Genomic DNA, 72,089 nt, shown 5'->3' on the forward strand with positions numbered 1-72,089 from the left:
TTTTTAACACCGTTTTTCGCCCGGCTTTTTCACACGTCGTTTTTAAGCCCGGCTTTTTCACGCGTCGTTTTTTCAACGCGCCGTTTTTACGTTAGCGTTATTTACGCGCCGGTTATTTACGTTAGCATTATTTACGTTAGCGTTTTACGTAAACGTTTTAAGTTTACGGTATAACTTTTTTTTTTACAAAAACGTTTTAAGTTTTACGTAAAACGTAAAACGTAAATCGTTTTTTCAACGCGCCGTTTTTTGCGTTTTGCACCCCGGTTTTTTACGTTAACGTTATTTACGTTTTACGCGCCGGTTTTTTGCGTTTTACGTCCCGGTTTTTTACGTTAACGTTATTTACGTTTTACGCGCCGGTTTTTTGCGTTTTACGTCCCGGTTTTTACGTCAACGTTTTTTTTGCGTTTTACGCACCGATTTTTTACGTTAACGTTTTTTTACGTTTTACACGCCGGTTTTTTTTTACGTTTTTCGCACCGTTTTTTTACGTTTTACGCACCGGTTTTTTTACGTTTTACGCACCGGTTTTTTTACGTTTTACACGCCGGTTTTTTACGTTAACGTTATTTACGTTTTACACGCCAGTTTTTTGCATTTTACGCACCGGGGTTTTTTACGTCAATGTTTTTTTACGTTTTACGCGCCGGTTTTTTTACGTTTTACACACCGGTTTTTTTACGTTTTACACGCCGGTTTTTTTACGTTTTACGCACCGGTTTTTTTACGTTTTACGCACCGGTTTTTTACGTCCACTTTTTGTTACTTTTTATGTTTTTAAATTTTACGTTTTATGTAAAACTTTTTACGTTTTAAGTTTTACGGTAAACTTTTTACGTTTTACGTAAAAGTTTACGGTTGAACTTTTTTTCAACAAAAGCTTTTTTACACGAAAACTTGTTTACGGAAAGACGAACGCACCCATAAATTCTGGGCCATGGCCCAAGAAGCAACCCAAGAAAAGATAACTGAACAGGGTTTGAACCTGATTAAATCTGACCAGAACTGGTTCAAACCTGGTTTCAATAAGGTCAAACTAGAACCTTTCTCCCTCAAAAACCAGTTTCAACCCGACTTAATTCGGCCATAAAGCGGTTTTGACTTTTGTTTACCTAACGTGACCTGGTTTCAACCCAAATGGGTTTGGCCCAGAACCCGATATGTGCATTTCTACCTATATCAATAAAAAACGAACGCACCCTGAAATCGCAAAACTCGGGAGATGTCTCAGATATATCGTTATCATCATCGACTATCTCGAAAAAAAAACGATTTAAACAGTTTGATAATCACACTGAATCAAATCGAAACAGTCCTTAATTGATCTGATTCAGTCCGAAATGATCAAAAATAACACCGTCAATCAAGTTTCTAATTTTCGATTCCTTCAACAACTAGCATAAGCCGCTGCACCCTAAGTCGATCAAACACAACTAACACTACAGCAGCCTTATATCAACAACAATTCAGATTTTACTTTCTCGAAACACAAACAAGAACTTTAATATCAATTGTAAATGCGATTCAGCAAACAAATCAGATTTCTGATTCTTTGAAACTCTTGATAACAATACTGATTCATTAAAAGCAGTCCGAAAGATTGAATTTGTATCCGAAATCAGTTCAAAGACTCAAATGACACACCAAAGTTGATCGAAATCAACCGAAGCAACTCAACTAAACTAATACATCAGATCTGAAACATATCGAATCAACAATTCTCGACAAAACATCAATTCAGATCTGGACTTAGATTTAGCCGATTTTATCTATGAAAACTGTTCAAAATATTTAGATTTGTATCGAAAATTTCCAATTCAGCACCGAAACTCAAACATAATTTATCAAATCAGTTAGAACGAACAAAATTCAATTCGAAACATATCAAATCAGCTCAATTCTTGTTCAAAACACATCACCGCAATGATATACAAACAACTGAACTGTTTACACTCGATCAACAACACATTGAAAATCAACTGAACCAATCTGAGATCATTGTAAACTTGTTTAAACAGTTTGATAATCACACTGAATCAAATCGAAACAGTCCTAAAAGGAAACGACACTTACCGGAGAAAGTTAAGAAGATCGGGGCTATCAGAGTACACAGCGACCGAAGGGGTCGCCGGAGACGTCGGCTCCTTCTTCTGTCTCTGCTTCGTCGCTGACGTCCAGCACCTGTCGGAGCCCCACGGTGTTGCTGCTGCTGTTCTCTCTGCTCGCCCGCCACATCACCTGTCGGAGCCCCACGTCCAGCACCTGTCGGGGCCACCATACGGGACCGTCGTCGTTGCCGGAGAAGCGAACGACGTCGGATTGGAATTGGTTGAAGTGTGAAGTGGAAGTTGTGAGTGATTGGTCCAACAGTCTGGTGGTGAAGAAGGTGATGGCGATGAGAGCTAGGGCTCCGATCTATTGTGTGCGAGTGAAGGAGTGGAAGAGAGGATTTTTGAGGTAGGTGAAAAATGGTGGGTTTAGTGTGCAGAGGTTTTTTGAGGAAGATGAAAAATGGTGATAAATGAGAGAGGAGAGAGGAGAGAGTATATAAAGAGTCAGTTGCTTTAATTGTGGAGAGAGGGAAGATTTGACATTTTGGGAAAATGACCAACATACCCTTTATGTTGGCATAACCTGATTGGTTGAGAGTGGTTCTCACGGTTCTTACAACTGGAGGTGGTTTTCATTTTAGCGCTCCCCTATATATATATATATATATATATATATATATATATATAGGGGAGGGTTATCTTGAGAACGCTAAATATTGCGAGAACCGTGAGAACGAATGAAAAAACCAATCAAAACCAATTTTTTTATACAAACCTCATTGTAATTAAGATACAACATCAAAACAAGAATTTATAACATCAAATAATTCATTTCTCATTTCAAAATCATTCTTTTTAGATTTTTTACACATGTGTAAATATAGCAGATTTACACATGTGTAAATGACAAACTTACACATGTGTAAATTTTCTTTATTTATGAATTCATGTAAATTTAAATGTGTAAATTGAATTTCTAACATTGTATTCGAATAATAACGATAAGTGTAGAAAAAAATTTTGAATTTGAATTGTTTTTGACCAAGTTCTTATATAGGGGAGGGTTTAAATGAGAACGCTAATATTGTGAGAACCGTGAGAACAAATGAAAAAACCATGAGAACTTAGTCAAAAACAATCCAAATTCAAAATTTTTTTCTACACTTATCATTATTATTCGAATACAATGTTAGAAATTTAATTTACACGTTTAAATTTACGTGAATTCGTAAATAAAAAAAATTTACACATGTGTAAGTTTGCCATTTACACATGTGTAAATCTGTTATATTTACACATGTGTAAAAAATCTAAAAAAAAGTGATTTTGAAAGGAGAAATGAATTATTTGTTGTTGTAAATTCTTTTTTTAATGTTGTATCTTAATTACAATGAGGTTTGTATTAAAAAAAATTTTGTTTTGATTGGTTTTTTCATTCGTTCTCACGGTTCTCACAATATTTAGCGTTCTCAAGATAACCCTCCCCATATATATTATACTTAACTCTAAGACAAATAATAACTAACTAGCGGATTCAACTCGTGCATTTCTGCGAGAGTATGACGGAAATTCAATCAGTATCAGTTTGGTTTGTTATAATCTTTTGAGTAGATTCATCTACGCTTTTCTTTAGCCATTTGGCAATTCTAAAACTGTAAAACATAAATCCCATTCACTAGTTGTGTTAGATTCGATAACTAAAAAAAGAAAAGTACAAACATAAGTATATTTTATATATTGTAAACTATCGTATGTTATTTTCAAGCTATGAACCATTAATCAAACTAGTTATTTAATCTCTTAAAAACATTAACGAACGCAAGTTATAATAGAAAAACTAAATTTGTAAAAATGTAAATAGATTAAAAGTGTACTTTACATATAGTACGTGAAAATAATAATAAAAAAAAAAGTAAATGAAGTTGGCATTCCTTTCTATATATATTTATATATTGAGAGGGAGAAAAAAATCACCCCGAGTTGTGAGGACTTAGAAAACTCCTACTTTATGTGCGAGTTTGTCATATTTTTTGCTCAAACATAGATGAACATGTTACAGGGCCGGATTTATAGTACAAGTAATCTAGGCTTCGGCTTAGGGCCTCCAAAAATTAGGGCCTCTCCTTAAAGGAAAATTAGTATGTTAACTATAGAAATAGCGTAAACTTTTATTTTAGATTTGTTTGATTCCTTATACAAGCAAACCATTTTGTGTTATGGTTGTGTTAGATTTTTGTTTGGCTCCAAACACGAATAAAGGAGTATCGTTTATACTAATCAAAGAAGGAAAAGGGCTCCAAAGTTTTATTTCGCCTTGGGCCTCTAAAAAAGTTGTAACAGCCTTGACATATTACAAACACACCTCTATAAAAAAATTTCCGATCGGTTTTTAAGTCATTTTACACTACTATAAAAAGCTCTAGGCATCAACATTTACCCCCACTATAAGGGTTCTTCATGCTGGTGTAAATTAACAAAAAAAAAATATTTATTTTGTTTTTTTGAAAAAAGTTGATTTATTTAGGATTTTTAGTAAAAAAGAATTTGAAATCGCCTTCTTTTTGGTCTAGTTATATATATATACTAGGTTATGGTCCCGTGTGTTACACGGGTTGATTAATGAAAACGATATAATTTATTACTTGTAAATACTTATTATTTTTAATCTAATCTTGATAGTTTTGATTGAACATACATGATAACTTCATAAGTTGTCATTAATAACATTAAATTTCATGGGACAAACCTCTAATAACATTGAATTTCATGGGATAAACCTCCTAAAATTATAAATTAAAAAAAAGTCATCAAAATTCACACCAACAAAACTTGGGAAAAGTTGAATTAAAAAAAAGGAATATTGGATTTTAATAATCCAACTATTCACCGTTAGCCGCTGACAGTTTCAATTTATAAAATAACCACTAGTTGTCCCAACTATTAACATATTGGCTTCCAATGGACCCTGACTAACAGAGCCCTAATGATGTTAGTCTCCGATCGTCGGAAAAACGTTTTTAGCCGTAAAAAGGTTCCTAAAGGTCCGATCTAAGGTTACAAAAAGGTTTGGGGCGATAATGTTGAGTTTTTCGGCCAAAAACTTGAGTTTTCCGGACAAAAAAAAGTTTCCCGGCGATGAAAGAATTTACGGCGACCTCAATATTTTGGGCTTTTAGCAGAAAAAGTTTCCTAAAATAAGTAATAAGGTTGCAAAGAGGTTTGGGACAAAAAAATGAGTTTTCCGGCCTAAAATGAGTTTTTCGGCCAAAAACGTTTTTCCTGCGATCGGAGACTAACGGCGTTACGGTTCTGTTATGCAGGGTCCATTGGAGGCCAATATGTTAATAGTTGGGACTGCCAGTGGTTATTTTTTAAGTTAGGACTGTTGGCGGCCACCGACGAATAGTTGTTATTATTGAAATCCAATATTCCTCAAAGAAACATGCAACTATTTTGATTCTTTTTTACTCACTTTTACTACTTTGTGTGCGTTACTTATTTAAAAGAACAGTATTGGTATCAATGCATGCATCTCAACCCAATGGAAAATGTCACCATTTTATTTCTTTTATTATATAATCTCGTGTATTGTACGGGTTGAATAAATGTAATATTATGTATACTAAATAATAAAAAAAAGTTATATCTTTAGAAACCATATATATTACCAAATAATAAAAAAGTTATATCTTAAAAAACTCTAAGTATTATACAGGTTGAATAAATGTAATTTTATATATTAAATAATAAAAAAGTTAATAAATATTATCTATATTTATTTATTTAGGCGGGAAAAAATTGTTGAGATCACCTTATAGAGCGCCATGTGTCCCACATCTGATTTACTTTATTATATGTATAGATATATATATATATATATATATATATATAGAGAGGATAAGGATCATTACAGAACACTAATTATTGCGAGAACAAAAAGAACAACTCTAAATCGCTAAATTTTGGGATTTAAGGTTCATATTTCTTAAATTTTATGTTTCGTACATTCATATGTGTATTATATATACATAAAAAATCATATATATTTCCCTACACATATTCTACATACATGTAGGTAATTTAGCCTACACATAACCTACATGTGTGTAGGTTATTTAAAAACTGAAGATTTTTCATATTTTGTTAAAAAATTCTAGTGTGAGAAACAATAAATCTTACATTTATAACATTTTCATTTACTTTCTAGGTTTTTAGGATTGAAAAAATGAATGATTCATTTTGTTATGCGTGTTCTCGCAATATTTAGTATTCTACATAGAACCTTCCCCTGTATATATATATATATATATATATATATATATATATATATATATATATAGGTTTAGGTTCTTTTGTGAACCCTTTATAAATAGTGAACAAAACGAACAAATCTTGGCCCTAGATCTTCTAAATCTAATATAAGGATAGGATCGTCTTTTAACATCTTTAATTTTATATATAATTTTCTTTTTTTTAAATTATTCATGGCAGTTATAGATAAAACCACCCACGATTCAACTTGATGGCCAATTTCAAAATTGTATCGATCATAATCTGCGCCAATTTCAAAATTGTATCGATCATATTCCTGTTCGTTCTTCATCACCATCATTCAATTCGTATTCGTTCTTCAAAATATCAACAGGCAATTCAGCAATCATGACACATTCTACCGATCAGAATATTATTTCTGCGAATTTGCTAATTCATGAGACCGCTCAACGACCGGGAGAACAACATCATGGTATGTTATTAAGAAATACGTGTATTCAAGTTTCATTCAAGTGTCGGATAATAGATTACATAGCTGTGTATTTGTTTGGTTTAGTGTCTATAAACCCTAAGATTTATAGTTTTCCACAGATAAGAACGATCATATTGATGCCCAAGCCAATTTGTTAGTTCCTCGGAGTAATGATCAAGCAGCAGATCGTCATGAAGGTATAATATTGAAACAACTGTTTATATAATTCTGTAGCAAATGTCGTAATGTTAATACATGACTGTATAGTATATTGATTCGTTTAACTAACATTTAAGTTTTATTATTTTCGATAGAGGGTACCCGTATGTCAGAGACGATCGATCAGCCCAACGTTGCTGACAAGTTGTTAATACCTCAGAGCGCTGAACCAGAACCAGATAATCATCAAGGTATAAGTTTTAAACATTTGTTTATACAAGTTAGTATATGTGTGTCGCTGAATTGAAGATGCGTATTTGTAGTATTCATATTTTTTTGTTGTGTATTTTTTTTAACAATACTTATGAATTTAAACTTTTGACTGAGGGTACTGTTACTACAGATGCAAACGAGCAGCCCGACGGACCAGCTGATTTGGTAACTCATCTGAGCAACCAACGAGCAGTACCAGATCATGTGTTGGTAGCATCCATTGAGCAACAAGGTATTATTCTAGGACAGAACAATTCATAAGAAATCTGTGGTGTATGCTACTTGTTTTTGCTGACGTTTATTCGTTGTTTGAAATTTTAGAGTCTATTGCTAGCAATGTATATCAAAGTCCTAATGGCACAAAGTATTGGACACCAAATGTTCCTCCTGATTTAAAACCGTATGAAGGAGCCAGATTCCGAACTATCGATGAAGCAGTTGGTATGTATGAGCGTTATGCAGAGAGGGCTGGTTTTTCGACCCGTTTGGGTACGTCAAAGAGAGATAAAGCTAAAGGAGTATTCAAACTCCGGTACATTTTGTGTTCTAGAGCTAATAAGCCCAAGGACCAGGAAGCGGGTAATACTAGTTCTCTGAAACGATGCCGTAGTATAAAAGCTACAGATTGTAAGGCATGTGTTAAAATTAGGCGAGTAAAAAGATCTACGGATTATGTGGTTTACAAATTCATTGAACAACACAACCATGGTCTAACAGCTCCTGAGAACTTAGATTTATCACGCAAGAAAAGGAAGCTAGACTTTGCGGCTAAACAGTTTATCGCTGATTGTCGCAATGCTAACATTGGTCCGACGAAAGCACACAATATATACGTTGTTTTAAAGGGAGGTCACCAAAATGTTCGTGGAACGACTACCGAGTTTAAGAACTTTGGAAGAGATATCCGGGAATTCATTGGCGACAGAGATGCACAAATGGTCGTTGACAAATTCAATGAACGTGTGGAAAACAAGCAAAATTACACGTTTAAAACACATATTGTTGAAAAGGAACTTCAGTTGCTGTTTTGGTGTGATGGAGTTTCAAAAACAAATTATCACGCTTTTGGCGATGTAGTGGCATTTGATGCAACGTATCACACAAACATGTAATGATTTTAAAATATTTTTTTTGCATTTAGTATCTGGCTTTTTTCTACGTCTTTAATGTAAACACTATATTTATGAATCTTTTTTTTAGGTACGATATGATATTTGTCCCCTTTACCGGGGTTGATCATCATAAGAAGTGTACAATATTCGGGGCCGGATTGATTCACAACGAAACCATCGAGTCATACTCATGGCTTTTACAAAAGTTTTTAGAAGCGCACGATGGAAAACAACCTCTTATCATATTAACCGATCAAGATTGCGCCATGAAGCAAGCCGTGAACAATGTTTTTGATAAGTCTGTACACAGACTATGTATGTGGCACATCACCCAGAAAATTCCAGCTAAGGTATGGAAAATGGATTTTAAATACGTGTATGGGTATAGGTTATGTATGTGTCATGTATATGTTTAAAAAATAGCTGACTTTTCTGATATACCCACATGTACAGTTATGTATGTTGTTTGACGGGTGTATTTATTACGATCCTAATGCAATGAATTATCATATATCCTATGTGTAGATAAAGGGCAGTGATGAAACGAATGCTGAGTTAAAGCAACGGATCCACAAACTAGTGTGGAATGTTTACATAGAACCCCACAGGTTTGAAAAGAGATGGAATTTACTCATGACCGAGTATGGTTTGGAAGATCATGCTTGGATGAATGAAATGTACGCTATAAGGGAACAGTGGATTCCATGTTATTTTCGTGATATACCTATGTGTTGCCTTATGAAGACCACTTCTCGATGCGAAAGTGCTAATCATATGTTTAAAGCAAATTCTAGTCCCCATAATACGTTGGTGCAGTTCATGCTTTGCTATGATACATCGGTGGACAAGATACGTAACAAACAACGTAAACTGTCTTATGAGACAGATACAACCAATCCCGAGCGATACAAAACATCGTTTTCGATAGAACGTCATGCCAATGAAGTATATACACGAACGTTATTTTGGGAAGTTCAAAAGGAGATTGACAAGTCTAACAGTTTGTGTTATGTTGCCGAAAGAGGAATGGTTGATGGAGTTAATACGTATCTTGTTGCTCATCAAGATCACACCAAAGAAATTGTGAATGAGTTTAAGGTTAGTTACACTTTTAGTGTCTACAGTTCTTACAATCTTCACAACTTTGATTTTATTGAACAAATTTTAATTGTCTTTTGTTAATACTGTAGGTAACTTTCAACAAAAGTGATCTTACAGTTTCATGTGTATGCATGGGTTTTACCCGGGTTGGGTATCTTTGTCGACACGTGTTTTGCGTATTCAGGCATCACAACATTTTTCAGATTCCAGCCAAATACATACATCCCAGATGGTGTAGAGATGCTATCCCAGCTAGTGTACACTTACTGGAGAATAGGTTATGTGACGACCAAAGTAGGAGTGGTGTGTTGTGGCGTGGGATTTGTGATAACGTGAACATGTGTAGAGACAGGGTGCGTGGCAATATTGAGAAATTACAAGAGTTAAGTGACCAGATTCAAGCTATTAAGGATAAGCTTTTTAGCGAGATACCGTACGATCATTCAATCAATAAAAAGGATGTTGTGATAGAGGATGTAATTGCGCATAAACAACCAGCTGAACTTTCTTGCACGGCCCCGCGGAAAATACGCAACAAAGGATGTGGAAAGCATAAACGAACAGTTGGTCCCGGTGAGAAAGCAATCAAGAGCAGTAAAAAAAAGAGAAGGAAATGCAATTTCTGCGGAAAACTCGTAAGGGGCCATGATAAGAGGAACTGCCCGCTAAAAAAGGAGGGGAAGCTGGTTGAGGATGACTCGTCAACCGACAAAGAAGATGAGATATACGAAGATGAAGAAACCGAAGAATCTGGCTATGAGGATTCTGGTAGTGACGAATAGTTTCATTAAACCGTATCAACATTCGCCTTTTTTTTTCTAAACATTTCGGCTGCTTATTGTATTAGATTATATGTTTAAGCAGTTTGTCTGCTGATGTACCAAGTCTGGGTGTTTTTTTTTTTTTACTTTTTTATGCAGTTACTATTGTGTTTTTTATGCAATTTCTGTGAAAAACGCGTAAAGGGCAATAATCTTTTTGCAAAATAATTGAAGATCAATAATCCATACGATCTATGGTATGACCCCGTTCAGTTACCGGCTTGTTTGCATAACTAGATTTGGTTGACGTTCGACTATCCGACCCACCGAAAAAGGATGACATCCCCGCAGCTTGTGTTTCCAACCTCACCAGTTGGCTGGTCCCTAGCTTGTTTATGCTGATCTGTGGCGACTACATTGCCTTGTCGGCCTATAAATGAGCGTGACTTGATACTTCTTTCAGAGTCTTTGGGCTTTGTCGGTCTGAGATACTCGGAGGAGCAGGAATACACTACATTTTCCAGTCAGTATTCGTAAAGCATTTTGGAGGAGGTTGATCCATGTGAGGACTTGACTGATGATGACCTTCGAACCGCTATACATAATGCAACTGGTCCTACATCCGCGTTATTTGTGCCAGACGTTCCTTTTGAGGTTCTGATTAGAAGCAAAATTGCTCGTTTGTTTATTGGTTATCACGAGGTAATCAAGATGAGTCATCGATGTATGGTACATGAGCTAAAACGGTTTTGCCGTTTCTTAGAAAGTCAATCGTTGATATGGAGATGGACTATACAAACAGCTCGTATCCGAATTTTATTGGTGGAAGTAAGGCTCTCGAAATTGCAATGAAGCAAGTGAAAGTCTTCTAAGGTTGCAACAGTTCAAAAGCATATTTCCCTGTAATACATGTATCTTGTCCACCGATGTATCATAGCACGGTATAAGTAACACTAGGATAATAATACAGTCCACTAATATAGAAAGGTGGCTGTTACAATTACGTTAAACATTATCCCATAGATGAAATTTTGACATAACTTGATTACCACCCGCAAAATTAAACATATTGTTTCAACATGAGCAAATTTAAACTACAAAAAACAAATTCCAGTAGCAGACTTTTTATCTATTTATCCCTGTTAATGCCGGCATATTGGTAGGCTTCTTTTAGAATACGTTCGCGATGTATGTTCGCCTCCGAAGTTATTAGCTTCACTGCATACTTCTTCCTAAGTTGTGCGATCTTCTTCTTTGCTTTCGCCATTTCGGTTGGGAACCCAACGTGCCAGCGATCCTCAGTGATCCCCATCCAGGTTTCCATGTGTCGCATTGCGTATATTCCGCAGTCTTCATAGTTTCCTGTCGTCGCCCAACTTATCTCCAAACGAACAGGCTGACGAGCTGCAATATCATGACAACGTGGATGACGAACACGTTTCAGGTATTTGACGACCACATCTTTCTGCACACAACACAACTTGGTTAAGTCAAACTGCAGTACACTTGTGTATTAACTACCGACAGTCACTTACCACTTTCATCGGAGTTGACTTTAAGAAGAAATCGTTACCGTCAAATGTTTTCACTGGACTTTCAGAAGGATCCATATTGTATATAACTGTAATTGCCAGATTTTTCAGGTCAAAGCAAACTAAATAATAATGTCCACGGTCAAGAATTGGGAAAATAAGGTTCCCGTATTCTTTCAGGTCCATTAACTCCTCCTTTTCCTCCAACACAACCCTCAAGGCACTAGTAAACATATCTAAGCGTTTGTTGTCATCATAACTTGATTTGGTCAGCATTTCCTCAGTCTAGTGTTAGAACCAAACAGGAAAAAATAATATTAAACTAATGTATCCGATATTCTAATTATGTAGAGAACGCTATTCTATGCTATGAGTAGTGTTATAAAATATTCTTACAAAAAGGGTGGTATGACAAAGCAGCCTTGGCATTGTAAACTCTCGTCTTTTGACTTCGTCATGATTAAGCATAGATGCCCAACAGTTAATGATGCCAGTGCTCAGCCAAACATGCGGTAGTAGATCCAATATATGAAAGTGCATCAGATGTGTTCCATAGGCAGTGCAGAATATATCATTCCTGTACACATCCGTGTTCCAAACAAAAAATTAGAATACACATATTCGTATACGTTAAGTGCACCAACCTTTGTACATTTGAGTTAAGCACTTACGCATGTGTTCTTCGGACCTCATTTTCTTCCTGTCTATCCCGGTCAGATTTAGCTTTACTTCTTTTTTCCTTTATCAATTCAGCCAAAGGTCTGCGTGACCCATAAAGAAAGGAAACAACGTGAACATAATTATGTAGTATCCAACGGGTTAATATCTAATTCTCTAAGTCAAAACTGATGCCTTATAATAGATGACGTATTAAATACATACCTTTCATCCTCTTTATCTTCGTCCTTTTTCCTATCTTCCCTTGGCTTTGCCACCCTTCGTGTTGGATATAAAAACTAGTTAACCAAAAGATATTCACATATGTATTGTAAAATAATATTAGAAACTCACTGTGTATCAATTGCACCCTCAAGGACGTATTCCCAAACTATGTTTTCTTCCCTTGTGATAGCCTTGGAGATATTGACTGCTCTCTCCAGCCAAGGCGATCTCCCGAATGGAGCTGTTTTAGGTATTCTCTTTCGTTTCCCTTTGCTGACTTCATTTGTTTGTGGTCGAGTTTTCTTTATATCCCGCATTTCTGGGGACGGGAAATCTTGTGCAGTCCCGCGGTTCGGTGAAGGTCTTTTGTTATCAGTCCGGATATCATTCACCGGCACGCCTTCATCATCTAGCTTTCCAGTTGCAATATCTTCAATAATTTCAGTTAGCTGAACCGCAGTTTGGGTCCACGCTGATGCAACATGCGGGGTTGAGAAGATGCCTGAGTTGTCATCTCCAGGTGTGTTGCACTTTGGGTTTATTTTTAGGCTTACATCTACAAACATACATTTTAAAAAAACAGTGATGTCTACACAGCACTAACCCCAAACAATTTATACGTAATCAGTTAGTGTTATTGGATTACGACATTACATAAATCATACCTGTATCGTTATTTCCCTTTTTGTCAGTACAAACAGCAGATTTCTCCACAGTTGATTTGGCCTCCGCAGCAAAACTCTTGTTGAATAATGCTTTGTATCGTTCCGCAGCTTCTAAAACCTCCGTAGTATCCGGATAACAGCGTGCAAACTTTGATATTGCTCGGTCTAACTTGCCTTTCACAGCTTCTGCTTCATCACACATTGCATTGATACTAGATACGTATGCCTGACATTCGAAAGAATCAATGACATATACTAATTAATCAGGACCATTCTATGTTGATGGGAAAACAACATAGAATCACCAATATGTAACACTTACCTTCATCTCATATCTAACATCATTCTCAGTTGTCATCCCTTCATCATTACGCGTTATATCCACTACCTCTTCCTCACTTTCCGTATCATATTCATTATCACCGTCAAACAGCTCCTTCACAGAAACAGTCCCTAATCCTCCATTCTTTATCTCCATTTGTTGTCTCTGACTTATCCTTTCAGTGTTCCAGTAAGATATTGGTGGCTCCGTTATTTCATCATCAAAACCAACGGACCGGGTTCGGTACAGGTATAGCAACTACAAAAACAACAACAAAGTAGTTCATCTTAGCTATGCTAGTAACTAGTGGGTTCGCAATAACAATAAAGAAGAAAGTGTGTACAATGATAATAACTGTTGCTCGGGACACGTATATGGGTATACCGTATACACATATGTATTACCGAAAAAATACACATATGTATTGTTGAAGCGCATGCCTTGTTTGCATTGCACCTTCACCCTTAAGCATCGTTATTGATTAAATGTCCTCTTTACATCAAATTCAGAAAGAAAAGGTCTTAGTAACACATACCACTAAAAATGTAAGGGGTCCTCGGAACCATGAGTTTTTATCACACCTCCTCCAATGGTTTTTACACACTTTCACTGCGTCGATTATAAACTGGCACCAATCATGCTCTTTAAAGCTATGATCCATGTCAAACATGTACAACAATGTGTACATTGCTATGCCATTCATCGTGCAGCCCACCATCGTTGATATGAACAACATCACAAAATCCATCTGGAACATCTCTTCGTCCTCGTCTTCGTAATCCGAAATTTTGCCTACCAGGTCTGTGCAGCTAATGATACTCCTACTAAACCTTCCTCTCCACCGGGATATCAACGGATGCTTAGAAGCTTCCTTGTTGTCAATGTTTACCCTAATTCCCCCACATGGTAACCCCAACAGTTTCTGTACCGAATCCTTGTCAACCTTGATCGTTTGTTCGCCTAACCTGATAACCATCTTTTTGGTATCTAGACGATCGACTACAAAATGCCCTAAAGCAGATTTAATTAAATCCACCTTCAGCTTCAGAATCTTACCAAACCCCATCCGTCGAACAATATTCCGTTGCGTCGTTGTCATCTTCTTAATAGCTTCGCACAACTTCTTTGGTGACGTTCGCGTCCTAATCCCGGGCAGCGGATGATATTTTTTCCCCCTTCGACGCTTTACAGATTTCAATTTTTTGCGCTTATCTTCTTTCTTGGAATACCGGGTTTTATACTTAAACAAATCATCCAACACCCGGTTTCCTTTATCACCCTTGTCATCTGTTCAATGTACATGAATCAAATTTTATGTTAACAGATTACACAAAACAACAGATTATTAAATGTAATTTTTTTGACAACACTGAATTACCTCCTTTTCTGTCATCCTTGTTACTCCTCTTTCGTTTTCCTAACCGACCAGATTTTTTGTGCAGAGCTGAACGCGATTCAGCTTCCACTGTTATTAAAAAAATAACAAAACGTAAGGGTTTGCTAAACTAGTACACATACCTTACATATTCAATTATCTCAACGAAAACGTGTACATACCTCTCTTTTCCCCTGCATCAGAAGCTTCTGACCTTTTATTCGTTGTATCACCATCACCAGCACATTTCCCTAAGATAAACCAAAAAATACCCATTGGATTCAAACTACAGATTATATTACACCGTTCCTTTTCTGATAGTCACAACTAAAAACTTAAAACTCATTATACACACGTGTTTTTACCTTTGTTTTGAGTCTCTTCGTTATTGTCACCTAAGTAAAAATTCATGAAATTAAAATCAATTTGTAGTTTACTAATCAACTATCTTTTGAATGCCTACCTTCTGATTTCTCCATGAACGGTACCCGAATTGCCTCAACCTTATTTTTTTTCACTCTTTTTGCTCGACTTCCTGTCCGTATCAACGGTTGATTGTCCTCTTCATTTGGTAACTTCGTGTTCTGTACAGGTCTATCTTCCGGTTGTTCTCTAGGCTTACCAACTGTTCATGTAATTCACCAAACATTGTAAGTACACATTCCAAACAACAGGTTTTAAAAACTCTAGCTATCTAAAACATGTATCATTTATACACAACCCTATTCTAACTGACTTACCTTCGTTGCTCGTCTCACATTTCTGATTCTTTGTTGTTGAATTACCATCGTCATAACTCTTGTTGAACTCTACATCAACTGATGCGTTGGCACGTTCCCACTCTTTATTCTTATGGCCTGCTACATGTGACCAAAAAAAACATAATTAAGTGTAACTCTTACATCTTACACACTCAAAGCATGTTAGCTACTCTTACACTCTTCTTTACGCCATTTTTCTTTTAGTCGCCGAAAGTACTCAGCTCTCTCTAATATAAACTGCTTTTTTTCTTCTATCCTCTCCGCTGTCAAACAAAAATAACAGTTATTCAACAATATATATCAGTAAACCAGAAATTAAAAACCAAAACAACTTTTAGTGTTGTGTCTCTTTTTACTACTTGTTTCAAAAGGATCATCCGACAACGCATGTGTTGCCTTTTCGTGGTCAATCTTCTGGATGTCACCTTTCTTCATCTTGTCAGCTGATCAAGACAAAAGCCAGTTAGTTGCTGAAGATTGTGTCGTACAAACGTTCACCTTTTTACTACTACCTAACCAAACAAAAAACATATTAAAAGTACAATAACTTTACTTTCTTCATCATCAGAACATATTATTGGGTCTTCTGCTTTGTTTACAAATCTTGATTTCCATTTACCAGCTATACGTTCGCTTTTCCGCCCTACATGTTTATATCAACATCTTTTAAAGCAAGACTTTCTCGTTTAAATATTTTTATTTCATTGGTTACTGATATATGCACTTACTAGTCCTCATATTGATCTTTTTAAATCACCTATAAGAAACCATGGAAAACAATCAAATGACCAAGAATTAGAACCAAAGACGATTAAACAGAGACTATTATCAGAATAAGTATTTAATTATATGCTAAGGGGTAAAAAACAGGATTCAGATTCTATCCCATTTCCTACGTATATGTATCTATCAGACAGGTTAATACCAAAACACATGGGTATTTACACCCCGTACACATGTGTATTGGTATATCTGATTCAGTATCCAATGCCAACCACATATTCTATGTAATCCTTGAGTTGCAACAACTTGTATACACATGTGTATTTTCCACCCCTTACACATGTGTATTGTTATATCAGATTCAGTATCCAATCCCCAGCCACATTTCCTATGTAATCCTTGAGTTTCAACAACTTGTATACACATGTGTACTACTATCCCATACACATGTGTATAACTAGAATACATAAGTAGACCGTTAACACCAATTAAAACCAACTTCGTTTCAATTGATTTTCTCACAAAACTATGAACCAGAAGTAGAAGACTCTACTGTTCTAACCCAAATACATACCAATTTCTACTGTATACTATGTAAAGTGACAAAATACACAACTACTTGTTTGTGAAAACGACAACAAACCATCCCAATGTGGTAAAAACTAAACAGATTTCGTAATCCCCAATTAGCAAGAAGAACAATAACGTATATACACTTGCTATTCAACATATCTGGATGGTATAGGCTAAAGTTTTAATACCTGCACACCTAATCGGTTACATTTACTCACCAATCTAAGCAAACTAAGCCCTAGCTTATAAATTAAAGGTATTTCGGATCACTAGGGAGGATAACTCATAATCACTCGACACAAATATGTAATCGGCTTAAACATATAACCAAATAACACTTGTACATTAAAAAATCGCTAGAGAAACAGTTCGAGCCGACTGATTACGCAGATCGAACTGAACCCTAGGTTTTGAGTTGTGAAGATTAGTGTGTATAAAGACGGAACATTCAAAATCTTTGAACGATTACTACAATATATGTAATCATACCTTGCTTTGATGATGCTTCTTGAGTTTTCCCAGTTGAATAAATCGCCAATAAAGGAGAGAGGTTGAAGACGGTTGTTCGTTCTTTAATGAAAGAGTTTATGAGTTGAAAGGTGGTTTTGATAGGATGAAGCTATACACGATCTATAACTGTGTAGGCTATTATTACGGGATTCAAATTTCTACATTTAATCATTACAAAGTTTCGCGGGAATCAATGTGATTTCAGAGAAGGCATTTTACATTTATGCCCTATACGGTTATGAAGTGGTATATTATATGTTTTTTATTAATTAAAAAACCATTTAAATACTATAATCAAGATCTCATCATCCAACGGTCAGGATCTGTTCATTTTTGTTCATAATTTAAACATGGTTCACTCTTGATCCCTACCCTATATATATATATATATATATAGGACAAAGATCCGTTAGGAACCACCCTTTATTGGGAGAACCGCGAGAACCAGTGTGAACACAAACAGTAATACCTAAAAAAATATAAAAAACACCCAAAAAAATTTTTTTTTTATTTTTTACTATTTTTTATATAAAAATCGCTACTTAAAAAAATTTTTTTTTTTGGCTACTAAAAGTAGCGATTTGAACATAAAAAATAGTAAAAAAATAAAAAAAAAATTTAGATTTTTTTTTGATTTTTTAGGTTTTTTGGGGGTTTAGTTTTTAGCATTTAGCTTGGGGGAGGGGGGTTTAGGTTTTTGGGGGGTGGGGGAGGGGGTTAGGTTTTTTGAGGGTTTTAGTTTTTAGCATTTACCTTTGGGGGGGGGGGGGTTAGGTTTTTTTTTTTTGGGGGGGGGGGTTAGGTTTTTTTTTTGTGGGGGGGGGGGGGTGGGGGATGGGGGGGTTTAGGTTTTTGGGGGGTGAGGGGTGGGGGTTAGGTTTTTTTTAGGTTTTTTTAGCTATTTTAGGTTGTGTTCACATTGGTTCTCGCGGTTCTTGAAATAAGGTGGTTCTCGCATGAACCTTACCCTATATATATATATATATATATATATATAGGGGGCCGCTAAAATAAGAACCACCTCCAGTTGTAAGAACCGCGAGAACCACTCTCAACCAATCAGAATATGACAACTCAAAGGGTATTATGGTCATTTACTCCAAATGTCACCCTCTCTCCTCATTTATTAAATGTCAGTTCCTCTCTCCTCTTTATAAAATGTCAGTCTTTTTATCTCATACTTCATCCCCTCCGATTCTCTCTCTTAAAAGAAACCCCCCTGCAAGATCCCCTCCGATTCTCTCTCATAAAGAAACACCCCCTTCATCCCAGTTCCTATCCGCCGTCGCCGGTGGCGGAGAACGGCGTCAGTGGTTCGAGTTCCATTGTTTTTCAAGATCCGAGTCGGTGTTCCATCGAACCACCGCCTTTACCTCCGCCGCATCCCCGATCCTCAACCAGAACACCACCATAACCCGGATCCAGGTTTGAGTTGTTTATAACATTTTGGGGGTTGGTGGCGGCGTCTCTCCGGCGGCATCTTCTGCCTCTTTTTCCTCTCTGCCGCCCCCTTTGAGACTAGTGTTTGGTGGTGTTGGATTTGTGGTTGGTGGCGGTGGATGAAGGCGGTGGCGGTGGATGAAGGCAGCGCCGCCGTGAGCGGCGGAGGTCCCCCGGATCCAGGTTTGAGTTTGGGGTTTCTTGATTTTTGATAGGGTTTCTTTATTTTGTTTGATGGGGGTTTCATTCTTGTTTGAGGGGGTTTCTAGTTTTTTGTCTGATGAACTCTATGGGTTTGTTCTTGTTGTTTTTTGATCAATGATTTTTTGATTTTCTGGTGATTTTTGTTTTGATCAGTGAACTATGTTTCATCAGTGGATATGTGGGCTTTGATATGTTGGTATTGATCTGTTTGGTTTAGATATGTTTTGGTATTGATCTGTTGGTTTTAGATCTGTTTGGTATTGATCTGTTTGTGATTTGGTGTTCTTTGAATCTGTGAGTTTTGATACGATCGATTTTTGGGTGGCGATGATGCAAAAAAAAAAAAAAAAAAAACGTAGTTTTTGATGACGATGGCGCGGCAAGGACGGCGGAGGGTAGGGTTTTTGATCCTGCAACCCCACTTTTTGCAGCCTCTTTGATTATCGGATAATCTGAGCCAAACCCCGTTTATTTTTTCCGAGATACCCTTTGTTTTTTATGTTTGTTGGGTTTCTATATTTTTTTTTGAGGCGTCGATGATGATAACAATATATCTGAGACACCCCCCGAGTTTGCGATTTCTGGGTGAGTTCGTTTTTGCGTAAAAAAAATCTGTAAAAAAAATAACCCGTAAACTTTTTTACGTAAAACGTAAAAACGTGAAGCGTAAAAAGTTTTACGTAAAACGTTTTACGTAAATCGTAAAAAGTCTTACGTAAAACGCAAAACGTAAAACGCAAAACGTAAAACGTTTTACGTTTTACGTAAAACGTAAAGCGTTAACGTTTTACGTTTTACATAAAACGTAAAAGTAAAATTTTTTTCGTAAGACGTAAAAAGTTTTACGTAAACTGTAAACCGTAAAAAGTTTTACGTAAAACGTAAAACGTAAAAAGTTTTCGTAAAACGTAATTTTTTTTCATAAAACGTAAAACATAAAGTTTTTTTTTAGTAAAACGTAGAAAGGCTTACGTAAAACGTAAAAAAGTTTTACGTAAACGTAAAACGTAAAAAGTTTTACGTTTTACGTAAAACGTAAAAAGTTTTACGTAAAACGTAATTTTTTTTCGTAAAACGTAAAAAGTTTTTCGTAAAACGTAAAAAGTTTTAGATAAAACGTAAAACATAAAGTTTTTTTAGTAAAACGTAAAAAGTTTTAAGTAAATATCATTTAAAAACCGGCGCGTAAAACGTAAAAACGTAAAAAATGTTAACGTAGAAAACCGGCGTGTAAAACGTAAAAAAACGTTAACGTAAAAAACCGGCGCGTAAAACATAAAAAAACGTTAACGTAAAAAACCGGCACGTAAAACGTAAATAACGTTAACGTAAAAAAACGGCGCGTTGAAAAAAACGACGCGTTGAAAAAACGAAGCCAAAAACCGGCGCGCAAAAATATTCGGGACGCCAAAAACCGGCGCGTTGGGAAAACCTGCGCGTAAAAAACGTCACGGTAATACGGGACGCCAAAAACCGGCGCGCAAAAAAATTCGGTTTGTTAAAAAAATGTTAATTTAAAAAGAGATTGTAATAAAAATATTCTTTTAATAAAAAATTATCACAAAATCTGAATTAAAAAAATGATTTTAATAAATTTTTGTTAGATAAATCTGAATTTTGAAATTTTTGTTTAACATAAAATTCTGATTTTTTAATATAAAATAATTAATGAATAAAACAAAAAGACAATTAAATATAATATATATATAAAGACAAAATAGTGTAATTTTACTATACTACCCTTTTTGATTAAAATATAAAAGACATAATAAGACAAATTTTATTTAATATTAGTTTTTGTTACTTTTAATCTCATCCATCCATCAAGTTGATCTAAAGGCTAGAAAGTGGTTCCTATGGTTCTTACAACTGGAAGTGGTTCTCATTTTAGCGGTCCCCTATATATATATATATATATATATATATATATATATATATATATATATATATATATATATATATATATAGGGGAAAGATAAATCGAAAACCCATGTGAGTTGAGAAAACCCAAATAAACCATATGTAACATTTTTATTTTTTTCTAAAAAAAATAGGAAAGGTAATATAAATGTACACGGACCTATTTATGAAAAAAAATGAAAAAACGGCTTACTATTTTTTTTTTTAAAAATGTTGAAAATTTATATGTTACATTTTTTTTGGACATACATATTATGTAACCTGAAATTTTGTAACATTTTTTTAAAAAAAACTACTTGGTGTTTTTTTTGTGTTTCTTTTTTTAAAATGTTCAAATATATGTATATTACATTTCCTATTTTTTTTAGAAATGTATCTTGAGTTTACATGGTTTTTTTACAAAGGTTTTCTGAGTTTTCTCAACTCAAGTGGGTTTTCGATTTATCCTTCCCCTATATATATACATATATATATATATAGATATATATATATATATATATATATATATGAGTTAAATGTCATTTTAGTCTCTGTGGTTTGGGTCATTTTGCAAGTTTAGTCCAAAGGTTTCATATATTCGCCAGTGGGTCAAAAAAAGTTTCACCGTTGTCATTTTAATCCACTGGTTTAACTTCATCCATTACTTCATATTTTAGTCTCATAAAGAACCAATTCCAACCCCTCCATGCTCATTTGGCGCCACTATGCTTTGCCATGCTACCCAACTAATCTTTGGTTGATCCGCAGAGCCCCTTAAATGACTTCGCTAATTATTAATAGAAACCTATACCATACATTAAGAATTTCATATATTTTTAAATTTGAGCAATTGTCGATGTTATTGGATATTGTCTCACTTCACTGTCGATCATCCCTGCCATCATTGAGTTTTGTCCCCAGACAACAAGTCTTACCACCACCATTTCCGGCCTAAAACCTCAACCTACCAGAGCTACTCTAGCACCACAACTGCCAAGCTAATTACCTGCCTATACACAATCTCTCTCATTTCTCTTCTCTCGATTGCTCATGTCCCTCACCTTCTTTCCTTCTTTTACCTATCACACATGGTCTCTCTTTATTCTCGGTTCTTCTCCCTCTCTTGGATTAATTAATTTTTAATCAAAAAAGGAGAGTTGAGGTGCTTAATAGATCATCAACACGTTACTAGATTCTAATTAGTTCTCCTTTTAACCTTCCCATCAAAATATCTTTATGAGTTGTTCTCTTAAACTTTTCATTAGATAGATTAAATAATTTATTTTATTAAAAAAATCACCCTTTTACACGTGTTACAACTACCATCTAAAAATAGATTGTCAAGGTTTTTGTCTTGGATTTGCTAAGCCTCTTGGTTCATTTAGTTTGAATCACTTATTAGTGGTCCTTCAAGGAATCGTTTTCTTGACTAGTGGTCCTTAAAGGTTTGTAGAATTGGTATTTCGTATCATTCTGCTTCTAGAGAGTCGGTTCTCATCTTTGTTCTCAGTCACTACCTAATGTCGCATGTTATAGTCGTGTTATGCACATAAATTCTTTTTTATAAACTTGTTTTTAATATATGCTAAAATTGTATATATTCTTTTGTTTTTAATATAAAGTTGTTTTCGTAAAGTAAGATTAAATATTAGTTCATTTTTATTTGTTACATCACAAATATATATATAAAAGACACCCAATCAATGTTAGCAACCTACACCTTGAGTCTCAGTCTTGAGGTTGATGTGTTGCTAAGACCCTAAGACTAGTCTTCTTGCTATTAAATAGTGTCTTTACCGACTTTTAAATGCCTATCAAAGAACTCACAAAAACCAAAAATCAAAAATCTTTTTTTTTTGAACGGCAAGGAACGACGTGCCAACCACAGTGACATCGGACGTTGTGGTCAAGATCAACTACTCGACCGCCGCCAGCCCCTTGGCTCTCTCCAGATGCGCGGAAACCCGACATCCACCCGCCCGAAGTCACGATAGTGGAATAATCGGTAAAACCTCGCCTCTGATCCAAGTCGAACCGGCGCCACCCGTATTCGCTCTTCACCTGGATGCCACATAAAATAATGAGGAGAGTGGGAATCGAACCTGGGTCACAAGGAACACCAATTCTTTCCCCAACCACTCCATCACTACCTCATTGACAAAAAAAAAAAAAAAAAAAAAAAAAAAAAAACCTAATTCTGGTCGGTCAAGTGTTTTTTTTTATAAGTTTTACTTGTCAAATTATCGACAACAAAGTAGTTGAAGCAATCGATATCTAACACAATTTCCTGGTTATAACGTTCTGATTTCATGATTGATATGGTTATTCTTCGTGATATAGTCAAATTATCAAAATAAAGTAGTTGAAGTAAACGATATCCAACACAATTTCCTGGTTATAACGTTCTAATTCCACGATTGATATAGTTCTCCTTGGTAATAGAGTTATATTTATATAACATTAAAATGAAAGGTCGGTGGGTATGTTGAGTGACTATTCTACCCTTTGACATATTGTTTGTATTTCACATGGGGTCACCTCTGTTTGTCGTACATTCCAAAACAATATAATATAGATATATTGCTGCTGATAATAAGTGCAGTGATTTATGAGAAATAATATTATTTTTATATGAGTAAGAGTAATAAAGATCTGAAGTAACAGGTGGATGCAATCAATTTGTTTGCTTCGCTTTCTCGGTGCATTGAAGGCGGAGAAAACAAAACATGGCTCTTCTCTTTCTTTATCTCCTGTCTCTGTGTCTCTCTCTGTGTTTCTCTGGGATGAACGAGGAAGACGAAGACGACAGCGGCGAAGACATCGCTCCCGCCATCGCACCTCGCGTCCGAATCCATCATTGGGAAACCCTAGGGTTCCGACGGTTGTTGTGACCAAGAACCCGGCACCGGCAAAAATAGAAACAGAACCCCTAGGGTTTCGACGAAGACGAACTCCGGCAGTCGGACTCTGGCCGTCACGGTTATTTGGATTCGGTCTGAGATAACCCCCAGCAGATTAGCGTCGTCTAGGGCCAGTAAACGGCGGCGATTCAGTTGTTAATTTGACCGGTTCCGACGAGTAGGTGAGTGTTTGATATCTTTGGAAAAGAGTTGTTTTTTGGTAGTAGAGTTAAGAGTGTGTGGTGAGAGAGAGAGAGAGAGAAGCATGGATTATTGGCAATGGACACTGCCATTTGCGGTCGATTCGCTCCTTCCCCTCCTCTTCATTCCAATTCAGGTATATGTCTCTTTGTAAATTGAATCGTCTGTTACTTTCAGATTAATGGTTAATTAACTGTCATGTTTTCTCCCTTCGAATAGCTATTGGGTTTTTGGTTGTTGTGTGTAAGGTGATTAGAATCATTAGTGAATTAATTCGATACCATAGGATTTTGGGTGCAGGCTAATTGGTCAAAACAAGCATACGGTATTGCCCGATTTAACCATATATAGTGCTATAATCCAGATTAGATAAAAAACGGTACCATAATTGATTGTTTTGTTATGCCCGATGGCTTCTTGGTTTAGTCGCACCAGGTGTTTCTCCCCCATCAAAGTGGTGCCGAATCAAGTCCCACAAAGTGGACAATAGGAGGATTTTAGGTGTAGATTTTAGGGGTGTGTGCGCACACCGTCGTTCATAAAAAAAAATTGATTGTTTTGTTGTATGCTTGGTTTTAAAAAGCAAGAAGCGCACAAAAATGATAGGGTGTAAAACCGAAGCACCAAGCGCAAAAGCGTACCGCTTTTTGTACCTGAGGCATAAATAATTATATAATTTTTTATATATTTATCTTCTCTTTTTCTTCGGATGACCTAATATTTTTTGCAAATTTTTATATGCGAATTAGATGCCGTTTTATAACCAACATTCCATGTTCTGTTGATAGATTTTTTTTCTGTTTTGAAAAAAAAAATTAGTTATCTAAATTTTGTATGTTAGCTTTTTATGCGTTGATTCTGCAGGAAACTACTGATAAGAATATGATTTTTTGTGTGTTTTTACTATATAGCTGAAATAGTTACAAAAAGTCTGATTTTGTTTTGGTATGTGTATGCATTCTTCATACATTTTTGGGGTTTGATGGTTTTGTTTTGGGCTTGCAGTTCTTTCATACGTTTTGATTCGATGGTATTTAATTCGAGTTAGTTTCTTTTTAAACCAGCCGCAATGAGGAAGGGATTGGTACGTTTTCTTTATCTTTTACTTGGTTCAACTTTCGATATAAATTTTGCTCAAGAACCATATTTCTACGTTTCGAGTTAGTATAGTTTTTAACATACCATTTTTTGGGCTAAAATAGAATATGTTTTCATTCGACGGTATAAATTCCAGTTACTCTATTTCGACGTAAATTTAGTTCGGAAAGAGTCAAGTACGCCGCCGCAACGCGCGGCGGGTACAAATACTAGTTTGACCTAAAATAAAATGTATTGAATATTCAAATATAAATATTGTTATGAGACAAAATACTATTCCTCAACTTTATCATCTTTTCTCTAGGCTTGTAGAAATTAAGAAATTAACGACTCGTGACTCATTTAGATTTTCAAATTTGTCCTTTACTTAAATTTTGTTTGTATATTCCTTTTCATGCCCTTAAAAATCGTGCATTTCAATAGCTCCACTATTCGTAACTAAGACAATAAGTTTTCAAATAATAACTCTAGGCTTAAGTTTTTACGATTATGTTGCGGGTCTTCTAAGTGTGACATGTAAAACAACAAATATATAGGATGATGTTTGTCGAATACAATTTTGATACATTTGTTAGTTAGTTGTATGAGAAGTTTTATGAGATGCAGAAATAGCAAGACGATTACGTGCAGAGGGTTAGTTAGTTATAAAGGGGTTGCGGCGCAGCTTGTTGCCAATTTACCTATCATTCTTATGTAATTTTTTATCGTTAATCTAAACATTTAATTATACGCCAAATTACGTGATTTGTGTGGATCCATATAGTATAAACACATTGGTTTTAATATTAGACACATTTTTATCTTTATAGTCATGATACGTGCGAAATAATTTCATGAATTTTATGTACAATATTTCCTAAATGCCATATATGTACAAACTTGACCAACTTTATATTATTTTATGTACAATATCGCCATGACTTTGTTCGAGACGCGTTAATGGATATCCTCAGACGAGCAGGGATCTCGGCAAAGAAAGAGGCACCGGTTAATTTTCTTACAGACCCGACGGAAGGGAGGTCCACCCTACGCCCGGCTGACGTGCTAGTTTTTGGTTGGGAGGGCGGGAAACATGTTTGTGTCGATCTCACAGGTGTATCCCCCCTAGCCGGGTTTCGGGAAAATAGGTTTGTGGCGGGTCAAGCGGTATTGAAAGCAGAGTCTAAGAAAGTGGAAAAGCACGCGAAAGCTTGTGAGGATAATCAACATGCCTTTGTCCCCCTAGCGTTTGACACGTTCGGCTCCTTGGCGCCGGAGGCGGTTCGGTTCTTGGCTAGAGTTCAGCGTGTGGTCCACAGCAACTTTTCGACCCCTCAGGGGCGAGGCTTTGTTTTTAGTAGATTCGGGTTTTCCATTCAGAAGAGGATGGCGGCGCAGTTTGTTGCCCGTCTACCTGCTATTCTTATGTAATTTGCCGTGTTGATTGGAATGAAAAATTTTTATCTGGGAAAAAAAAAAAATTTAGTGTTTTTTATCAACCATACGTACTTTTTTCCCATACTTTTGTGTATTTACTTTATTTACTCGTATCTAATGTATTCACAAGGTTACATTGGTGAGTAGAAAAACCTAATAATCGAATCACAACTAAAATAACCAAACCAATTAAGAAACCACTATAAGCATGTTGATAACTGATTTTTATGTTTCGATTAGGTAAACATGTATAAATAAACGAATTCACCGAATTATTTTCATAAATAATTTTGTGTTATATTTTTATACACCATATATTCTTTACAAACTAACAGAATTATTAGTATCTATTAGACCCAAAATACGATCGGATATATGTTTCAGATAACGGAATTAACTAGATTATCATTGTATTAACCAAACTAACAGAAAATGATAGATCATAAAAGAAATATAAAAATAAAAGGAAAAGAATGAACCAACATATATTTTTATTTATTTATAAACCCGTTCCGTACGGGAAAAGGAGATTAATGTGTTATCACGTAAACCGTCAATCACGCTCCCAATGTTTTCTTGTTTGTTTCCGTTTGGTCACATGCTGCAGTATCGAATCCGTCAAAAGTGGCCCTGACAATTTGCGTTTTTCTTTGACATTCTTACCCGTATACATCCGTACTAACTCACTCACTCACTCAGTCCATTCAAAGCCCAAGGTAAACGATGTCGTTTTTACAAGCCTTTTTTTGACTCACTTACAACCTTCCTTGCAAAACCACTTGTTTCATCCGGTCTTCTTCTTTGCCATGAAGAAACACTGTATTCCCACTTCAAATCGGTTTCAACGGTCAGATTTGACCGGTTTAAGGACCGAGTTCATTCGATTTTCGTGGGGTTTTAGGTTAAATAATCATAATATGATTGATATTGATTATATTGATTAGAGGATTGTGGATCAAGATACTTGGTTGATTTCAATCCAAGTACATTGCCCTAACTTATGGGTAATCACCAAAATATATACAAGTGGACCAAAGTTTTTATCAAAACTGGCTTGGATTTTTTGCGCTTACAAAAACTAGACAAATCCAAAAATAGCCCGTCAGAAAATGTCACATAAGCAAAACCAGCTAATTATAGCCGGCACAAAAAATCTTTAAAAGAAGTAAAATAAGTCACGAAACAAACCAACAATTGCATAAAATGCGCCGCTCTGACTAAATTTTAGCCGGTTCGTTAATTGTTTTGGTTGAACGCTTATAGATCCGTAGTATATTTCAAGTTTTTTTACCGGCTAAATTTTAGCTGATTTAATAGGTTCCACTTATGTGACCTTTTCATATTGTTTCTTTTTGTATGTGTCTACTTTTTAAATGCAAAAGCACGTTCACGTCTTCTACTTTCATAAAAACTTGGATCCACTTGGATATTTTGATGATTTTCCCCTAATTTATGGTGGTTTTAGAGTTTCAGCTTCGACCCCATTTTAATGACTGAAGATAAGGAGAGTGATTGAATAGGCCTTCCAAGTTATTTGCTTTAAACGCTTCTGGTCCATGCACTAAACTCAATTAATTTTGTCTAGTATATTAACTTTTTTTAAATTTAGCATCTACCCATTTATAAAATTAAAGTTACATATGCTGCTTGTTTATTTCATATAAATTAAATAAAAGTTAGTTATCTGTTAAATGGCAAAATATGAAGATGTCTTAATGTGTTAGATAGATGGCATTATTCATATTTAAACTCATACACATGTCACTATGATGTTTGGAATAAATACGAATTTTTGAATTTTAAAATAGCGTATATAAGATTAACCTTTAACTTAATTTACTTATTAACATTTTAAGCATGTGATTTCATAAATGAAATCCATATTGATTGCAAAATTCACATCCAAACGAATATCACGCCTTCGTGGTGGATTTGCGGTGAAGACATTTGCGACATATTTCTAAGAGTTAATTACAACGTTAGTCCCTGTGGTTTATAGAAAATAACAACCTCAGGTACTAATAGTTCAATGGAGTAAAATACACGGATAGTCCCTGTGGTTTGGTAAAATTTCACCTTTAGTCCTCAACTTTTCAAAATTACACTCTTAGTCCCTGTGGTTTGACAAGTTGTTACTCGGATAGTCCCCAAAGCGGATAGAAGTTAGTTTTTCTAGTTAAGTGGGTGTGAAATGACAAGGACTATCCGAGTAACAACTTGTCAAACCATAGGGACTATCCGAGTAACCTTCATCCGCTTTAGGGACTATCCAAATAACAACTTGTCAAACCACAGGGACTAAGAGTGTAATTCTGAAAAGTTAGGGACTAAAGGTGAGATTTAACCAAACCACAGGGACTATTCGTGTATTTTACTCTAGTTCAATGTAACGATCTAAGGTTTTAACTTTTGATTTTGTAACATCATAAGGCCTTAAGGCTAACGGCCGTTAAAAACTAACTGAGAACTTAATACCCAACTTTGAACTTTGAAGAAACCACAGAGACTAACCATAAAATTAACTCTTGTACTATATAAAACACCATTTTTCTTTTTTCTCTTATTATTTAATTAAACCTTTTTAAGCATATATGTAAACCATTTTTTAAGTAATTATACGTAATTGACGTATTAAAGCTAATTTGAAGCCACTTCAGTAATTATCTTACAGGTAAATTAACGGGAATATTTCACAAAATATTAACCAAGTTTTAGGAGTGCTTCAATTAGGTCACTCGTAAAAAAATGTTCTAATTAACTCATTAAAGTTTATTTTATTTGCTAATCCTATTTTTTTTTTAAAAGGTGTGAATTATTCGCGAATGTCAGGAAGTCTAGCATACGTTGTCTTAACCGGATCCATGCTAGAGAGCCCCCTCGCACAATAGATCCCCAATTTAAATCACTCAATGAGAAACCCCTATCACCCAGACTCGAACTTGAGACCTGGAAGGGAAAACTCATCCGGGCCCACCATATGTGAAACTTAAATACCCGTGGCCACCACTAGAGCACTAGTGATGGTTTGCTAATCCTATATAATTAACTTGAATGGGAGGTAAACTATCTTTGGTGACATTTATTTTTTATTCTTATTAAATATGTTAACATAGTTTATTTTATAAAAGAGAAAAATAAAGTTAATCAAATAAAAAATAGATACACATTGTGATCCTTCAGTACTGTCGCACCACCACCCAACCTTGAACCACCACCGTGCCATCGAACCATCACACCACCCAATCGTCACCCAACGTAGCATCCAACCGTCGCACCACCGAATTGTTGCACCACCTAGCACCGTCACATCATCGTGTTGTACCACCACCGTACCGTGGAACCACCACCGACACCGTCGGTTGCATTAGGCATTCTTAAGTACTAGTTAGAATATATTTCAATAATATACTTGCAAAAATAACTTAAATATTCCATGGTCGTAGTTTCATCGATCCATACGTACTCATTAGTTGCATCAGCGCCCGTGTCGTATGCTAGCTGACGTATGGCGGAAATGCATTTCTAAATCGAAGATAGGCTCGCTATGCCAGCTCCGTATAGATCTATACGTTGTGCGAAGTACTCATACTTTTCAGATTGGCCGTTTACAATTCTAATAAAAAGTGAACGCCTTATCCGGAAATGACGTCTAATTCTGAATTCATCAAACACAGGTTGCGGTGCAAAGCAGTCATTCCATAAACGCAAGTTGCCTTCCGCTCAACCCCTGTTTATTTCTTTGCACTTCTCCTTGTTCCTTAGTCTAGAACTTAAGCTTGTTTCACCACCTGCTGAAGGATATAATTGAAAGTACATCTATTCGACATCGTCATTATTTAACTGCTCGACCATTTCCATGACCACGTGCATGAATTGAGCATTAAGCATATTCACATCATGACTAATAAAATGGACGTGAGGTGGTTGTGAAGGTTGAGCGGCTTCTGATTCATTGGTGGTATCCGCTACAGATGAGTATTATGCGGTCTCTTCGTCGCTTGAGCTCATTGTGATTAGAATGGAACGTGGAATTGGTAATTTGGAAGTGGGGGTTGAGAGTATTTATTTGTGTGAGATGTGTAATATTGAAAGTAGGCATAGAATCGTTGATTGATATTTCACCATCCAAAATAATATATAGAGATACAATATGTCTATCTAAATATGACAACAATATTTGCTATAAATGTGTACATCTATCACATAATTTTCAGCAATCTAATACACCCCCGCAGTGGAAACGGGAGGCTCGCGGATGTTGAGACTGGAATGAAAGACGTTAAATAGGATTCTCGGGAGGCTCTGATACCATGAAAGTAAGCACAGAACCTTTTGTTGATATTTCACCATCCAAAATAATATATAGAGATACAATATGCCTGTCTAAATATGACAACAATATTGCTATAAATGTGTACATCTATCACATAATTATCGGCAGTTTAATAAACATAAATGTGTGTGTATATATAGTGACTGAGTTGGATTGAATGTTATTAATTTAATATTTTAAAATATAGCCGTTACCCTTATTTTTTTAATTTGTCAACCACTTGTCCGCTTGAGCGGACCGCCTTCGCCAAACCCGCCTCATCATCAACCTCCAACGCATGTTGTCTGGTCTTCTCTTTTGTCCGCCCACCAAATCGCACAAACGGACAAGCCGCAGTGAATGCTCTTAGCAGCAAAAGTGTGTGTGTATATATATATATAAACATCATGAGGTGTTTAAGTTATGGAAGCATGGCCATGATATTAAATTTACAAAAATACAAAAAGTAAAAGTGAAAATAACATCTAAAACCAAAGAGGAAAATTTAAAATAACAACCATTCAACCAACACCAAACACGTATCTACAACAATTAACTTCCATAATTATTATGTACTGCTTCTGGAAATAATTTTAACAAATATCATAAAAGTCACATCTTTGTTCCTAGAGTAATAAATTTTTATAGGCATGATTTTATTCACATTAGTTTTATTTTGAGTTTGTACTCTAGCAGTAATAAAAAAAAATCATAAAGAAAGTTATTCGTTCTTTATACCACCTTCGAGATGAGATTCTGGTTCATTGGTACCAAACATGACATCACCGCAAATAGTTTTGGATGAGATTTTGAAATGGTGAACACACAGGAAAAACTAGAATATGTTGGAAATTGGAGTCGGGTTCATCCTGATAAGTTTTGGTTTAAATGAACTCTCACTGATAATTGGTTGGTTGTTTTGCTTGCATTTTATTTCATTAAGGGTAAAGACGGCACCCTTATAAAATTGAAGATTAAGTCTCGTACTAAATATATACATATAGTAAAGTTAGAGAGTGTATGAATTATCTTGAAATCACGTTTTATTATCATGATAAAAGATCAAATACAAAGTATTTTATCGTATAAAAATGTACGAATAAAGTGGAAAAGAAAAAAAAAAAAAACGTAATGACATTTTCGTAATTATTTTACTCGTAAGGTAATTTTGATCTTGTAGAGTATCATAATTACTCTACAAATGATCTTCTAGGGTAATTTTGATCTTTGTAAGTTAATTACGAGTAAAAACAATAATGAAAACGCCACCATGTTTTTTTACTTTTCCATGTCTTTCGTACGTTTTGTACAATAAAATACTGTACGGGAACAGGATCTTTACTACGGGTCTGTTTGGTATGCCGTAATGGAATAGATGAGGGAATGGATTGGACGAGGTAATGGAATGGACAAAGGAATGAAATGGATCATTGCATTCCATAGTCTTGTTTGGTTACCATGAAGGAAAGGAATAAATCATTCATTACCTTGTGTTGTTTGATAGGTAAGAAAATAGGAATGAACTAAATCAGCGATGTGTGGTGGCGGTGATATGTGGCGGCTAGTGGCGGTGGCAATGATGGGTGGCAGTGGCCGGTGGTAGCGGCGGTGGGTAGCGGTTGTCGGTGGGTGACGCTTGTTAGCGGTGGTGGCGGCGATGGTCGGGGTTGGCGGTGGTCTACGGTGGCGGGTAGCGGCGATGGTGGTGGCAACGGGTGGTGGTCGTGGTGACGACGGTGGGTGGTGGTGGTCGGCGAAGGGTGGCGGTAGTGGTCAGGGTGGCGGTGGTCGGCGGTGGCGGGTGGCGTCGATGTTGGCCAATGGTGGTGGCGACGGGTGGTGGTGGCGGCGACGACGGTGGGTGGTGGTGGTCGACGGTAGCGGGTGGTGACAACGGAGGATAGTGATGGTTGTTGGTGGAGGGTGGCGGTAGTGGTCGGGGTCTGTGATGGCGGGTGGCGGCGATGGTAGTCGATGGCAGTGGCGGCGGAGGACGGTGGTGGTGGTCGGCGGAGGTTGTTGGCGGGTGGTGACGATAGAAAGTGGTGGTGGTGGTGGTGGTGGGCGGTGTTTGTGACGTAGGGTGAAAGAGAATGAAATGGAAAAAAAAATAGGGACAGTGGATGGAATGAATTTGAGGGAATTGAATGACGTATGGAATGAGTGAGTCCATTACGTTGACCAACCAAACATACTTTTTTCCATTCTCTTGCAATAGTTCATTCCGTTTCACCTCCCATTCCTACGCACCAAACACTACCTTATTATTATTTTTTTTCCTTTTTCTTTTTTTTTTCTTTTTGTTAAGGGTGTATTTTTCAAATAAAAAAATGCTAATTATTAAAAAGAGAAAAAAAAGTGACAATTGTACCTGTCAGGTACTTGTACGCATAACCTCCCAATCCCACCCACCTGTATATTTATACCCCCACACCTTCTCTCTCCCCAACATTCACACACACACACCCCTTCACCTCCTCAAGCAACACACACCCCCTTCACCACCAAACAATGAAGAGCCTCATCCGTCGCCTCTCTCGCGTCTCCGACTCATCTCCGTACTCTCTCTTACGCTCAGACCAACAACAACAACAACCATCCACAACCATCCGTCTCTCCAGATCCTTCCGTATCCCTAAATCTCGCCGCTCGAGCTCCGTACCAGAAGGTCACCTTCCTATATACGTCGGAGAAGAGATGCAACGGTTTGTAGTAAACGCAGACCTCCTCAACCACCCCATTTTCATCAACTTGCTCAACAAGTCAGCTCAAGAATACGGTTACGAACAGAAAGGCGTTCTTCGTATCCCCTGCCACGTCTTCGTCTTTGAACAAGTTCTCGAGGCTTTACGAACCGGGAATCAAGACCTTCTCTCCTATGAGTTTCTGTAATTCAGTACGGATGTGTGTGATAGGTTTTTTTTTTTTGCTATTCGCTTGCTTGATTAAGCGAATAGTGAGGTTAGGTGAGATCGTTTGGTGCTGGTTGAAAACTGAAAAGTATCGAGTCGAATCGATTTGGTTTTTTGAACTTTTTTTAGTTTTGCTTGTTGTATATACAAAATGGATTCCGTTGTGGATCCAAGTTTTTGATTTCGTACAGATTTGTTACTCTGATTTGAATTATGTTGTTTGATTTTGCTAGATTCACCTGTCGATTAGCTTTCTAAATCTGTCGATCGACAATTTCATTTACTTTATTTGTTCATGATGATTATGTCGCATATTTAAAAACATATAATCTGATATGGTGGAAAGGAAAATCTTTGTTTTGAGGGGAGAATTACATAATTACATAAATAGATAATGTTAGACCAAAAATTTTTCTGTACACAATTATTTTTCCCTTCACAATTAGTGAGCCTTATGTCGCACAAACCAGGTTTTTTTAGAAGCTAAAACAGGGTAAGAACCGGATCCGGGTTTGGTCAACAAAGTCAAGAACTGGGTAGGGTAGGAATCAATTCCGGGTACGTTCAAGTTTTTGACTGCTTTGGCCGATATTTTTTGGGTTCTGGCCGGTTCGGGTTCGGATTTTGACTGGGTAGAGGTGGAACCGGGTCCGCTGGTTCCTAGACGGGTTCGGTTCGTTTCCTTTTTCTACACCCGGATCTGGAACTTGTGTACCTCTGCGAGTCAGCTTGAGTAGGAACCGGTTCGGGATCAAGTTCAGAACCAGGTTTTTTGTGCATCTTTATTTGCGAGTGTGTACCCGAATCGGGTACACTACCGCACACCACTGCGGGTAGGTTGGGCGGGTATGTGTCATTGAAGAAAGGTTGTAAATTTTGTAATATAAGCTTTGTAAACGGGTAAAAAATAATACGTCAATATCAGAAAGATTTTTTGGTAAATAAAAACAATCTTTACATTTTGTAATTTTTAAGAGAGTGGAGACATAAATCATCATCACATATTGAGTACGTGACTTGAGAGTAGAGAAAAAGTGTGGTGGAGATTTTTGATTGGGTTGGAAGGAGACGAAGGCAAGTAGTCATGTCATCGAGAATAGTGCCCTTCCGACCAAGTTTCTCATGTTTTGGTGGCCCTATATCCGTGACTTCCGTATTGCACGGTGCGTTGAAAATTATTATTCTTATTATTTTATAGATATTTTTCGTCCATAGTGTAACGAACTTGTGTGATGGATGGGTTATTTTTTAATGGTAAAGTAAGTATATTTAAATAATATAAGCTTAATAGTACGGAAGGAATCATGTAAGTGGTGCACCTGGAAACCTCCGAAAATATTTGTAATTTGAGAATGAGCACTAGACACATGTTGTATTTAAAAAACAAAAAAAAAAAAAAAATTCCAGTGCCAATTTTATAAGTTATGGACGATCGGACCCGAACCCAATTCTATTAGAATTATTGGAACCGAACGTTGTACCTATACCTTATTTGGTTAGGACCGTTGTACCTATCACTCTAGGAAACCAAGCATATATTCCACTTTACTATTACATGCCACCTTACGGTTACATGCCGTCCATGCCGCCTCAGGCGTATGGCTTTGGGACACCATATGAAGGAAGTCAGTCAACACCATGGGGCTACCAATACTTGCAGCCTTCGCCCTGGTACAAACACTCTAGGCCGTACTCAACGTTCGTCAACACAACCACAACTGGGACACCCGGGAGTAATGTTTCCAGTGCGAGACAACGACTTAATTACGTTCAAACTGAACCCTCACCGGTCACACAAGTAGCTACCCCTCCCATGACTCAGGGTCCACCGGTAGCAGAGCCCATTGACCTGGATGAAGAGGAGTTGACCAGACCGTATAAACCGACGAACGTCACGTTCAAGTCAAAATTTTCTAGGCGGATAATAGAAGCGCCCATAAAAGATAAGCCTAAGATGCCGCCAACTGTGAGCAAATACGATGGAATAAGTGATCCACATGATCATATCGACCTCTTCCGGAGCGTGGGAGAAGTGGCCTTATGGCCAATGCCCCTTTGGTGCAAAATGTTGGTCCAAACCCTCGTGGGTGTCGCTCGCGTTTGGTGGGATAGTTTACCAATCAGGAGAATTGATAGTTTCGACGAACTAATAGCAAAGTTCTCACAGCAGTTCAGCCAGCAGCGAAGACACACCAAAGACAGAAACGAGGTGTTGCATATACGCCGATGTGAAAACGAAACTATAGAAAACTTTCAGGCAAGATTTAACAAGGAAAGCATAGTGATTCCTGGGTTAACACATGATTTGGCATGCAGGGCTTTCCTGCAAGGTGTTAACGATGACGAATTACTCAGGAAGTTGTATGATAAGAACGGGGTTCCTGACACAATAGAAGAAATCATGAAAATCGCCAAGGTATATGTGCGCCAGGAGAAATCAATAATCGCGAGTCATGCAGCGAACAAGAAAAAGGACTCCTATAGGGGGCTCGAAGAGACGGATCGCCACGGGGGGGAAATCAAAAGCTAGAGTTGTAGGTTCTCAAGGGGCAGCAATACCGAATCCCAAGGGAGATATGACATGCCAAGGAATACACCCGGGAGAACTGAATACTCCCCGAGTAAGGCCAAACCAGATTTACCCGCGTTGAGCAAGACACCCGCAGGGATCCTGGCCTCAGAAAATCTTTAGCTCAATCCACCAAAGCCTTTGAAGGACTCGCCAAGAAAGGATTCCACAAAGTACTACGAATACCACAAAGGTCGGGAGCATGACACCAACAATTGCTTCCAGTTAAAGAAGCAAATTGAATATTACGTCAAATCGGGAAAGCTAGCACATTTGGTTAAAGACATCAAACAAGGTCCCCTGCCTGTAAAAGATGAAGACGCTAAAGCAGGAAAAAGGCAGCGGGACATGAACATGGTGTATGTTGAAGACAGACGGGGAACAAAGTGGGGTATTGAAATATTGGAACCCTCGATGTTAGCTGATATGCAGATGGGACCTAGGCAGCGGGATACCCACCTCAGTGTCGATCCTCTCATCATCACTACCACGGTAGGTGATTATAACATGAGGAGGATCTTGATTGACACAGGAAGTTCGGAGGACATCATCTACGAGCAGTGTTATAATCGCATGCAGAGAGAAGACAGAGCCCTCTTGAAACCAATCCACGCCCTTATCAAGGGAATTACCAGAGAAAAGGTGGATCCATGGTTGCAAAAGTCGCTAGGCGCTCCCTAGTCGGTCGATCGGGGAGTTGAGAGTACTCGGTCTACGTGGAGAGTACTCGGGGAGTACTCGGACATGTTAAATTATAAAGAAATTACTTTTTGGAGATTAAATATATGTCAAATAACATAAATTTACTAATATTTATAACAAAATACATGAAAATGATATTCATTTTTTAATATGATAGGCATAGAAATTATGTTATATTAGTATTTAAGTCAAACTAGGCCCGAGTTGACCTACTAGATCCAATCCTGGCCGAGGTTGACCGTGTTTGACCGACTCCGAGTAATTAGGCAGAGTCAAAGAAAGTCGCCTCGGCAGCCTGCCTTGTAGCGACTACTCGGGGAGTACTCGGACTTGGAAACCTTGTTTTACAACCATAGGTGGATCCAATTTGGAAGACAACGTTCCCGGTCACCTTTGGAAAGGCGCCGTGTGAAAGAACTATTGTTATTCCATTCCTGGTAGTCAGGGCAGACTCCCATTATAATGTCATTATTGGGTGATATACTCTAGGTAAGCTCGACGCCATGATTTCCACGGCGTGGGGATTCATGAAATTCCCAACCCTGAGGGGAGTGGCAACAGTGCAAAAGGATCGCGTAGGCGAGGTTATGGATACAAAGAGATGTAGGCAGGGCCCAAATGGAGTAATTGGGCCTGAAAGGTGGGTCCTGAGTACCGAGCACCCGGATTAGATGGTCACTATCGGCGATACCCTTTCCCCAGAGATAAAGTATAGCCTCAAGGTATTGCTCCGTAATAACATGGACGTCTTTGCCTTTGAACATGGTGACATGACCGGCATACCACGGGACAGGGTGGAACATCGCTTATCCACACTCTCAGGAATCAAGCCCATCGCTCAAAAGAAGCGAAGTACAGCGCTAGATAGAAAGGAAGCAATAGTGAAAGAAGTCTGAAAGTTAACTGAAGCGGGAACACTACGAGAAACCAATCACTTGGGTTGCAAATCCAGTTATGGTGAAGAAAACTGACGGCACGTGGAGGATGTGCGTCGACTACAAAGATCTCAACAGGGCGTGCCCCAAAGATGCATATCCACTCCCAGAAATAGACTTTAAAGTCGGCTCTTTAGTCCCTTTCCGTTTCAAGTGCGTGTTGGATGCATACAATGGAAACCATCAGATTCAGATGGCAGAGGAAGACGAAGAAAAAACAACTTTCCATACCAACATCGGCGTCTTTTGTTATATAAAAATTCCCTTCGGACTACGAAACGTGGGAGCAACATATCAAAGGCTGATGGATAAAGCTTTCGCTAAGAAAATTGGGCGAATCTGGAAGTATATGTGGATGACCTGGTCATTAAACGCACAGTGGAAAAGATGATGCTGAGAGCATTCTAAACGTCGAGAGAATACAATATCAAGCTCAATCCAATGAAGTGCTCATCTGGAGTCGAGGAATGTAAGTTTCTTGGGGTTGTCGTCATGCGCGATGGGTTGAAAGCAAACCCAAAAAGGTAATGCCAATCACAAGTATGCCTTCCCCGCGAACGCTCAAGGAAGCTCAAACGCTTAATCGCGGATTGGTGGCAATCAAAAGATTCCTGGTAAAGCACGCGGAGCGATCGTTGCCTTTCATGAAAACACTTACCAACTAAGAACAGATAGACAACGGAAGCGGAGGAGGTTCTGCAAGAAATGAAACGATTTCTGGCTCACCTACCAACCCTGACCCTGCAAAATTAGAAGAAACATTGAAGATGTATTTATCTATCGCCCACTACACTGTCAACGCGGTACACATGGTGGAGCGAAGAGGGGTGCAAATGCCAATTTACTACGTTAGTAGGGTGCTAGCGAATCTGGAAACCCGGTATCCAACATTGGAAAAATTGGTCGTGGCATTGGTCCATGCTTCTCGGCGTATCCGGCGGTATTTTCAGGGCCACAAAGTTCAGGTCCTGTCCAATTACCCGCTACTTCAAATTTTGAATAAGCCTGAGATTTCAGGAGGACAAGCAAAATGAGTTATCGAGCTTGGAGCATTGGACGTCAAATATCAGAAGAGAACAACCATAAAGGGTTAGGTGTTGGCCGACTTCCTGCCTGAAATCTCAGAAGGAGAGCATATCCAGGGAATAGCCCCAGAGGCCCCTGAGTCCAGTACTGCCAGACAAACTTGGAAGCTCTAAACAGACGGATCATCCAATAGTAAAGGTTTAGGAGTAGGCCTCATGTTAATAAGTCCAGATGGTGTCATGATAATGTACGCTCTCAAACAATGAGTCGGAATATGAAGCGCTATTGGCGGGCTTGCGCACGGCGCATGCTATGGGTGCCACAAGGGTGGACGCATACGTGGACTCATTACTAGTTAACAATCAAATAAACGAAATGCATGAGGCTCAAGATGAATCCATGGTGAAGTACTTAGCCAAAGCAAAAAAAGCTTGATCGCCCTATTTGATAGTGTAAGCCTAACGCACGTTCACAAGGGGAAAAATCAGATAGCTGACGCACTCAACAAGCTGGCTACATCAGGAATGGAGCATGAGGTACGAGTGGAAATATTGCACACGCCCTCCCCAGCACTTGGAGAGGTATCCGCTATGAACGTCGTTGAAAAATGTTGGATGACGCCCCTGTTCAGTATTTAACAAATAGGGAATTGCCGACATCCAAGGGGGAAACCAGGAAGATAAAAACAAAAGCGCGCAGTATGAGCTGCACGGCGGTATACTATACAGGAAGTCATATTTGGGTCCGATACTACGATGTGCCGCCCCAATGGAAGCTGCATATTTGATCAAGGAAATATATGAGGGGATCTGCGGAATTCACGCCGGGCACAGGTCGGTTGTAGCCAAAATAACTAACGTCGGGTACTACTAGCCCGGAATGCATGAGGACGCCGTTAAAGATCTACAAAAATGCATGAGTTGCCAGCGCTATGCACCACAGACTCTGCGCCCCAAGAATAATTTGATACCTGTGACCGCCGCATGGCCGTTTCAAAAATGGGCGATCGACATTGTTGGGCCTTTCCCAATGGCCCCAGGGAAGGTTAAGTTCCTCATCGTAGCAATTGACTATTTTACTAAATGGGTAGAGGCTAAATCTTTGGCAAAAATCACAGTGGATAACGTAAAGAAGTTCTTGTAGGAGCACATTGTTTTCTGTTTCGGTCCACCGCTATACCTGGTCAATGATAATGGAACACAATTCGCTGATAAAACAATCCAGGATTAGTGCAATGAACTCAACATACAACAAAGTTTCACTTCCATAGCCCACCCTCAAGGTAACGGGCAAGTAGAACGGGCTAACAGAAGTTTGTTGGATGGGATAAAGAGGCGTTTGGACTGGGAAGGTGGATGTTGGGTCGATGAATGTAGGATCGGATTCTGACCCGAACGAGTCAATCAGAGGAGTTTGATCAGATACAGGTGCGGAAAACAAGTACCTGACGTAGAAACAGCTAGATATCTTCTTAATACTCTTTGTTGATTAATTTGACAGTGTTTACAATCGATTCTCACACCGGCAGCACCTCGGTATGGAATTTCGGAAGTTCCAAATGAGGTCCTCTTATACGGTATATATAGGTGAGGAGGTCCCCTTATACGGCATGTCCATATAAGCGAACCTGATAGGTTCCCTTATACGGCATGTCCGTATAAGCGGACCTGACGAATAAGCTAACCTACCATGTCCGAATAAGCGGACCTGACATAAAAGAGAACCTACTATGTCCGTATAAGCGGACCTACACTCTAAAACACGTAAACTCTCCAGTTTTCTCGTAAAACGCGCCCTAATCTATACATTACAATGAAAGACTCGATCTAAGACGAAATCAACAGATGTAGTGCACCAACAGACTCCCCCTCAGATGTTGATGGAGTCGACTATCGAGTCACAACAATGCTGTGTCTTCACATCTACAGTCTTGATCAGTCTCTGGGCTTTTCTTTCTCTCTATCTTCAGACTCCCCCTCTCGATTTACTGGTATTCCTTTGTTCTTCAGTAACATCTTCAGGATCGTTGTCTGGCTTTCCGTCTAACAGCTTCTCATCTTATCCTGCAAAAGCTCTACCTCAAAGTAAATTTCTTTCACATATATATTTCAAACATATAACCCTGCACCAATTCAGACTCTCCTTCAAAACAAATACAGATTTTGATGAACCACTTGAAAGGTTAGATTATGAAAACATTTAATTTCACACAAATACTCCCCCTCAAATATTACTCATCATGTTTAGCACTCGGAATTTTGAAAATCAGCTATTCAACATCAGTTGTCGAAAATCTTTTTGACTTTTTCAAAAATTTATGCTAAAACACACTAAAAATCTTTTTGGATTTTGAAATAAAGAAACCTGTAATGCAGTAAAGAAAATATTTACAGACAATATTTTTGTGAGTTCGTGTAAGAGGATCATATCAGTTTATGAGACATGTCACTAACACCGTTGAGCTTGATTGCATTTTCAGTTCAAAACAATTCACCTAGATTGTCAGTATATCGATCCACTGAAATTTTCACACAAAGTTCAATTGATCCGAGATACGATATTAATGTCTTAAGAACTTAAACTTATCCGTGTGTCCCACTACTTGAATATACTCCCGTATCCAGATCCCAATATTCAGTCTTACAGGTGAGTATACCACAGATGATATCTGTTCAGGGGTTAAATGCGAAACCGTGAGAGCTCAGGTCAGAACTTCCGTTCAGCAGAGAGATGACGGCTTGACTTTTGGTGTGTCCCCTTTAGAGGATCTTTTGATTACAACAACAGCGACTATCAATTTTATTGTTTCATCAGCTTGCTGAGGGCGATGCTGTGTTTCAAGCATTTGCGGAAAGCGTTATCCGGGGACTAGGTCAGTACTTCCATACAGCAGAAGTCCCAGGATAATACCCCAGATATCACTGAGCATAAAGACCTAGTATCTCAGAATAAGGGACCTTTCAAACAAGATTTCAGGGGTTACCTATATATCCAAGTTTGTGTTAACCCACAGAACAAGCAAGTTTGAAATTTAGTTTATATCTCGTCACAATTTACTGAATGTGTAAAAACCTACTGGCATATCCTCAGTGAGATTGTTTATCACATTTTATCTTTACATTTCTTTAGCATGTTGTGACAGTGACGTGATGTCGTGGTCACGCAAATTTAATCCCAAGAACAACTATGTAGATAGTGGCAAGTGGGTATCGAACACAGGGAGTTTGTGGAAAATGTGTTATTTAGAAGTGTATCTAAGTTAACTAAAATTAAACTAATTGCAAGAAAAAATAAAATTCAAGAGTTGGTTTGATTTGATTGGTTTTAAAAACTAAGATTAATTAACTAATTTGCAAAATGAAAATTTGGATTGTAAACAATTGAGAGACAAATGACTATCTTGAGTTTCCGGTTTGGTTCGACGTTTGTGTTAACATTTTACTACAAAGAACTACATAGACATAGTTCATGTATAATCAATTGCAGTGATGAAAGGGGACTAAGTACTCAGATTCCTAGAACGTGAGGTTGTCACCCGATGATCAATCAACCCTTACCCAAACCTAACTATACCCATGATATCTCGATTGCCAACGGCACCAAGAACGTATGGTTTCTAATTAGTTCAATATAAGAATTAACAAGTTACTAACAATCAATAATACACCATAACAATCAATTCAAATAAAAAGCAATTGTTATTCTAGAAATATGAAATAAAAACACATAGTCTTACTCAAACCTTCAACACAAGATAATCACCAAGTATTTAGCCACTCATGGCTTTAACTAACATCATACCAAAATAGAAAGGAAATATTGTTCACAAACTTCACCAACAAGAACTAGATCAAGATTTAGTGAAAGGATAGTTCCAAGATAATTAAATATCCAAAAGATCATGTTTTAGAGCTCCCAAGTTCCCCTCTTATGCTCCTCCTTCGTTTCCCCAGCTTTGTAACCGAAAATCCCATGATAAGCACCATCAAAATCCATCAAAATGGCATTAAATGCCATAGGTTACGTTTTTGGATCAGTCGGAGCCGTAAGCTACGGCCCCCAGCCGTAGCTTACGGCAGTCAGCGAAATGCACAAGTCAACTAGGAGCCGTAAGCTACGGCTCCCAGCCGTAGCTTACGGCTGGCAATAAATCCTTACGCCAAGTTGTTCCTGTCTTACGGCTGCATTTTTGAGAAGATTGGTGGCCGTAACCTACGGCTGGGAGCCGTAGCTTACGGCCCTGAGTGGCCTTCTTGTCCCTATTCCCCTTCTTCATTTGCTCTCTTCATCCTCTTTGATTCCAAGCTTCTATCATTCATCCAAGCTTCCTAAGACTCTTGTTTAGAGCACTTTCGCACCTGCACAATCAAACGTGAAGTAGTTACCAAGTTCGAGCAATTAACCGGGCAAAGTATGGAATTTGATTCTATTTAAAGCGCTTAAGGGTTGTCCTACGGACCACCCGTCACATCCCCACACTTACCCGTTACTTGTCCCAAGCAACCTATTCAAAAACTATTTTCAATCCTCAAGCAATCAATCGTGCAAACTAAGCTAAAGTGCCGTCCTTTTACTCACTTTCAATCATACCGCAAGACACACCCCTCACAAAATTCTCTCGGTGACAAGGAAAATTAGCATATTGTACTAATCCACTCAATGCGTATATGTGTGTGTGCGCGACAATAAGCTTGTATGAAAATCAAGTTTCCTCCTACCAATATCCAACATGCTTATGAATCAAAGGAACTTACGGGTTGTAACGGGGCTAGGTGCAAGGGTAGGAAAGTGGTGGAATACATATGAGAAGGCTAATTGATTTGACCCGGTTTTATTTCCACTACTAAACAAAGCAAACGACTATGTACGAAACATCATAAACTTCTAAACTACTCTTGCAACTAATGACTTCTTTTTTTGTATTTTTCTCATATCTTTTTCTCTCTTTTTTTTTATATTTTTTTTTTCTTCACATAAGACTCATATATACAAGGACATCACAATTACAAACTAAATTCCTAAACCGGGTCATCTCAATAGGGTATAATTTATATGGGAAGTAGGCTTTGGGCTTCAATCGAATGGCTTAAGGATCAAACATAGCTTTCTAAAGACCAAACCCCCACCCCTCACAATACCAAGCTCATATATGTAAAGTATGAGGTCCAACCCACCAATCCCGCACTCTCACACATCAAGACGAGGCTACCTAAAAGTCCCCTATCATCTTCAAAAGCATGCTAACTCTAGGATTTAACAAGTATTCACACACAAGTTCTATTAACACACAACACACACCGCCACTCAAACAATGAAATATCAATAACAATCATGTGTGGCTCAATTCTCACCAAGAAAAGACTAGGAATGGGTGTCGGTGTGTCAAATGGAACAATATCAAGTTTTCAAATTTGGACCCTTTTACTTGGATTTGCAAAAATTTTGAATTTCTCAAAAATTTCCCCCATCCCCACACTTGGGATACATTGTCCCAATGTATGGTTTTGAGGGAAAGATCGCTTTATCCAAAGAACATATTAACACAAACACCACCCAACCTCCCAACCGCGACATAAGCATACCACATAACATATATACAAAAATGTACAAAGGAGCAAAATACAACCTGGCTAGTAGTATTTCGGCTGTGGAGGCCCAAAAATGGATGTCATCATATCCGTCCACTCACCAAAGCCAAATGCTCCACCGCTACTACTGCTTCCTTGATCACTGCTTGGATTTGCTTGTTGATAACTCATAGCATGCGGGTCCACCCACTGAGAATGGTGCAAAGGCGGGGTGGGGTATGACACACTACCATCATATGGTGGCAATGTGGTGTAGTCCACAATGGGTGGATCTCCTACAACTGGCTGCCCCGCATGCCATTGGTCATGCATGCGTCTTTGACGATCATCCAAGTAACGGTTGTTTGTTTCTTCTTCACGGGCATATCTATGAGCACGGTTCCATTGCTCATTTCTATCGTAACTTCTTTTGATAGCCTTTTCCACACTAGCACCCATGAATGTTTGTTGATCAAAGAGCATCTGGTTTGGTTCACTCCAATCACCAAAAGTGGGTGGCCGCCTTTGTTGAATGATTTGACCCATATTCCCCGAATGGGCCCAGTATGGGTCATAAACCTGCTGTGCATAATCAAATGCACTACCCACATAACCAGATTGTACGCCAGCTCCTTGAACCCCCGCTTGACCGACAACCCTCACCTGAGCATCTACCATGAATGTGTCTTCACGATAATCATCATCTCCACTTATTTCATCTTCCGCTGATTCGGGTTCCTCTTCCTCTCCCGGTCGTAACGGTCTCGCATCCACTTTCAATGCTCTCCACCTTCTACCATCCGTTCTCAACTTATGAAACCTTTCCGATTCTGTGTAAGTCCAATCCGACCCAAGATTCTTAAGGTCGAATGGTCTAAACCTCTTGTAAGAACCTTTTTCATCTCCCTTAATTGCCCCGTACTTTTTAAGCAATGTCGTAATCAACCGGCAGTGAGGTATAATCTTTCTTTCCCCACTATTCTTGCTCAACCAAATGTTGTTTAGCACCAAAAATCGGAAAGGAACCTTGTGTGACCCATGCATCATCATATATAAGACTGGCACTTCTTGATGTCGCACTTCCATCTTGTCACCCCGCCTCGGCATGACATTGTACATGCACAACGTCAATAACAACTTTGCTTCCATTCTTAAATTTCTTCTATATAGCTTCCCATGTGTTGTACCCGGAAGGAAGAGGTAGTCAAGCATATTTTGCCATTGTGGATGTTTAGCGGGCTCATGGTAAAGATCCTTGAGACTCGGGTAAATGTATTCATTGGCCGCCCCATCATCAAACTTTGCTACCCGGCGCAAAGAGTCATATGACATTTCTACTTTCACTCCATTACACCACCCAACTAACCGCATCTTGTTCGGAGCCTTGAACGGGGGACATTCAAGTGATGCCACCCACTCTTGAATCTGCGTGTCATACATTTTTTTCACTTCACCATCATAGCATTTTGTAGCCGCCCCCCAACCCAACGCGTTAAACTTGGCTATGATCCCGAATGGCCCGAAATCAACCTCCCGGATCTCCTTTTCACAAATAAATGCTTCACCCCTTTGTTTTAACTTGTTCATTTGTTCATGAAATAGATCCTCTCTCCATTCCGCGGGTTGGTCTAACAATGAACCAGTTGTCCAATCCGGCTTTGGCCCCCTTGGAGGTGCATCCTCCACCAGGTCCGGGTCACCAACCCGAACCAATCTCCTCCTTTTTTGTTGTGCCGCATCCCCTTGAGAAGAACTTGCAACTCCTTTCCCTTTCTTAGACGCCATGCCTACACACATTCAAAAACCACGTAAACAAATCAAGTTAGTATTCTTACCCAATCTTCCCCACACTTGCTTCATGTTATGGGTATAGATGTGCAAAAACCAAAAATTTTATTCTTTCAAACAAAATTTTGGCATGATGTCCCCTAAAATCAGAACTTTTCTAAAAATTTTCATTAGACATCAAACTCATTCATACCCAAGCACTCAATGGTTCACAAAGTTCTATCATCCATCTCATACAAGAAAGTGTGTAAGCAAAAACATAATGAAAACTTACAAACCTCAATGTACTTCAAAGACTGAAAAGAAATTGCATACCTTGGTGTTGTAGAAGATGAGAATCACAAAAGCTTGAAGTTCACACAAAAACCCCCAAAAAGCCCCAAAATTTCGGCACCCCCTAGGCTCAAATCCGACCCAAAACAAAGGAATCTTCAAGATTCAAGACTAAATCTGAATTCCTTGTGAAATTTCACCCAAAATGGACCCAAAAACCGCTAAAATCGGGTTAGATTTGAAGAAGTTATGAAGCTTGAAGCTATGGGGTTTTAGGGTTTCTTTGGAGAAGAAGAAGTAGAGAAGGAAAAAGGTATGGTTGGGGATTAAAGATGAAGATGTGTGGTTGGGGTTGTTTTATAAAAAAATTATTATTATTATTATTATTAATATTTTCGGATTTTATTATTATTATTATTATTATTATTATTATTATTATTATTATTATTTTTTTTTTTTTTTATAAACTGCCGACCAAGTGCCCCCTTTTCGATCGGAGCCGTACGCTACGGTCCTTAGCCGTAGCTTACGGCTGGACCTGGGAGAAAATAACCTGCCATAAGACAGGACGTGGGAGCCGTAAGGTTCTTTTTTCTTCTTGGAGCCGTACGCTACGGTCCTTAGCCGTAGCTTACGGCTGGAGCTGGGCAATCTCATTTATTCATTTTTTTTTAACTTTTTTTATAATTTTTAATTTTTAAGTGTTTTTTATAATTTAATCGAAAACATAAAAATATTACCCTACCCCCCGTTAAAAACCCGTGTTGTCCTCAACACTATGTTTGGGAAATCCGTAAAAATTTCCCCACACTTGTTTCGAACACCGGTTTAAACGGGACTTATTCAAAACGAAATAAACTAACTAAATATTTACAAATACCAAACCTGGGCCTCTTTCACGTTTCTTCATCATCCACCGGGTGTAAAATGTAACCCACTTTATCTAGCTCGAGATTGTTGATATCATTACCTTCCAAGTACGGTTTGAGTCGATGCCCATTCACCGTTTGTTGCTTGTTTGTTCGTTCGTCTTGAATATCAACATCACCGAACCTTCCCACTCTTCGGACAATGTAAGGACCCATCCACTTGGTTTTGAGTTTCCCCGCAAACATTTTCAACCTTGAATTGTACAACCACACCTTTTGACCCACTTCAAAGTTCTTTTTCTTTATCTTCGCATCATGAACTTTTTTCAGTTTGTCTTTATATGCGGATGCACACTCATAGGCTTGATCCCTTATTTCCTCGATTTCGTTCAATTGAAGCTTCCTCGCCCGACCCGCTTCATCATAGTTTGCGTTCACCGTTTTAATTGCCCAATACGCCTGATGTGCCAACTCCATAGGCAAATGACATCCTTTCCCATAAACCATCCGATAAGGAGTGGTATCAAGTGGAGTTTTGTAAGCCGTTCGATAAGCCCACAATGCATCATCAAGCTTGCTTGACCAATCTTTTCGATCCGTTCTCACCGTCTTCATTAGAATTTCTTTAATTTGCCGATTAGATACTTCCACTTGACCACTCGTTTGCGGGTGGTAGGGTGTAGCAATGCGATGATTCACATTATATCTTTTTAGTAATTTTCCAAAATTGAAGTTTTTAAAATGTGAACCACCATCACTTATTATCACCCTAGGCACACCAAAACGAGCAAAAATATTAGATTGCACAAACTTACATACGACGGAATGATCGTTGGTCCTTGTGGCAATAGCTTCAATCCATTTTGACACGTAATCAACCGCAACCAATATATATAAAAACCCATTTGAGTTTGGGAAAGGACCCATGAAGTCTATTCCCCAAACATCAAATACTTCTACTACCAAAATTGGTTGTAACGGCATTTCATCACGTTTCGAAATACTTCCCATTCTTTGACAATTGATGCAATTCCGGGCATACTCACAAGAATCCTTAAAAATCGTGGGCCAATAAAACCCACTAGATAACACCCGATAACCCGTCTTGTTCCCACTAAAATGCCCTCCACATGCCGATGAATGAGCATGGATCAGGATCTCTAAAACTTCCGTTTCGGGAACACATCTTCGTATCACTTGATCGGCCCCGATTTTGAACAAGTCGGGTTCATCCCATATGTATTGCTTCACTTGACTAAGAAACTGTTTTCGTCTCTTCTTAGTCCAATGACTTGGAATTGCACCCTTAGCCAAATAATTAACGTAATGGGCATACCAAGGTGCAACATAAGTAGAGACGGCCAACAAGTGTTCATCGGGAAACCGTTCATTGATTTCACTTGGGTCATCAACACCTTCCAACGGGATTCGGGAAAAATGATCCGCAACAACATTTTCACATCCCTTTTTGTCCCGAATCTCAAGATCGAATTCTTGTAACAAAAGCACCCACCGAATCAACCGGGGCTTTGCATCCTTCTTTTCCATCAAATATCGGACCGCACTATGATCCGAATACACTATCACCTTGCTCCCCCAAATATAAGATCTAAACTTGTCCAAGGCATACACCACCGCTAATAATTCTTTCTCGGTTGTAGTGTAGTTGAGTTGTGCCTCGGACAAAGTTTTGCTTGCATAGTATATCACCACCGGCTTCTTATCGACCCTTTGACCCAAAACCGCTCCAATGGTCGTGTCACTAGCATCACACATAATCTCGAACGGCTTTGACCAATCCGGTGGTTGTAAAATAGGAGCCTTCACCAACTGTTCCTTCAAAACATGAAACGCTTGCAAACATTCGTCAGTAAAATCAAAGGGAACATCTTTTAATAACAAGTTACATAAAGGTTTTGTAATTACACTAAAACCTTTAATAAACCTTCGATAAAACCCCGCATGTCCCAAAAAAGATCTCACCCCCTTAACATTCTTTGGTGGGGGTAAAGATGAAATTACCCGAATCTTTGCTTTATCTACCTCCATCCCCCGGTCCGAAATGACATGCCCCAAAACAATACCCTCTTGAACCATAAAATGGCTCTTTTCCCAACTTAGTACCAAGTTTGTCTCAACACACCTTTTTAAAACTTTTTCTAATTCATTAAGACAAGAGTCAAAACTTGGACCAAAAATGGAAAAATCATCCATAAACACTTCAAGAGATTCCCCGACCATGTCCGAAAATATACTCATCATACATCTTTGGAACGTGGCGGGGGCGTTACATAGTCCAAATGGCATTCGCCGAAAAGCAAATGTACCATATGGACATGTAAACATGGTTTTGTGTTGGTCATCCGGGTGAATAGCAATTTGGTTATATCCCGAGTACCCATCCAAAAAACAATAATATTTTTGACCGGAAAGTTTCTCAATTATTTGGTCAATGAAGGGTAACGGAAAATGGTCTTTTGAGATAGCCACGTTTAATTTTCTATAATCAATACATACTCGCCACCCGGTTACCGGGCGGGTGGCAATTTGCTCACCTTGTTCATCTTTCACTACTTGGATGCCGGATTTTTTAAGCACTACCTGAGTTGGACTTACCCATGCACTATCCGAAATGGGATAAATGATCCCCGCATCCAACCACTTGATAACTTCTTTCTTCACCACCTCTCTCAAATTCGGATTTAACCTTCTTTGTGTTTCACGGGTCGGCTTTGCGTCCTCACTTGTAATAATCTTGTGCATCACAATGGATGGACTAATGCCTTTTAAATCGGCTATCGTCCACCCAATCGCCGCCTTATGAGCCTTCAACACCCGCATCAATTCTTTCTCTTGAGCTACCTCCAAGTTGGAAGCAATGATCACCGGTAAAGTGTCATTCTCCCCCAAAAATGCATACTTTAGGTGCTTTGGTAGCTCCTTCAACTCCACACTTGGTGGACTTTCCAAAGAAGGCTTTGTGCCCGAATCGATTTCCACCGGTAAAGTATCCGTTTGGTAGGTCCATGGTGGATTCCCTTCCTTCACCGCAAGAGCTTCTTGCTCTTTCTCTTCTTCCTCCAACTCGCATGCGTGAACCTGCAAAGACATATCACAAACACAAGAACCCAAAATTTCTTCTTCGAACTCCTTCGGGTCATAACCATCTATGAAATCTGCTAAAAAACACTCATCACCATACACATTAGTACCGTTAGTAAAAACATTTAACCTCATTTTTCTATTACCGAATGTCATGTCAACCGTGCCATAACGACAATCAATCATAGCATGCGCGGTGTTCAAAAATGGCCGACCCAAAATAACATTTTGTTGTTGAATTGGGTCCGCGGATGAGTAATCTAGCACAAGGAAATCAACGGGATAATAGAATTCATCAACTTTAACTATAACATCCCGTACGATACCCCGGGGAAGTTTATGAGACAAGTCGGCTAATACAACCGTTGTCTCAACTCGCTTCAATGGACCAAAATCGTATTGGTCATATAACCCCCCCGGTAGGATACTTACTCCGGCTCCAAGATCCAATAACGCCCTTGTGGTTTGAAAATTCCCAACTTGAATGTTTATAAGGGGCGTTCCCGGATCTTGTAACTTAGGAGGAAGGTCTCCTTTCAATACCGCACTTACCCGCTCCGTCAAGTCTACCTATTTAGGCACTTTTTGTTGCCTCTTTTGAGTACACAATTCTGTTAGAAACTTGGCATAAGCGGGTACCTGTTTGATAGCTTCAAGTAAAGGAAGATTAATTCTAACCTGTTTGAAAACCTCCCACATTTCCTCTTTTTGAGGACCCCGTTTTGAAATAAAATTTTTTCTACCCGGATCTAATAAAGCCGAAGGAAATGGTACTTCACTAGACCCCTCACCCTCATTTACTTTTTCTTTTTATTTAATAACTTCGGGTTTTTCAAAATTGGGTTTTTTTAGAAGAAACAATGGGTGGTTCATTTTCTTCCTCACTTTCTTGACCCGTTATATCCTCAACCACCCCATCAACCAAATCCGGTGAAGGATTGGTTTTGTACTCTTTCCCACTTCTCAAAACACTTACATGATGGATATTAACATTGTTACCTCTTGAAGTACCATGGGATGGATTTACCTTAGTGTCACTTGGTAATTGACCTTTGCTTTTCTTCAATTCGGACACTTCGGTTGCAAGTTGACCCATTTGAGTGGTCAAAGTTTGAATTGCTTTGTCTCGAACCTCATCCTTTGTATGCGAGCATCATCCATTTGGTTCCTCTTTTGCATTTCCGCTTGCATGCTCTTCAACATTTCCATCATTTCATTACCACCCGAAGACCCCCCTTGTTCTTGACCCGCTTGCTATTGCCTTTGGTATCCTTGGTTGTTCCCACCTCGATATCCACTTTGATTATTATAAGGTTGGCGCGAACCATAATTTCCTTGGCTACCTTGGAAATTCGGGTTTGATTGATTCGAAGGGTTCCCATAACGAAAATTAGGGTGGTTTCTCTACCCGGGGTGATAAGTGTTAGAATTCATATTGAAATTTCTAGCACCCCCTCCTTGACCTTGAACGGCATGAACTTCTTCAAATTGCCCTTCCACCATTCCTTGACAATTTTCCGCCGCATGACCTATTTCATTACACAATGCACAAACATCATAAACTTGGTTAGAAGTTTGTGTGTTACCATCATCAACCGCATGCACTTGTGTTCGGGTAACGGCCGGTCGTGCTCTCCTTGACGCTTGAGCCTTTCTCTTTGAGGTGATCGCCATTTGTTCCAAAAATTCCCAATCCTCATGCTCATAGTTTGTGCCAAATGTCCCATTTGTAATGGACATCAAATCTCGTGCATCTTCGGCACACAACCCTTCATGAAAGGCGTTCATTAACTCCCAAAGCTCAATCCCATGGTGTGGACAATTTTTAATCATCATGTTTAAGCGCTCGAAGGCTTCATGGAACATTTCGCCTTGTTGTTGTTGAAAACTTCTCAATCCTTTCCTCGCATCATTAGTCTTTTGGGCGGTATAAAATTCGTCTAAAAATGTTTGTTGCATTTCCCCCCAAGTATAAATAGATGCCGAAGGCAAGGTGTAGAACCACTTCTTTGCCTTATCTTCCAAGGAGAATTGAAATAAGACCAACTTCACATCATCGGCCGAAAAACCTTGACTCCCAAGAGTGTTGCAAATCGAGTCATAAGCCTCTAAATGGAAGTAAGGCTCCTCCGTTGCCAACCCTTTGTATTTTGGTAAACTTTGCAAAGAGTTGGTCCTCACTTCAAATGTTCTTCCTTGGTTATTATGAGGGATGACAACCGGTGAAGGATTGTGAGTGATCACTGGTCTAAAATGCGCTTCAATACCCCTTGCATTTTCCCTAAGATGCCTCCTTGGCACACCAAATCGACCCCTTGGACGAACTTGACCCATTGGTCTTTGTATAGGCCCTTGTGGTGCAATTGGTTGTTGAAATTGTTGTTGTGGCACCGGTGGGTGTTGAATTGGCCTTTGGAATTGTGGTTGCACATTTTGTGGGCGAATTTGCTGCAAAGGAACCGGACGTTGCAATTGCGGCCTTTGTGGCCTTGGCCTAATATGTTGAGGTATGAGTTGTTGTTGTTGCACCCCACCAACATTTGGAATCACTTGCACTTGGCCTTGCATATAACCGTATTCCCCTTGCTCTCCATCACCCCCATAAGCGTACCCGTCTTCATCAAAACCTTCAAACTCCTCATAACCTTCATCATACCCATCTCCTTGAATTCCCGACGATTGCCCAAATGGAAGAGTCGAGTATTGGAAACCCGATTGATTTGATGGTCGAAACGGTGTAGCATGGACAATGGACGAAATTGGTGCTATGGTATGGCTTGAATAAGACGGACCTGCACCCGGGAAAAAATGGGATAAAGGTGGTATAGTAGTGGAAGGGTTAAATGTGACGGTTGGTTCTTCTTGTGTAGTAATGGGCTGTGTGGTGTTGGTTGGTGTGACATTTTGAAGTATGGTGGGTTCGGTAGTATTTGGTGGAATGGTGGTATTTGGTGAGGGTTGAGTGGATGTTGGTATAAATGATGAGGTGGATTCACCCGTAGTGGGTGGTGGTGGTGGTGGATCCATGTATCGAAGTGGTGTAATCGGTGTAATTGGTGTTGTTGGTGAACTGCTGATTGTATTTTCCCTTAGCAAAATTCTGTTTGCTCGCAAAGTTCGCTCGATTTCTGGATCAAACACTAGTGGTGATAGCTTGTGAGAGCTCCTAGTACGCATGCACCTGTCAATACCTGCACACTAACACACCCAGCGTAAACCAGAAAAATAACAAACTCAAAACAAGAACAAAAATAACACACGTTGCGCACTACTTCCCGGCAACAGCGCCAAAATTTGACGTGATGTCGTGGTCACGCAAATTTAATCCCAAGAACAACTATGTAGATAGTGGCAAGTGGGTATCGAACACAAGGAGTTTGTGGAAAATGTGTTATTTAGAAGTGTATCTAAGTTAACTAAAATTAAACTAATTGCAAGAAAAAATAAAATTCAAGAGTTGGTTTGATTTGATTGGTTTTAAAAACTAAGATTAATTAACTAATTTGCAAAATGAAAATTTGGATTGTAAACAATTGAGAGACAAATGACTATCTTGAGTTTCCGGTTTGGTTCGACGTTTGTGTTAACATTTCACTAGAAAGAACTACATAGACATAGTTCATGTATAATCAATTGCAGTGATGAAAGGGGACTAAGTACTCAGATTCCTAGAACGTGAGGTTGTCACCCGATGATCAATCAACCCTTACCCAAACCTAACTATACCCATGATATCTCGATTGCCAACGGCACCAAGAACGTATGGTTTCTAATTAGTTCAATATAAGAATTAACAAGTTACTAACAATCAATCATACACCATAACAATCAATTCAAATAAAAAGCAATTGTTATTCTAGAAATATGAAATAAAAACACATAGTCTTACTCAAACCTTCAACACAAGATAATCACCAAGTATTTAGCCACTCATGGCTTTAACTAACATCATACCAAAATAGAAAGGAAATATTGTTCACAAACTTCACCAACAAGAACTAGATCAAGATTTAGTGAAAGGATAGTTCCAAGATAATTAGATATCCAAAAGATCATGTTTTAGAGCTCCCAAGTTCCCCTCTTATGCTCCTCCTTCGTTTCCCCAGCTTTGTAACCGAAAATCCCATGATAAGCACCATCAAAATCCATCAAAATGGCATTAAATGCCATAGGTTACGTTTTTGGATCAGTCGGAGCCGTAAGCTACGGCCCCCAGCCGTAGCTTACGGCAGTCAGCGAAATGCACAAGTCAACTAGGAGCCGTAAGCTACGGCTCCCAGCCGTAGCTTACGGCTGGCAATAAATCCTTACGCCAAGTTGTTCCTGTCTTACGGCTGCATTTTTGAGAAGATTGGTGGCCGTAACCTATGGCTGGGAGCCGTAGCTTACGGCCCTGAGTGGCCTTCTTGTCCCTATTCCCCTTCTTCATTTGCTCTCTTCATCCTCTTTGATTCCAAGCTTCTATCATTCATCCAAGCTTCCTAAGACTCTTGTTTAGAGCACTTTCGCACCTGCACAATCAAACGTGAAGTAGTTACCAAGTTCGAGCAATTAACCGGGCAAAGTATGGAATTTGATTCTATTTAAAGCGCTTAAGGGTTGTCCTACGGACCACCCGTCAGACAGCCTACTGACGTACTATCATTTCCTCTTTTCACAACGAACTCATTTTTGAATTTTATCATGTTTTTGGCTTTTTCAAATTTTCTAATGTTTTTGGATTTTCTGAAATTTCCCTACTCCCCCTAATAAAACACATTTCAAAGAAAATTTGAAAACTTCTAGACTCTTGACCCACTAGAAACATGAAAAGGAAAACAAACTATACAGAAACTTGACAACTGACATCGAATCACATCAAATCGCCATTCACTAGGCATAAACAATCTGAACTCCCCCTTTCAACAAACCATTTTCTCATTTAGATCTCAAAACACTTAAGTTTGTTTTAACCGAAATGATTTTTCCGGAAAATGAGTTTGAGTTTACCACTTTTAAGTTTACCACTTATGAAGCATGGGATATGGTTCATCATCTTGTTTATCAATCTCATATGAATAATAAATCAAGTACAACTTAATGTCCCTGATTTATTATTTGCAGTTCAGAATCACTGTACCACTTGTAAATGTAAATTCTTCAAGGTATAACCACAAATACCACTTGTAGATCAAAAATACCACTTGTAGGTTTTACTGTAGGAATGAAACATCTACAGAAACCTCTTTACCACTTGTCAAATTATTCAGAAAGATGCCGATTCCTGCTTCTCAATTACCAACCTGGAAGCTCCGACGTAGTCCTTCAACCTGTAAAATCCAAAACACTATTCAAATTCTTTCAAACAAGCTATTCAAACACTAGAAAGATGCCGATTCCTGATCCACGATATAAACTTGGGATCTCCGGCATAGTCCTAAGACTATTATGGAAAGCATACATCCATCCAAGTCTTCTCAGACTTGATGGATTTCAATTCTTGAGCAGTAGGGTTGTATGTAGCCTTTTTCGTGGCGTAAAAATCTTTGACCCCCTTTACTCTCCCACTCAACATCTTTCCAAAAATCTTTTTAACATTCCCGTTGAATGTTTTCTCGACATCAAAATCATCTTTTTCTTTGTAAAACTGATTTGAAATCTCAGTTTTTCCAATTTTCTTTTTACTTCCTCAAATTTTAGTGACGGAAACTCTTCATCATTCACTAAAATTTTCTTCTAAACTTGTGGCTCTTCTGGCTTTGTGGAACCAGATTCATCGCCGACATTCACATCATTCTTTTTAGCAACCCACACTTGGTTGTCTTTCTCTTTCTTTTTGTAAAAATTCTTTTCCGAACACTCACCAACCTCATATTTAGAATTTTCAAAACATTTAAGTCTATCGGTTGGTGGTTCAACATCAACAACTTTGTCTTTTAATTTCTGAGAAACTCCCTGTTTTGTTTTTGCATTTGTCGAACAGTTCCATGCAATATGACCAACTTCATTGCATCGATAACAGGTACGAGTCTCTCTTTGATAAAACACTGCAGTTCCATTTTTCTTCTTTTCAGCAAGAAACTCCTGGTTTGACTATCTCCAGAATGGTTTCTTCTGTTCTTCATCTGAGCTTCCACCTGACACAAATTCTGTTTTTGTTTTAGAATTTTTATCATTTTTATAATTTTCTGGTGGAACAAAACCTAATCCTTTCTTTTTGTAGCTACGATTTTGGTTAGGTTTCTTTTGAAAACCAGAACCAGAATTGTAACCCTTTTTCTTGTTTAGACGTTGTTGGACTCTTGAAGTGTACTTTTTAGGTTTTTCAGTAAGATTTAAATCTTTTATTTCAGAAATATTGATTCTGTCATTTTGAAAACCTTTTTGATCATATCAAAGCGAACACTTCTTATTGGAAATTCTTTGTCATAATATAATTTGTCCGAATCATTTAAAGTGTATACAACTTCAAATGTTTCATCATCCAAATTTGCTTTTGATAACAAAAATTCTATATTATAAGACCGTTTAACCGACGAATTTTGACTGTTGACTGACGACTTTGACCCTCCAGACTCAGATTTCGACTCGGACTCCTCATCAGTATCCAACACCTGATCGACCACCTTTTTAATTAACTCAGACTCATGATCGGTATCGGACGAGGTAAACGTGACATTAATGTTATCTGGTAAAACGTCAGTTGTGTCGGTTTTAGCTTTATATTGACTGCTTTCTCAAGTTGCTCCTCGTTTGGTTTCCTAGGAGAATACCCATCCCAAATTGGAGGCGGACACTTGTTATAGCTAACAGTCGGTTTCTTACCATAGTCTTTCTTCTTCCTTGGCTTCTCGTCTTGAAAAGCTTCCAAACCTGCAACAGTTGGGTAAACACGATCAATGAGATAATAAGAAGTAGTATAGCTTAACAATAACCGCCTAATTCTCTCATTTTCGATCTTTTCAGTTTCCAACTCTTGCTTCCATTTGGCACTCTCTTCAATGTAGAAATTGATCGCTTTTTGTTTTGACATCAAAGTTGCATTCATCATTGTCAGTGCCTGTTCTCTTTCTGAGTTTGTCGTTTGGAGACCAGTTACTGTTTTGTTCAAGACATCGTACGATTCTTTCACATAATTAAGGTTGAACAGTAACTGCTCCTTCTTCTTCTCGTACTCAGCTATAATGTCGTCTTTTGTTGCACATTCCTTGCAGGCTTCCAAACACTTCTTACAAGGCTTGACGACTTCAACAATCTTCTCAACCTCGATTGTTTTCACAACTTCAATCACCTTTTCTACTCCGATCACCTTTTCTTCTTCTTTCTCAACCTCGGTAATTTTTTCAGCAACACTTTCAACATTCTGAACATCATCTTCAGATTCTTTCTGTTGTTCTCTAGCAGCTCTTTTCTCCTTTAGTTTCTCCATGCGATCTGCAAAATAAACATGAAAACTTTTAGGAGAAAGATGAGTTTCAGCAACATTTATATATTTTTCTTCTTCATCATCACTGCTTTTGTCAACCGGTGATTGATCAAACTCTACAAATTTTTCAGAATCAGCATCTGATACACCAGAATCAGATGGTGTTTGATCAAATACAACTTCCTTTTCTAAAGTAACATCATTCTGTATACTCTCATCTGAACTCTCTGAAACCTCTCCAGATCTTTCTGAAAGTTCATCAATACTTTCTGTATTTTCATCAGAACTATAAGAACTTTCATCAGAAGCAACCGATTTGACTGTTTCACCGATAGACTTCATCCAGGTGGCAAACATGTCTGGCTCCCTCATAATCTTGGCAATGAAAGCTTTAAACTCTCCCTTCTCATCCACAAACATATCCCAACTAAAACCTTCTGGTAGTTTCTCATCATCTTGATCGATTATGCGTGCTGCTTTGCCTTCAGATGACATGTAATCACTCCAGCTGAAATCTACCAAACATGCTCTTTTGGGGTCTTCAATCTTCCTCCCATGAGCCGTCTATGGTTCTTGAGATTGACCAACTTGTTGATAGATAGCTTTACGGTAGTAATCATCTTTCCCAAATGGATTCTGTGCTCCGCTAGCTTCTCTTCCCTTGCACTCCCGCTTGAAATGGCCTTTCTCCCTGCACCGAAAACAAGTAACTTTAGATTTATCAAAACCTAAAGTAGATACATGAGCATCAAGAAAGTCATTTCTCCCGGTGATGGTTTTGAACTTCTCAGCACATCGAAGAACACTTGCAAGACACCATTTGATATCCATGAGTTCCATCTCTTCGGCGTCTATTTGATCGTAATCCTCTTTGGTGAGCATAGGATTTCCGATCCGACCAGCAACCAGACCTTCATAGGATAACAACACAGAACCCAGAAGTGCCATGTGGTCTTTCGCAGTGTCTTCAGAGAAGCTTTGACCTTCTGGAAGATTGAGAGCTATGTTGCATTGAATCACATATCCATTTCCTGTTTTTGTACTCTGAGACTGAAAACTTGTGTTTGTCTCTTTAGGATTTACACTTGGAAATGATGAAAACCCGCTGCTATTAATGTTTGAACCCTGATCAGCTTTGTCAGATGAATCACCAGCACTGAATGCCGTCTGAATTTTTGGACTTCTCTCAGACTCAGTGGCTGGACTGCTACCCCTGTAGTACATTTTCACATCTTGTTGACCACTCGGACTATTCATCCTAATGATCTTTTGCTGCTCCAGATTCTGAGCCTCTAATTTTTCGATAAACTGCCCAATTGTCAGCCCGTCATAAACACCCGTGTTTTTCAATATCATCAAATACGTTCCCCACTCATTCTGAGGTAACGCATCAGCCAACTTATCCACATACTCTTCACGACTTTTATCAACACCAATCATTGTCAATGATCGCACTAAGTGACAGTATCTTTCAATCAGCTTCTTAGTATCCTCTCCTGGTAAGCTGCTAAAAAGATCAAACTCTTTCTTAAGCAATGCCTTTTTGCTTTTAATCATACTCTCACTTCCCTCGAATTTGACTTTAAGAGCATCCCATATCGACTTAGCAGTTTTGTCGTGTTCTAACAGAATGAATATATCTTCTTTAATCGCTTGTTGCAATAAACTGATCATCATTTTCTCCGCTCTGTACATTGCACGTTCTTGATCTGTGAATTCGGATATTAGTTTGATAACATTCAACTCCGTTCTCGGTAACACATACTTCTTCAAGATACATTCCCATGATCTAAGATGATTTGCTTGAACCCAGTTTTCAAATCTATCCTTCCACCCGTAGTATTCTTCGATACTCATCAATTTCGGGGGTTTCTGGGTGGTTCCCGTCTCGTTTTCTAGATTCATGGCTTGAGCAATCGCAACTGGTGACGACGATGTTGCAAACGCGTTGTAAAACTCGGTATCCATGTTTCACACCTATATCACCTGACGATCTAGAATTACCTGATGATCTCGAATTACCTGACGAAACACAAACAAATGCAACACAATCAGTTTAAAAAAATTGTCAAATAACAGTATAATACTGATACTCGAACCGATGAATATTCTGTGCGGACCGAATGTTGACAAACTGTACGAATTGCTGACTCAAATCAAACTCGAAAGACCAGATTCACTGTGAACGAACTGATGGACTTTCAAACGACCTTGCCTGACTTCCAACCGACCTGACGAATTCACACGACCTTGAACTAGTTTGAATTTAAACGGAAAGAACCACCTCTCTTGTGAACTAGAATTGAATTCAAAACGTGTAAAAATAGAATTCGCCTTTACAATACTTCACAAATTCTAACACCAGTTTCAAAATCCAAAAAATTGTTATGCTTTGAACTTGGGCCGTAACTGGGCTTGAACTAACACAACCAAATCCTTTACCCAAGTGCCGACAATTTTTAATATTAATAGAAATCTGATTGGACCCTTTAATATCAATCACGAAAACATTCAACAATTAATGAATTACTTCTAAACCTTTTTATAACTGGACCGATATGCAATACCTGTGAACTTGATTTAATATGCAATTAATGTTTTTAAATGTGGCAGACAAAGAAGATTGGGCTAATAATAGGTAGTGGGCGGCAACTATAATTGTTCATTCACATACTAACTCTTTGATTGGGCCTCCTTTCCACTAACTAATATGATAGGACCGTTCAAATATGAATTGATCAAATAAGCGACCCTATTGTCTTATGAGCGGACCGTATTTTTGTCAGAAAAAGCGAACTAAACAATATAGGTCAAATGAGCGGACCTCTGAAATGCACTAAAAGCGAACCATGTGATTGACCAAAAGAGCGAACCAAACACTTATTTTGGAGCGAACCTCAATGAAACCAATAAGCGGATCTACTTTTGACTAATAAGCGGACCACAATTGTTAATTTGGAGCGAATCTGTACGGTTTACCGTAAAAGCGGACCTACTTCGGAACACGTTTTGACCCGTTTTTACTTTGAATTTCAGCCTCAAACTTTCAGGGATTTGACTATACACTGTTACGCACAATCTGTGAAATTTTGAGCGAATTCCGACCGTGAAATCTCGGTCTGACGAAGAAAGAAGGTGTAGAAGTAAGAATACGTGATGAAATCCAACAAATTTCAATAGAACTCCTCCTCCTGAAGCTCTGATACCACTTGTAGGATCGGATTCTGACCCGAACGAGTCAATCAGAGGAGTTTGATCAGATACAGGTGCCGAAAACAAGTACCTGACGTAGAAACAGCTAGATATCTTCTTAATACTCTTTGTTGATTAATTTGACAGTGTTTACAATCGATTCTCACACCGGCAACACCTCGGTATGGAATTTCGGAAGTTCCAAATGAGGTCCTCTTATACGGTATATATAGGTGAGGAGGTCCCCTTATACGGCATGTCCATATAAGCGAACCTGATAGGTTCCCTTATACGGCATGTCCGTATAAGCGGACCTGACGAATAAGCTAACCTACCATGTCCGAATAAGCGGACCTGACATAAAAGAGAACCTACTATGTCCGTATAAGCGGACCTACACTCTAAAACACATAAACTCTCCAGATTTCTCGTAAAACGCGCCCTAATCTATACATTACAATGAAAGACTCGATCTAAGATGAAATCAACAGATGTATGCACCAACAATGAACTACCAACAGTCCTGTGGGCACATCGCACCACGACTAAATCAGGTAGCAAGGAAACACAATTTAGCCTAACTTATGGAACTGAGGCAATGATCCTGGCGTAAGTGGGATTCCCGTCCCTGAGACGGTTAACCACATAGGATGATAAAGATTAGCGCCTCAGAGAAAACTTGGAACTCCTAGAAGGGTGGCGTGAAACGGCCGCCATCAGCAAGGCAAAATACAAGCAGGCTTTAGCTATTTATTACAATAAAAGGGCTTCCCACTTAAGCTTTCGGGTAGGTGACTATGTTCTGAGGGATAAAGATGTCACACCCCAACCGATAATGGAAACATCGGGGCGCGACACTGAGCGAAATAGATTGTACAGGAGAATCAATAACAACCATTTGTTATAATATATTAAAGGTTCATGTCCCATACCACAAACATATAAAATAAATACAGTTACTAAAGACGATGTTCTCAAAGACCAATATCCATTCCGACAACTCAGATTTTATTTAGTTTGTTTCTAGAATCCATCCTAGCTTGATTCCAGCAAATAACAAGCAAAGCATCCTAAGCATTCAAACACCTGTCATATACGTTAAAATAGAGGTCAATACACATAGTGTAAAGGTGAGCAGACAAGTTTAATAGTATAATAGAGTTCGAAATAGTTTACGCATAACCAGCATGTATCATGTAGCAAAGTGAAAGCTAGTTGGTTATCGACAGAGAAATATGCACAGACGTGACTGCGAGTTGTAGAATGCGCAACACATATCCCCACTGGGACACGTGAAGTAAAGCCCTTAACGACCCCTGTCCACGACAGGTGCTGAGTCCAAACTATAGTACTATCGTTGCTAAGGTGTCAGGCAACAATCACTGTGTTAACATAACATACAAGCATTCATCGAATAACATGTAACATGCAATAGCGGTCAGCATATAAATAGTGTTTGCGTTGCATGTCGATTATGATTTGAATAAGTAATGTATGTAACACCCAAAAGTGCGTAAAGCAAAAAGGGATCGAGTATACTTACTGATAGCGTTTAACTTAATAAACACTGCCTTGGATTGAAGGGAGCGCTGAGAGATTAGCCTGAATAGTTAACGATAGTATAAACGATGAGCGGCACGTAAAACGGTGAAAAATCATAAGTGTCGAGTGGCAACCCGATCGGATGGCTATCCGATCGGTTGACCATTCGATCGGATGTCAATCCTTTCGGGTGGTCATCCGATCGGATGGCCATTCGATTGGATTGACATTCGTTTGGTAAGGATGTGTTTGTGTATGATGGCTTTGAAGTTTTCGTTGTAGCATTATGAAAACAGAGAAGTATTTCTACCTTTCAGGTTGATCGATCGAACAGTTGTTCGATCGGATAGCGATCCGATTGGCAGGCACTTAGTGAGAACAAGTTCACAGCAGGATTGTCACTCGATCGGATAGCAATCCGATCGGTTGGTAATCCGTTAGTTACTGATGATCTTTGAAAGTTATGAAAATGATTAAGTGTCGAAGTTTCAAAAGTTAAATGATCGGATAATCGTTCGATCGGATGGCTATCCGATCGGACGGAAGTCCGTTTGACATTCAGATCTTTGAAAATTTGAAGAGAAAGTTTAAGTGTTGAAACTCGGGTGCAATCTGATCAGATAGCTATTCGATCGGATGGCTATCCGATCGGACGACGATCCGTCCCACGATCTGATCTTCTTGCAACTTGAAAAGTTGTTATGTTTTGAAGGTTTTGTGGTTTCATCGAGACGGTGTGACAACGTGCTTAGACAACAGAAACCCCATCAAGACCCAAGCTATCCGATCGAACAGGAATCACCCAAATCCGATCAGTTTACTGGTTCGTGACAGTTGTTCATGTTTAAGCCGAAGTCGGTTGTCTCTTTGATAGAAACCAGATCTTGAACCAATCACATCACTAAGAAAGAGTAGAAGGTCTGTACAAGTTTCGATTCTATCGGTTTTGAGTGCATTGAGTGTAAAAGAGTTGAAAGAAAGTTAGAAAACCATCTTTCAATCCTTTTAACCATGAATATGTGTAGATCTATGCGAAAACATTGTTTAATCGTGTGGAAATCCTTCAGATCTGAGTTGTTCTTGGTGGAATGAGGCCAAAACTTAAAGTTCATAAGAACTCCATGATGACATCATCCTAGAACACCTCAAATCCATTGATTTCACGTTAAAAGTTAAGATTCAAAAGAGAAAATGATGAAGAAGTGTGTATAGATCATAGAAGTACAAGATTTAGGTTGAAAACTTACAAGAATCGCGAGAAATCGAGAGAAAGAAGGCTTGGAATGCTGCTGGTCGAATGAGAGAGCTGTCACATCAGGTAATGTGACAGGAGGGGTATTTATAGGTTGTCAAAAAAGGAAAGGAGTGTAAGTGTCGAACAGGAGGTCACCTCGATCGAATGACACTCCGATCAGGTGGCTATCCGATCGGTTGGCAATCCGATCGGATGGCCATCCGATCGAGCGGTCACATGATCGAGTGGCTCCGACGAGTTGCGTTTTGGCATTTCAAGTCACGTGCTGAGTGTTGCATTGCGTTTAAGCGAGTGTAGATTGAATGATGCGATAGATTAATAATAAACACACAAATACTATATCTAACATTCAATCATCATAAATAACTGGCGTTTAGCGTTTACGATTCGATTGCGATAGAGTTGCGATTGCGTTTCGTTTGATTACCACAACATAAACATAAATAAACATGCACAAGTAACACATAAATAGCACACACACACGTAAAACAATATCCAGAACACATAAATCGAGTTACGAATGCGATTACGATGCGATAAGCGATAAAGTAACAAAACATCGATAAAACCTTGGTTATTCACAGATACTCCACATAATACAACTAAAGCAATTAAAATAAAAAGATTCGATTACAAGTCAAAGAAGTCAAATCAGTAATTAAGCAAGGAGTGACAGATCGCCATTATCAATCTTTTCATCCTTTGACTTCAATCTTGACTTTGACTTTGACTTCGATTTCTGAAACACGGGGTGTTACAGCCTCCCCTTCTTAAGGGAATTTCGTCCCGAAATTAGGCTTTAGCCGTAACAAATAACTGCGGGTACTTCGCCTTCATGTCGCTTTCGAGTTCCCAGGTGAACTCTGCGCCTCGTTTGCCTTCCCAGCGGACCTTCACAATAGGAATGCGTGAGCACCTGAGCTTCTTGGTTTCTCGGTCCATGATCTCGACAGGCTTCTCCACGAAGTGTAATGTGTCGTCCACTTGAAGATCCTCTAGTGGAACTTGTAAATCTTGCTCGGCTAGGTACTTTCTGATGTTCGATGCATGGAAAGTCGGGTGGACGTTGCTAAGTTCCTCCGGTAGTTCGAGTATGTAGGCCACTTTTCCGATCCTTTCCAGAATCTTAAAGGGTCCAACATATCGAGGCACGAGCTTTCCTTTCTTGCCAAATCTGATCACACCCTTCCAAGGTGATAACTTTAGGAGTACGTGACCGCCAACATCAATTTCAAGGGGCTTGCGTCGTCTATCGGCGTAACTTTTCTGAAGACTCCGAGCTTTCAGCAGATTGTCTCGAACTTGGAGGATTTTGTCAGTGGTTTCTTGCAGTAGCTCAGGACCGGTTATTTGCGAGTCTCCAATCTCGTGCCATACAATAGGCGAACGACATTTTCTTCCGTATAATGCCTCAAATGCTGCCATTTGAATGATAGAATGATAACTGTTATTGTACGAGAATTTGACCTAAAGGTAAGTATGCGTCCCAATTACCATCGAAATCTATGACACACGAGCGAAGCATGTCTTGAAGGGTACAAATTGTTCTTTCAGTCTAACCGTCGGTTTGGGGATGGAAAGCGGTGCTTAGATTAAGCGTAGTACCGAGAGCGGATTGAAACGTTTCCCAAAGATGCGAGGTAAACCGACCATCACAGTCAGAGATGATGTCGCGAGGCGTCTCATGTCGACATATGATCTCCTCGGTGTAGATTCGGGCTAATTTTTCTACCTTATAGTCTTCTCGTATCGGCAGAAAATGAGCGGATTTAGTCAAACGGTCAATGACAACCCAGATGTTGTCGTGACTTGATGGCGTGCGTGGAAGTTTTGATATGAAGTCCATAGCTATACTCTCCCATTTCCACATAGGGATCTCGGGTTGGACGAGTAAGCCAGAGGGTCTTTGGTGCTCGGCCTTGACTTTCGAGCAAGTCAGGCACTTCGAAACATAGAGAGCGATATCTTTCTTCATGCCCGACCACCAGTACTTGTAGCGAAGGTCCTGGTACATTTTGTCGGCACCGAGATGAATAGAATATCGAGACTTGTGGGATTCGTCCATCAGAATCTGTCGTAAATCGGTCCGCTTAGGGATCTAAATTCGGTCCAGATAATGGAAGATTCCATTCGACTTATTCACTAACAGGGCTCCATCGTTGAGAATCCTTTCCTTCTTCAAAGTGCGTCGCTGAAACAAGCATGCTGGGCTTCGCGGATAAGAGCTTCGAGATTATGCTGGGCTTGGACATTACGAACACTATGCAAATAGCTTCGTCTGCTGAGGGCATCGGCAACGACATTTGCTTTGCCAGGATGATAATGGATCTCGCAGTCGTAATCGTTGAGAAGTTCTACCCATCGGCGTTAACGCATATTCAGTTCTTTTTGGCTGAAGATGTGTTGTAGGCTCCTATGGTCGGTGAAGACCGTACACTTGGTACCACAAAGGTAGTGTCACCAAATCTTCAACGCAAAAACAATTGCGCCTAGCTCGAGGTCGTGGGTTGTATAGTTCTTCTCGTGGATCTTGATTTGACGAGACGCGTAAGCGATAACCTTGTCTCGTTGCATGAGAACACAACCAAGACCAAGGTTCGAGGCATCGCAATAGACCACGAAGTCATCATTTCCGTTGGGTAGAGCGAGAACTGGAGCATTGCAGAGCATATGCTTGAGAGTTTGAAAGGCAGTCTCTTGTCCAATTCCCCAAACAAAAGGCTTGTCTTTATGCGTGAGAGAAGTAAGCGACACGACGATTTTTCAGAATCCTTCAATAAATCGGCGATAATAGCCCGCTAGTCCGAGAAAAGAACGGACTTCAGACAGGTTCTTAGGTGTAACCCAACTCTTAACAGCTTCGATCTTCGCGGGGTCGACGTGAATACCTTGACTATTGACAATGTGACCGAGGAATTGAACCTCCTCCAGCCAAAATTCGCAGTTGGAGAATTTGGCATAGAGTCGATTCCCCTGGAGTAGCTCGATAACCAAATGTAGATGTTGCGCGTGTTCGGTTTTTGACTTGGAATAGATCAGGATATCATCGATGAACACGATGATGAAGCGGTCGAGAAAAGGTTTACACACGCGATTCATCAGATCCATGAAAACCGCGGGTGCGTTTGTTAAACCAAAAGGCATAACAACGAACTCATAGTGGTCGTAACAAGTACGAAAAGCGGTCTTGGGTATATCCTCCTCTTGAATGCGTAATTGGTGATAGCCTGAGCATAGATCTATCTTTGAGAAACACGTAGCACCTTGTAACTGATCAAACAAATCATCGATCCGAGGCAGGGGATAGCGATTCTTATTAGTCAGCTTATTCAATTCCCTGTAGTCGATGCACATCCGGAATGACCCATCCTTCTTTTTGACGAAAAGGACTGGTGTGCCTCAAGGAGAGGTGATAGGGCAAATGAAGCCTTTATCAAGCAATTCCTAGAGTTGACTCGAGAGTTCGCACAATTCAGACGGAGCGAGTCGATAAGGAGCTCTAGCAACAGGATTGGCTCCAGGAATGAGGTCGATACGAAAGTCGATATCACGACTCGGAGGTAAACCAGGCAACTCATCGGGAAAGACAAGAGGAAAGTCACGAACTACAGGCACCTTGTCTATCTCCTTAACTTCCTTTTTCTCCGCTACTACAATGTGTGCCAAGAAAGCTTGGTATTCCTTGCGGAGATACTAGCTAGCCTTGACACACGACATGAGTTGGAGTTTCTTCGACGCGACTTCACCGTGAACACATAATTGATCACCATTAGCGAGCGAGAAGCGAGTCATCTTATCAAAGCAAACAACTTCAACATGGTTTTTGCGAAGAAAGTCCATGCCTACTATGACGTCAAAAATACGAGCTGCATTGGAATAAGGTCGATAGGAAAGATGTGATTGTTGAGTTCGAGAGTACAATCACAAAGAACAGAATTGACAGCGACGGTTCTTCCGGTGGCAACTTCAACGTCGAACGACGAGGGGAGATAGGCGCGCTTACGATTAAGGAGCTTTTCGAATTCAAACGACACAAAGCAGTTATCGGCTCCAGTATCAAATAAACACGAAGCATATATACCATTCACAAGGAACGTACCATTGACCACGTTGTTGTCGGTTTGAGCTTGGCGGACATTGATGTTGAAAGTACGTCCGTGGGCTGCTGGCTGCTGTTGATGCTGCTGCTGCTGCGGCTCTTGCTTCACCACTCGATTCGGGTACATGTTTGCGAAGTGGTTGGGATCAGCACACGCAAAGCAAGCTCTAGCATGGATCGCGGGCGCAGGAGCCGCTTGCTGGCCTTGAGGAGCAGGAAGTATAGCTTGTTGAGCAGGAGCTTAACCTTGAGCTGGAGCTGGAGCTTGACGTGGACCTGTACGGCAGTTGGCGGTGAAGTGGCCGTACATATTGCAGTGCACACAGTATCTGCAGGCGATTCCCACCGGATGATGATAAGTACAAGTAGGGCAAGCTGGGTGAGGACCAGTGTACGCACGCTTAGCCGGTGGTGCATTGGTGACCGGTGCCACTACTTGGCAGTGTTGAGGCTGCGGTTGAGCAGGAACTCATAGGAGAGGAGCGGCAGCGGTGACAACGCAATTTTTGCTACTGTTGTTGTTCTTCCTCTTGTTACGAGAGGACTTTGAAGACTGCGGTGCGGCTACAATTTCAGCGGTTGAAGCAGCAGTAGCTTGATGCAGATTCTTGGAGGCTTTATCCCAGTAACCAGACTTGACTCCCTTGTCGTTGATTCAGCAGCGAGTAAGAAAGTTTCCTCAATAGTTGTCGTTTTTGCAGCTTGAACCAAATCAGCCACGCAATCCGGGAGAGCACGGATATACTTCTTGATGGTGATCTCGGGCGTAGTAACTTGACTAGGACAAATTATGCTCAACTACTTAAAGCGAGCAGTCAAACCAAAGTTGTCACCATCGTTTTGCTTGATATGCTAGAACTCGTCCTCTAGCTTTTGGCGCTCGTGGGGAGGGCAGAACTCTTGCATCATGACCTCCTTCAACTCATCCCACATCAACCCGTAAGCTGCATCATTTCCGCGCTTGTTTCTCTCTGCCGTCGACCAATCTAAAGCTTGGGATTGGAAGACGCCAGTGGTGTTAAGAGTACGGAGATTATCAGGATAGCCACTCTGGCGCAGGGTGACTTCGATCGAATCAAACCATTGGAACATGGCCGTAGGCCCATCTTCGCTGGTAAATTCTTTCGGGCTGCAGGCTTTGAACTGCTTGAAGCTAAAAGCAGACTTAGGTGAATCAGTCCTAGATTCTTCTAAAGATTTGCTAGCTTTTTCATTCAGCTCACTAACAATCTAGGGGATAACTTTCGCCATTTGCTTAGCGACGAGGGAGGCGATGCGTTTGTCATCATGATTGCGGCGAGCGGAGTGGGAATAAAATGATCCAAATGACGACATTGTCTGCAATAGACATCGCCATAGGATTCAAAACGCTATATAATCGAATCTCACCTCACACGTACTATTACTAAAGCTCAGGAACATGAGTAATCACATAAACACGTAAACACGCAAGACACAGAAGCACGTATGCACGTAAAGTCACAGAAGCACATAAGGCAGTTAGAACATAGAAACCATACTATATTTTGCACGTATTCACCTATCATTCAAGGTCCGCGAGTTCGAGTATAGCGATTGCAAGTAACGAGCATACATCGAGTAACATAGCGAGTAGTAGCATAAGCGAGTCACATAGCATGCGATGGTAGTAATGATTTGTTAGCATATTGAGATAGATGTGCAGAGCGGGTCGGGTGTGTCTATCAAAGCGAAGAGCGAGAAGCGTATAAATCTCCAAAAAAAAATCGAAACACAAAAACAGATAAATCACATGAAACACAAAAAATCCACATAAAACGACAAATATCAGAGTCGGCAATTGCGGGCTCAGAATCGAAACACATAAAATCAGCGATTGCGAGATTGAAACCGAGGATAGATTGTCTAAGGCTTGATAGACGTCGACTATCCAAAGTAATTCGACTATTCACAAGGAATTTTGGTACACACTTTGGCATTCGGGACTATGCTCTCGCCTCGATTTGGGCGAACGGAAAGCATCCTTCCAGTTATAGTGTGACTTCAAGTTGTCGGAGTCCATCGAGACTTTGGTGAGAGTGTTGTAAAACCAAAATAGAGGACGGAAAAATATCGTTCCTATTTTGATAAAATAGAGAGGAAAATTTACGTCGAAGTGCGGATTTCACTCCTGATCCAACGCAAATTCTCTTGTTTAATAATAAAATGTGGGTCGAACAAGCGATCAAATCGAGAGTTTGTGGCTTTCACACCTAATCTCGACCTAATTACTCATTTATTTTTTGAAAATTTGTGTGCAGTGATAGTGTAGTGTTTAGCGAGTGCGAGCGAGAATAGCAAGTAGGCTCGTGCGGAACCCCAACTGGGTTCGCACAAGTCGGTCTGTTGGTACTTAGACTATAGATGTGACAACCCGAGTTCTCAAGGTCTTTCCTCGCAACTGTTCCTGTTCTTGTTTGTGCATCTTGTTATTTTATTGGAAATTAATATTTCGTGTGAGTTGGTTAAGTGTTAAATATGGATTTTGTGAATTGTGTGATGTAACCTATATACATATTTATATTTTTTTGTGCTTGACGAAATCCAAAAGTGATTTCGCCCCTAACCTGCTCGACGAAAACCCAAGTGTTTTCACCATAGCCTGCTCGACGAAATCCAGGGGATTTCGCCAAAAACCTCACGACGAAATCACCTGATTTCACCGGCCCGTGTCTTCGCCGAAGCCCAGTCAGGGCCCAACCTGTTATAACTTTCTTTTATAACCCAGTAGGTCACGTAGATGATCAGTTTAGCAAAACCCTAGTCACCTCTCACCTTGCGACGACAACCTTGAGACCCTTGAAGTCTCTCACATCAACTGATTCATTTTTCTCCTGTTTGGGTTAGTGATCAACTATTGACAATTATTTGGTTGAAATCATTATGGATTATTTCTGTGATATCATGTGTTAACTGTTACGTGAATTTGTTGTAGATTGAATAGATAAATGTGATAGGAATCCCTATGGTGTGATGTAAAATTGATTGTGTTATGCATATTGTTTATGTTCGATTTGATGTTGATGATCTTGATACGTTGATGGTACGATAATAGATGACTAGCAGAGTAGGGTTCTATGTTTAATCATATGTCGAATACATGATGATCATAACAACTTACTGATGTTGGATGATGGTTGAATGATAATCAGGATTGTATAGTGATTGAGTAAATTATGCATTGTATTAAGTATTCTGATTGATCGCTTGTTCATTGAAGCCGTCGAAACTGTTAGTGATGATTAGGGTTGTTGTATTGCGTAACTGATATTGATGATGCTGTTGTAGTCGACGAAAACACAGGGACCAGACGAAAACACAAGGGGCCAGACAAAAACCCCAAGTGTTTCCGCCATACCTCATGTTCGATGAAAACCCTTTGGGATTTCGTCGCCTAAGGGGTTTTTGTCAGAAAAGGGGATTTCGCCAAAAATGTGATTTCGTCACATGTGTTTTAGTCGAGTGTTCTGGACAGTAACTCTGTTAAGTTTAACTCTGTTAGTTTATTAGTTCTGTTAAGTATGTTAATTCTGTTAAGTCTGTTAACTTTGTTAAGTATGTTAACTCTGTTAAGCCTGTCAACTCTGTTAAGCCTGTTAACTCTGTCAAGTATGTTAATGGATAACCATGTTAGAATAAACTGTGAAAGACGTTTATGTGAAGCATGAATTGCATGAATTTGATTAACTACTTACGTGATACATGATGTTAACTGCCAAGCACACTATGTGACATTAGATTTGCGTGCGAGTCATTACGAACGAAAATTGATTGTGTATACGTGCGTACTATAGGCCTTGACTGATTATTTGTGAGCG

At 39.0% G+C, this 72,089-nt stretch overlaps 3 protein-coding genes and 1 long non-coding RNA gene across 4 annotated transcripts; 3 read left to right on the forward strand and 1 right to left on the reverse strand.

Moving 5' to 3' along the window:
* The first annotated feature begins 6,713 nt into the window (after window positions 1-6,713).
* On the forward strand, window positions 6,714-10,225 carry LOC110888199 (protein FAR1-RELATED SEQUENCE 5-like). The gene is made up of 8 exons (XM_022135739.1): window positions 6,714-6,798; window positions 6,918-6,995; window positions 7,113-7,208; window positions 7,361-7,462; window positions 7,552-8,323; window positions 8,431-8,692; window positions 8,868-9,440; window positions 9,533-10,225. Exons 1-8 carry the CDS (start codon window positions 6,714-6,716, stop codon window positions 10,223-10,225), a joined length of 2,661 nt encoding a protein of 886 aa, XP_021991431.1.
* A 13,461-nt stretch (window positions 10,226-23,686) lies between these two features.
* LOC110890172 lies at window positions 23,687-25,347 on the forward strand. Its single transcript, XR_002564292.2, has 2 exons — window positions 23,687-24,327; window positions 25,197-25,347. It is a non-coding gene; the product is annotated as an uncharacterized LOC110890172 (long non-coding RNA).
* A 7,348-nt stretch (window positions 25,348-32,695) lies between these two features.
* Window positions 32,696-33,190, reverse strand: LOC110888198 (pollen-specific leucine-rich repeat extensin-like protein 3). The gene has a single exon (XM_022135738.1). It carries the CDS (start codon window positions 33,188-33,190, stop codon window positions 32,696-32,698), a length of 495 nt encoding a protein of 164 aa, XP_021991430.1.
* A 260-nt stretch (window positions 33,191-33,450) lies between these two features.
* On the forward strand, window positions 33,451-34,161 carry LOC110890171 (auxin-responsive protein SAUR71). The gene has a single exon (XM_022137739.1). The coding sequence runs from the start codon at window positions 33,529-33,531 to the stop codon at window positions 33,907-33,909; it is 381 nt and encodes a 126-aa protein (XP_021993431.1). The 5' UTR covers window positions 33,451-33,528; the 3' UTR covers window positions 33,910-34,161.
* Window positions 34,162-72,089: the final 37,928 nt, after the last annotated feature.

The sequence above is a fragment of the Helianthus annuus genome, chromosome 11 (assembly GCF_002127325.2).
Source record: "Helianthus annuus cultivar XRQ/B chromosome 11, HanXRQr2.0-SUNRISE, whole genome shotgun sequence".
Lineage (NCBI taxonomy): Eukaryota > Viridiplantae > Streptophyta > Magnoliopsida > Asterales > Asteraceae > Helianthus > Helianthus annuus.

What these genes read in the sequence shown, in the direction of transcription:
- LOC110888199 (XM_022135739.1), top strand. Translation starts at nt 6,714, where the DNA reads ATGACACATTCTACCGATCAGAATATTATTTCTGCGAATTTGCTAATT. An exon ending in ACCGGGAGAACAACATCATG is followed by an intron (nt 6,799 to 6,917) that starts GTATGTTATTAA and finishes AGTTTTCCACAG; the next exon opens with ATAAGAACGATCATATTGAT. An exon ending in AGCAGCAGATCGTCATGAAG is followed by an intron (nt 6,996 to 7,112) that starts GTATAATATTGA and finishes TATTTTCGATAG; the next exon opens with AGGGTACCCGTATGTCAGAG.
- LOC110888198 (XM_022135738.1), bottom strand. Translation starts at nt 33,190, where the DNA reads ATGGACTCACTCATTCCATACGTCATTCAATTCCCTCAAATTCATTCC.
- LOC110890171 (XM_022137739.1), top strand. Translation starts at nt 33,529, where the DNA reads ATGAAGAGCCTCATCCGTCGCCTCTCTCGCGTCTCCGACTCATCTCCG.